Genomic DNA, 69,037 nt, shown 5'->3' with positions numbered 1-69,037 from the left:
CTTATTTCAACCCGGTCTTGCGGCTTGCACCAATTCAGCAGTCACAGCTGTATGTGCCATTTGGTTTCCTGAGATTGGGGCAACTCTCAGGAAAACAGAAAAGGTTAATGTCCTTTCCAGTGATCAGGCCTTCATTCCATGTGGTGCAGGGATATAAGTGATTTTGTATTTACATATGTAATTATGTATTATTTGGAGAACCTAACCTATTTGTTCAGCTGACAGGCGATGTTGCGATAAGGAATTTCAGCAGACAGGATATTTATAGACCCTTTATCTCTACGTACAATCAGAACTAAAATGTCAAACAATACCCCGAATGAAGGGTTGTTTCAGTTCAACTTTTCTCCATTGTTGCTTTTCCTTTTTTTTTTTTTTTTTTCTCCCTCTGTCTGGTTACTGCCTAAAACTTGGCAGTGGGGAAAAAAAGGGAATGTGACTCACACTGACAACTTCATTTGCTGTAAGAGACCTCAGTAATTGCTCTAACCCACTTACAGGAAAGCTACCCCTCCTCTTTCTCTCTTCCTTCTCCCTTAGATAGACAGAGGCCATATTTGTAACAGGAGCAGCCTGGCTGATCTCAGAGGTCATGCCATCACTTATGAAGTAACCAGGCCTCCTCCTTTTCAGTTTTCTTCTTCTGTATTCAGGCTGCAACTTAAAGCAGCTTCAGTTGAAGGGGCAGCTTCCTGCCACGGATTTCTCATGGACTTAATAACCAGGGTTTCCAAAGGACTCACGGCTCAAAGGCAGCAGGGTTGAAGTGGCTGCTCCCAGGACATGCACCAGCTTGGCAGCCAGCGCCAAAGCTCCGGGAAAAAGCTACTGAGGAGTCAAACAATTGTCCCCTTTTTCCTTTTCTTATGGCGGGATGGTAAATGGGAGCAGGAGAAGGATCAGCACAGATGCCTATGCAGCACTCTACCAAAATATATTTTCATTTTTAATTACATAATCAACATAATGAGAGCGGCATTCGTAGTGAGGGGGCGGAACAGATGGCAAAGACTTAGTTTTCAGCAAGACATTAATTAACAACAACTCTGGTTTCTGCTAGAAAAGGGGGCTTGTTCTGCTCTAGGAGGATTAAGATGGGTGCTTACTACATAGGCTAAAACTCAGCTTCCAAACACAGAATTGTGATTATAATTTTTTTTTTTTCCTACATCTCTTGATGAAATTCCCAGGATACTCTCCAAAACACAGCAGCATCCTGCAAGCAAGCAAAGCCCAAGTTTGGCTCCTAGCAGTAACTTGGGATTCTCCTTGCAAATGCTTTTGAATGCTCTGTGGACATAGAAGTACAAAGAGGAAAAAGAATATGAGTTATTATGATTATTATTATTAGAGAGCTTTGTGCAACTTGAACTGCAGGTGAGCCATAATATACAGCAGCTTCACAGAGATGTGGTTACAATTAAAGCTTTCTTACATGCTCTACATTAAGTTTTCTCTCCTCTTTCCTCTGTTCCACAAACTCAGACTTAACATCTTGAGCATGCTGATGCAGCTGAGTTGGAAAGAGCTATCCCGAGGGGGTCTGAAGCAGAAAGTAGCTATGAAAGATATTTATTTAAACCACAGGCAGAGAATACATCACCCAGACACAATGAATAGGGCAACAGCACATGCAGCTGAAAAGTCTAGCCTCTATTTTTTGTCTGATAAGCTGGCTGAACAGTCAGGCACACTGAACAGCTCACAATCCCCCAGCTCTTCCCTCCCTGTGCTGCCAGGTGACATGAGATTGCCTTTTCCTGCTTTGCATTCACCATCAGAGGCTTTCCAGAGTCACACGCCCAAGTCCTGCAGAGGCCTGTGGGCCACATTCCTTCGGGGATTACATCCATCCCCAGCAGGAGAGGGAAGAGATGCAGGCCAAAAGGGATGGGCAAGTAGTGGGGAGGGAGGAGCTGGGAGGAGGGAGAGGAAGGAGCTACATTGCAGAGAAGGAACATCAGGATGAACATAGGCAGGATTTGGAGGACAGAACTGCAGGAAGGGGGAAGCAGCCATGTACTATAACAATATTATATAAAACAGGGCAACAGGGCATCTAGATTCATCCGCTGCGCAGCTTGGAAATGAACCCATTATTCCCACGTCTCAACACTCATCCCTGCGCTGCCAGCAAGTATCTAACAGCTGACAAGAAATGTCTCTGCCCATTCTAGTGACATGCACATCTAGAAAAGATGCTTTTCCATTACTCCCACTTATTCTGTGCAGGCAGTAGATGGCTGTGGGTCTGTGCTGTAAGTGGAAAATCATGCCCCTACTTAGGGGGAGTGAATGATATGACAGCAAAAGATTTTTTACTTTCTTTTCATGTGTGTGTAAAAAACATAGTTGGGATCAGTTAACATTACAATAATATTGCAGTTATAAAGTCCAATGCTGAAAAATTAGTATATGCCTGAATGAAGAATGTCTGTTCCACCTTTCAGCAGCTACTTTAATTAAAAATATCAGGCCAGGCTCCCATGCCATATTGCTCTCAGGATGCTCAGTGCATCCTGACATCATTATACTGAGCATAACTAACCTGCAGAATTGCACAACTTGGGCCTCCATCAGGTCATGTTGAGTTAATCCAGAAATGGGCCACAGAGAGAAACTCAGTAACTTGCACACATCAGATGGCAGAGATTCTTTGCAGGATTATTTTTACAAGAAGTGCCAGGTATCACCAAAACAGTGCTTAGGAGGTGCAAAATAGAGAAAAGGAAAGAACACACAAAAAATATATATTCTGTTTAGCTTGCCCTCCTTTCACAGGGCTTAAGAGGGAGATGTGAGAACCAACAGAATGGCACTTGTACCTGCAGCTACTTTACTGGGAGGAGAGAATGGCAACTAGAAACCCTTTGCAGTTACCACCTTTAAAAAATAAAATCAACACAACAAGAAGTTAACTCTTCGAGCAAAAAGAAAAAGAAAAGCAACCAATAGGTGCACAGAAAAGCACTGACTTCAGTGGAGATGCAAGGCTGAATTTGGCTTGAATTCTGTGAAGTACTTTCAAAGCAGGAGCACACTGCATACAAATGAGCGTTAAATAATTCGCATCATTAAGAGAGCTCTAAGCAGCTCATCTGGGCTTTGAAAAAAGCTAAAGCAAATGTACATTGTTTGAATACCATTAGGGACAGTCATTAACTAGCATTAAGACATCTACGGTATCGGCACTTAGTGCTGTAATAAGAGACCTGTCCTCCTTTCCAGGTTATTTTCCTTATTGATTTGTAGAATTTCTTATACAGAAGCTTTAGAGTGCCACAGAGCTCAGAAATTCATGTAGGGATACCTGTTAAGGAACTTTACAATTACTTCTTTTTTTATACAGCATCTTTTAATTTTGGTTTTTAGAAATGTAGTCCTGTTTGTTCAGTGTAGCTACCATAAACAATTTAAACACTGATGTATATCAAGGAAACAAAGACATAAATAGGTACACGGATTTATCCAGGATGACACAGACGGGACACAGCGTAACAGAAATAGACTAAAGGGTCTGGATGCCCAGTGTCCTGGTTTAACCATTTCATTGGATCAGCTCTAAGCACAGTTGCTGTAGGACTAGGATAAACTGAGGCCTCAAACTGCATCTTAAATGCTTGAAAAAAATGTTTCAGAAGTAGCAGGAACAGTACAGAACAGGTCAGGTGAAGAAAGCAAGTTATGTGAAGAACCAAAGGGAAAATACAGATTAACACAGTTGAAGGTATTAAACTGCCAGAGCTGCAGGAGTTGAGGAATGATGGAATATTGAGAGCTAAATATGTGCAGCAAAGTGCACAGGGGGAGGCAGGGGCAGACAACAGCCTACAGGCAGTTGAAGGGGAGCTGGAAGGAATCTCTAATGAAGGCAGAAATCGTTCTGGGTGACTCAGAATATTGGTATTCACAAAGAGAATTGAGAACAGGCAAAAATAAATAAAGCTGAAAGCAAAACCCAAAGGCCAAATCCCTCTCAATAGCCAGAACACTGATATAATCTGAGCAACCAAACAACAGGTCCTTGTGAAAACCTCTCTCCAGCAACTTCCTGCACACCAGCCTCTCTCCGGGGCAGGCGGTGGCTGCAAGCAGCTCCCACTGCCCCAGCCAGGGAGTTTTGCAGGCTGCTCTTGTACTGACACCATTTTTCTTGCAGAACACAGCCCCGGTGGTCTCCCCTCCACACCCCCAGCCCTTGGCTTCTCTGTGACATCTCAACTAGCGCATTGTGTAACTTCACAAACTTCCCTTGAGCCCCGAGCAGCTCAGCTTGTCTTTCATCAGCTGCCAGCTTTTGTACATGTCACAGACGCACACATCAGTCACTGACAGACTCAGAGTTGCAGTAGTTTTATTTATGAGTGGATTTATGCTAGCCAGCTTCCAGATCCAGCTGCCATCAGCCCAAAATGTATGCAGGCAGCATTTCACTAAAACCCCAAGTTCAACAAGTTTTACAGTGAAGACTGAAAAACAGATCAGTTTCAATTTTTTTATACAAGTGTGATGGCTTTTTGCCTTCCTTTCTAATTTCTCATTAAGGAGTAGTCAAAGAAGTTACAGTTACACATATTGGAACTGAACTCAGTAAGACTGAAGAACAGGAAAGACTTCCTGACAGTGAGATCTATTAGTCAATGGAGTAACCTCCCAAAGGAGGCAATGGGAGTACAAGAAGTGCTTTAGCAGAGCCAGCATTAAGTGCTCCAAGTGATGCAGCCAAATCCTAGAGGACTGCCATGAGACACAGCCCTCAGCTCAGGATGCTGCCATCAGCCTGCTAATGCACGTCCTGGCTTGGCTGATTGCTGTTTGGGAATAGCTCATTGACTTAAAATTTCATTAACAAGAAAATATTAGAAGACAATTCTCTAATGCAGGCCTTTGCAACTTATCCACCCATTATAAAAGATTATTATTAGGAGGGGGAAGAAATGAACAGTTTTCATTACTATTTGTATCAGGATTTATTAAATAATCTTTCCTTAAACTACTTGAAAGTAAAAAATACTAAGTTGCTTGGATCCCCCCTCTGTCTCTTTTATCTTGCAGAAAACAGCCACTTTCCAATCTCTTGCTAGCATTGCCAAATAAACTAAAAATTAAAAGCCACCAGTTACAAAGGGGCTTAAGATTGAGAATACAGATCCATAATTTCTTTACCTTAGAAAGCAGGCAAAACCGACACAAACTGAGATGCTAAAATCAAGGCAAAATCCAGCCTTATAATATCACCAGGAAGAAGAACATAATGTGGGGAAAATAAGTGAGATTAAACTATTTTTCAAAGGTTTTAATGTCAGTCCAAAACAAGCACTTGAAATTATTTCCTCACAACCTTCCTGTTAGTATCCACTGCACTGGGTAGAAGGAACATTGTTTCAATGGTTCAGCCAGAAACTTCCAAACACACTATTTAGACTTTAAATGTAACCTTAACACTGAACGTCTAGGGTTTGAGGTTTACTTTAGTGTCCTCATCAATCACCAGTACCGGCAATCAGCTTTAGATCTGTAGTAAAAGGAAGGTCTGTCCATGTATGATTTGATATTTCTAACATTTTGAAGACATGAAACTCTATTGAAGGGTGGGGCAGAGAGAGGATTATTTTTTGTTCTTAAAAGCAAGACTCACCAATGCAACAACAAAGCCTGCCTACACTGTTGAATTTGATCTTTGCCTCAACTACAATGTTTCATTTCTTCAGAAGATATGAGCCTTCAGGTGGTGGATACAAAAGGAAGGGGGAATTGGCAGAGCATTTCAGCATCTCATTCATTCTCCATCTCGACCCCCTCGATAGCAGGGGGTTCAAGAGGAGCAGCGTGAAAGCAGCTGTGCTCCAGGGAGTCTTTTGAGATCCAACACTAAAGGGCATGGCCAGATGTCATTGGTCTGAAGTATATCAGGTAAAACTCATGCATCCACACTTCACCCCATGATGGGCATTCCAGTTGCTGGAACAGTTGTGTGGAATTAGCTGCATCAACAGAAAGCAATTGGGTGAAATACCCGATGTCAGTGGCCCAACTCGTGTTACCTGTGCCTGTCTGTAACCCAACAATTAGATGCATCGTTAGCAGCTTGGCTTAATTATAACTTAGAACTTCTTCAAGCACAGACTTTGCACAAGATTTTAAATTACTGTAATTAATTATACAGAAAGCCTGAAGTGTCTTCTGGGCCATTGTTTAAATTTTTTTTTCCTGACACCAAAACTTGGTTTCGTAAAAGAGCTGGGCTGTGCGGGAATCTCTTGCAGCCTCATAAACACACAAATACCTTTTGTGCTTACTATCAAGAGAAACAAAGCTTCAGATTTTTTAAAATCTTGAGAAAGAGATGCAAAATGAACTATCCTAAACTATACTGTTTAGTCCTACTCTTTACACTAATGTCTTCTTCCCTGTCTCCCATTTAAAAGGCTTTGATGGCCATTATCAGAGCTCAGGTGTTGTACGGCTGTACCCCAGCCTGAGCCAACTACTTGAATTTTAACCAGTAAAAAGCAAACCCCAGAACTGGTGCTAGAAACTCTGAAACTTCTTAAAAGATACAGGGAAGGAAGGTATTAGCATGCAAAAAACCTCTTCCCAGTCAGCTTTCCAGTGCCCACCTGCAAGATGAAAATACTATGGGAATGATAAATCATGCGGGGGGCTCTTTTGAACAGTTTGTGGCAAAGGGCAACATCTTTTCCGACCGCTTTGCGTTTTTTTTTGGCCAAAGGAAAGAGGGAGCCCTCTAGGGGTAGAAACACAAAGCCCTAAAGACACCTGCAGAACAATTTCTCCTCTCCACACAGACGCTCCTGCCTTACCTTGAGACAGGAGCAGTTTCCTGCCGTGTGCTCAGAAGCCGAAGGTCTACACAGAAAAATCAGGCTGGGTAGAAGGAGGTCACAGGCTCTCTTCTGGAAGTGCATACTCTACAGCCTTCAATATAATGTGGGAAGAAAGCTACTTTTCTACCATTTGTGCAATCTTTTTCAAGGAAAACAGAACATCACCAAACTGCAGACTGAAGTACTACAGCTAGTCTGGCCCACCACAACATAGCTTGAATTTTTTCTTTTAGGCTATTCTGAAGATTTGTTTTTGCCTTACTACATATGCCTCAAGCACACAATGAACTCTTGTATAAAATGAGCAGGTTTATGTTTGTCAAGGCATGTTCAAAGTATTTCTTTCCAAGAGCTACTTCTATTTGAAGGCTACAGAACAGCTGCACCATTTAAACATTTAAATATTTTCTCATTCTAATGAGACCTTAAGGTTCATTCCAAACAGTTCCACATAACAACATGAGAATGTGGCAAACCCAAATTTCAAAACATTTTAACTCCCTTAAGAAAAGCCAAAACAAAAAGGTATAAAAAAAAATCTAACAAAATATTAAGAATTAGCTGTAGTGCAACTGGTAACAGATTTTGTTGGATATCCAAGCCAGGAAAGTCCAAGAACAGCTTAACACTTGGTAAAAATATTTTTTTTTCTTTTTTTCTTCATAAGGGACATTAACTGTAAGACATTTGCACTGTTACATATGCAAAACTGCAGTATTGGTTTGGTGAAACAGATAAATACCTATTACAGTCTCTACACATAATTTACAAGACAACTTTCTGCATGACATATTCAAGGTTATGCTTGATTTCTTAAAAAAAAAAGTATAGACAGTGATATGAAAGCCTGTAATCTACATTAGTGTTACTTCAATAGCAAACTTGATCTAGATGCAGAAAATGTTGTCTGGCCCTTGCCAAAGATCAGAGACATGTGAAGTCTACATTACCAGAGGGCAGCCCGTATTTCTTAAAGTTCTGCCCAGTCTCTAAAATAGCACTTCTACTCATTCCATTTCCCGGGTGCAGAAGACAGGCATTTCCAGACTGATCTGGTAGAGATGAAGAATTAATTTCTATGTAGCAACCCCCAACAAAGTGTCCTAGAGAACCTGAATGACACCAGCAAATACTAGTCAAGGTAAACTGAGCAGCTCTACAAGAATTAAATAGCCCTCATTTCGGTTGTAACAGTCACTAATTCAGGTTGAAACAGAAACATCTGCCTCATCACCACTTATTTCACTACTTTCTACAGTCTAGGAAATTAGTGGTTACAGATTTTACAGCACATGGTCTGCAAGAAACATGTATCAAATGGGTGTGTTTAAAAAGGACATGAAGATTTGTTATTCCTTGCTTAAAAAATTGAGGTAGATAATGCTTCTGTGTCATGAACCCAAACAATGGCATTTAAGTTTAGTGTCCTGTAGCTTTAAATCAAAGTTTTATGTATATTTTTTATTTCCATGGGCTTATTGTTTCTTGTTCAAACCCACCAGCAACAGAGACTGCAGACAACTGGTATCACAGAGCAGAAGGTTGGCTATGAGCCCCATGTTGAACACATGGTCTATTTGAGCTCTCCTAGATGGGAAAGAAAACATTCATGAATAAGATAGTACAGCCAACAACAATCAGCAGTCTGGACTTCACCTCCTACTAATCAAAAGGAGAGAGTAAAGCCAATCTTAGGCACCAGCAAGGAGAAACTATAGTTTCTGCAGCTCAGATCTGCTGCAGCTCAAATCTATAGGAAAACAGCACCCTTTGTTAGGAAATACCAAAGATGCCTACAAGACACTGGAGTGGTTTGGTTCAGCTCTGTGTTGTTACAAGTAAAACGTAGCTGTAGTTGTTTTTGGATTGTGGAATTACCTGGATGATGGATTCCCATAGTTGCTTTACATAATAATGAAAGAACAGCAGCAGTTAGCTGTTGCTTATGCTCCCTGGTGAGCCAAGTGAATCACAGGCTAGAAAACTGGTGCTAAAGCTAGTCAAACAAATCCCCAACCCACACTTTTCTGAGAATTTGCTGCTTTTTTAGAGATGATTACAAGTGAATTTTCATCCCTAGAATTCTTGCTGTTAAAAAAAAAAACCCAAATCAAACAAACCAACAAAACATTTAGAACCATGAAATGGAAGGTATTTTCAAGAGCTGTGCAGTTTGATCTGAAGTAGGCTCAAGCATGCCCACAGTACCTTGAGAACAATGTACCTCATGATTAATTATGGTTATATTTATTTTTGTATTTCAACAAATACCTTATCTGCTTTCTTCTGATGAAGCATCCTGGGCTTTTAGTAGATACTTATTTTTCTTCTTCACCAGGCTAAACAGAATAGTGTTTAGACAAGCTGCTTAAAAGACCACATCTCTTAGATCCCCAAGACTGTTAAAGCTGCTTTTTGTTGAGTCTCTTATTTCTGTCCTGCTCTTCTTACATCTTTCTTTCTTGATGATATGAACACCAGCACTTCTGAAACAATCACACAGATTTATCTTAGCTTCCTAGCTATACTTACATTTTGAAAGTTACCATTCTTCTTAAAGCTTCCTGTGATCTGCAGTAAATGAACCCTAATGTACTGCAGGAATTCACTGTCCATCCTTCCACTTCAGCAGTTTAAGACCACTTCTTTAATGAGTCTGCAAGTAAACAACAAATTGTCACAATCTCTGCTGCAATAAGGTCTTTCAGATCACTATCCCATTACTGTAAGACATTAGGTAGTAGGCCAAACTTAACCTGCATTATTACTGTTATTAGCTCATAAAAATAATGAAAGAAAATTTAGATCAAATCACTGAATTAGAGCCACCTAATGGAATTAGGTCCATTTCTAAGATGGGTTTGGTGACATCATCTTTTCAATTAAGCATGCTCTGTGATCCCAAGGAGTGTTTCCTTCTAGTGCTTCCACTCTTTTCCCAGAAATGCCCCGTGGAAGATCTGGTGACAGGGTGCAGATCCAGCTGCTTGAACTATTAGAATGCAAAATACATTTAAGAAAAGAAACAAACAATGCTTCAAATCACTTTATTTTATTAATACTTCAGAAACATCAGATCCTACAGTGGAGAGTTCTTATCCCCACCTGATTCCAATCACTGCTTTGAAACAACTTCTTGCAATATGCAAATAGATACATGAGGCACTGTGTGAATACAAAAGTGACAATACAAAAACCCCAACAATTAAACCTCATGCAATACATACATATATATATATATAAAATATGGCAATGTAGCATAATACACACAAGCACTATTAGAACAATCCATGTAAATGAATGTACAATATGCATAGCATTTAATGATCAATGACAACAGGTTTTGGACCTGTGCACAAAACCAGTCAGCTTAAATAAGAGTTTTAAGATACTAGATAACTGGTTAAGCCACAGCTTATAAAACCTGCTGTACTGCAGCTTTTCTGCTCAGGGTCACAAGTGCAGATTAGCATATAAAATAAATAAGGACTACGATTCTACAACACTTGGCTAACAGCTCCTATTTCAAATTCACTGGCCCTCTTACTTTCATTCAAGGTTCATTAGCCAACACAGTGGCAAGAAATGTGCCTAAAGCAACAGTTCACTCTTGTACTATTTTAATACTGATAATAACACACATTTTTAAGTCAGCAGGAGTAGTTACAGAGGTCTAACTTACCACTAAATAAGCACAGGATTGAAGTTATCCTACAGAGCAGACACTGAAGAGTTACACTGACTGAGAGGCTGATGAGCCATGTGGTGTGCTCCAGTTACAACCTGTCTGGTCAACTAGGGCTAGAAAGAGCGAGAACTGAAGAGGTGAAGAGAGTTAGAAAGCTTTTTTCCTCCACTCTAAACAGTGCAAATGTCTGAAAACACAAGGAAATACCGAGACAAGAATATTTCTGAAGTCCCGTATTCAGGATGAGAGCTACTGTTACCTGAAATAAGCTTAAGTATTCCTATGGAATAACCTGCAAGTTAACAGGATTTTCTTCTTACACATTCAATACTGGTCAATGCCAAAGTCACAACAGTTGTAGCAGTCTCTTATCTTCCTAGCTGACACAGTACCTTCTACACTCTGGGTGTTGCAGGTCTCCAAAGATTGGACCTCAATCACTATGAACACAGATGAAACCAAAATTATAAAGTGGCAACTAAAATGACTTAGCAGCCAATGGAGTTTACAGTTCAAGAAGTAGCATTTTGGGGTGGGGGGCTGGCAATATAAGAGGACATAAAAGAAGAAAAAGAAAATTGGGAAGAAAATCTGCAGGAGATAGAGCTGGACTCACTTTCAAAAGTAGTTAAGTAAATTAAAAGTACTTAAAGCTTTATAGTGGCCTCTTTTTTTGCCAGTATACATTTTTAACCCCCAACAAAACAAATAGCTTGCCATTATTAAGCACACTGAAAGAAACAAACAAACAAAAGAAAAACCAAAATAAAGCAGCAATATTCATCCAATATTAAGCAGAATGCCTTTTAACAAAATTAGAAAGGGCAACATGAAAGAGAAGTCATAGTATCTAACTGCCCTGAGAAGGTCTCTATGGGATCTCTCTGGTTTCCCAGCTATTACCTCTTTATCCTTAGACATCCAAAAGGAACCTCAGATAAAAGAGTGAATAGTTCGTGCAGGGAGCGATGGTCACACCTTCCAGTTCCATTTGCCTAAGCAACAAACCTTCCATGTGGCTGAAGTTTTGCCACAGAAATTATTATAAACTTTCGGAAGTGATCCATTACATCAGGAAAGACCGATGAAATCCCTTCTTTTTCTTCATGGAAATCCAGAACCATTTAATCACTAATAACATCAGTACTTGCTATATTAACAGCTCCTGGAAATTAGTAATCAGGCTTAACCATTCAGAGACAATTAAATAATCAAAATCTAACTAATCACAGAGCCCAGATACATTCAGCTCCTTAGAAAGTTACATTTCTCTTTTCTCTTCAGACTAAAAAGCACGTATCAACAAGACATGAAACCCTGATTGAGAGGAGTTTGTTAACAAAATAAAGCAGACATTACAAAGCAGCCAAATTAATTTGCTTAAAACAGTGGTATTAAGTTGACAGTGCACTGCCAAGGCTTCTAGGTTGCGTTGTTTTTTTTTTTAATTCCATTGTTTGCATTCCAAGAAGCTTGAAAACATTTCTTTTCCTATTGATTTTGTTCTCTTCTGTTTGACAAAAGCTGCATCTTGCTAAATTTTCTATGCTGCAAACACAGCTGTCTTTTGTTTATTTTTGTGTGCACCAGCAGCAGCACGCACAGCTTGGAAAACACGTTAAACTAGCAGCATTGAACAGCTTGTGGGGAAGACTGGGGAGTGTTCTGGCTCTGATGGGTCACACCAAGATAAAAGGTGTGATACTCTTAAGATTTTGGTTTCTTATTCTGTTCAGAGATAAGGTTATCACAAGAGCCCACAAGATAATTTTAAGGTAATACTTTAAGAACTGTATACGACAGACAGGTGTTCAGGTCCAGTCCCTCCCTCATGTCTCCATTTGATTACTTTTCAGCTGACATGACTGATACAAATAGAAATCATTTTAATCTAAAGTAAAATCCAATAAATATATTAAAATTACCAAAACATGCAGGAAGTGACTGGCTTAGCTCTTAGAGCTGTCAATGCTGCAAAACAAATACTCAACAGGGCTGGCTGTTTTTGTGGCTTGATTTGGGAAATCAGGGAGGACTATCCACTTGGTTTTGGTGCTGTCTATTTTGGCAGAAGCCCTATTGCTTTCCAACACAACTATTAAAATACAAGTGTTTAAAGAGAATACATAACTTAGCCTAGATTGGGATTAGTTCTACACTAATTTGAAAGCTCATTTTTCTTCCTCTCCAACCCTTCCTGAATGACATTTTCTCCATCAAGAATTGTTTGCTCCTCAAAAGGAGGGAATGGACCATTACTTCCTAGTAAGATTTTTTTTCTGACAGCACAAGGCCAGTTCTAAAAGGGACAGTAATAGAGCTAAGCAGGGAAATTTAATTCAGGCTCAACTAGAGCTAAATTATATATGAATCATCTGCAATCTGCTCTGTTGTGGCTAACATCCCCCCACCTTCTCCCTAAAGCATTTGCTTGATACTTCAGTACTGTAAGAACAGAAATAGACCACGTCTGGAGCTGTGCACTAAGCACCTGCACCCACAACAACACAAGGAATTTCACCAACAGTCTCACACAAAGAGTGGAGCTGCAATCTTAATTTCTACTTGAAGAAGCTCAGCTGTCTATGCCCTTTAAAGATTGAGGGGTTTTGCTTACCTTTCAAGCAATGTCATTTAGAAACACATATATTCCTCAGCCACTTCTTTTGGAAGCACCTTTTAGTTTTTAAAGGATTGCCTAGGAGGGAATTTTCAACCCCAAACAGCTGCTTTAAGCCACAAACTGAAAACTGGTTTTCCAGTGCAGCAAGCCAACTCATCTCCAGAATTAAGAATGCAAGAGAAGCACTTTTCCCAGTATCCAACAAAAAAATGGCAATTCTAGTGGCTTTTCATGACAGAAAGCAATGGAAATGCTTTTAAAAAGAGCAATATTTCATCCGACTTTGAATTCAGATAAGTGTCTATTAAATGCTATTAAAGTCATCACAGTGATTAACACTATTCAATTGCCAACTCTGCTGCAACCACTCTATGCCCAATTACTCATCTTAGGAGGGCTCCCCAGCCGCATCGACTCATTAACACACTTCATGGCATTTACTCATGGCAGCAGTTGCACAGTGACCAGTAACTGCATATACTGAATGCTCCCTCTTAGCACCACCTTACACATAAAGGTGTTTAGAAAAATCCATTTACCAGCATTAGCTTCCAATATAGTGTGGAGGGGTCACAGTAAGTCACCTCAGATACTTTTACTGTGATTCCTTCCTTGGCTGTTTGAAGACAGAGTTACCATATATGAGTTTTGCCTTTTTAATGGGTATGTTTCTAATTCTTTCAAGCGTTGGTATTTCATATGAAATAATTGACATTTGTAGCTCTATTTCCTAGCCCACTTCCTTTTTAAAATAGGTATTAATAATACTTAGATGCATTCCTGTCTCTCTCTTTCACTCCTCCATTACTCAGAGGGTGGACTTTATCTCCCTTTGTTCTATACATTTTCCTCTGGATTCCAAAAAAAAAACCCCAAAATCAAACTCACCCTCCAACAAATGTAATTTGTAAAATTGTAATCTTCTCTATGTCAGACCCAGAATACTTCACTCAGGTATGTTTCTTTGTCAGAAAGGGGACGGTAGGAAATTATAAGAAAGGCAAAAGCATGAATTACCCAGAAGCAAAAGAGATGTTGAATACCTACTAAGCAGGATGACTAAAGCTAGTTTTCAATCAAGCACAATACAAGAATTTCAGCATGCTCTGGTTTAAAAATGCAGGCTTCTCTAAGGAGCAATTTTTTCTGATGCTGGGTGCTAAAATGCAGCAACAGACATTCATCTGGAGTCTAGTAAAATATGAAAATACTTTCTTTTTTCACTGAACGTTTATCTGGAATCCTTCAGATAACCTCTACAGCTTCCAAGATTTTGGCTAGACTTGAAAATTGGTTTTGCTGCAGGCCCATCATAATAACAACAAGGAAACAGGCCATTGTTTGTCACAGTCAATGTGACATTGGTGGACAAGTGACAGTGTATGGTAGATGACACTGGGAAGGCCCAGAGATGCAAGTGCATTCTCCCACTGAAATGACATTATTTTTAACTAAAGGAGGGAAGGAAAACAGATCAGCCAACACCAGAAATCAAACAAGTTTTAAAAGGAAAGATAATACAAGCTAATGTAGCAGATTAGTACTGTAAATTAATAACATAGCACCATTCCATATTTTGGACCATTTACTTCAAATTTATACCTTCTCCTAGATCTCCTTCCCCTCTTTCTTCACCACCCAAACAAGTGACACTTCTTGTAACAGTATTATGCAGTATAGCTGATGGCTTCTAAAACTGATACCAAAGTCACAAGTGAAACAAAAATTGGAGATAAGGCTATCCTGATGATGATTTGCAATAGATTTTTAGAACTGCCCTTCCAAAATCCATACTTGCATCCTGTGTTATACTTTCATTACTGATTTAATATCAAACTGAAATGTTGGTTTTCCAGTTTCAAAAGATAAAAAAACTTACTTAATACACTGAGAAGATACAACCTGTCATTTATGACCCTGTTACAACTCTATAGACCTGACCAGAATTATACAGCATCTGAAAATCAGAGAAAGTTCCCAAAGACTATTCCTATCCACTTACATCTCCAAAAAAATGAGGCATTAGGGTCACTCAGAAGGAAAACATCTACATAAGGAAATAGCTTCTCAGAATACACAATGTCTTCCCTAGAGCAGAGCATGAGAATTAAATTTTTTATTACCACAGACAGCTTTCTAAAGGCCCACTTCACTTAGTTCCCATAAAAAAGGATATTTTAATGAATTCTCACTTATCTGTAAGTATCCATTGAAAGACTTCAGTATTTGTTTCCTCTAGAATGCAAATTTGCCCCAAAAAGGCTTAAATAAAAGGATCATTAAAATAATCTTACTTGTTCAGTTCCCTCTATGTTTCAGGAAATTTGGCAACTTTCAGAAACTAAACCATACTTACCAACATTTCACATGTCCCTTCCTTCCCCCTCTCCTGATAAACCTCAGATAGCAGTGAAATAAAACAATTCTGGATGATTCTTATTATACTAATAATGAGAACCATTTCCAAGACATCAAGAGGCACTAGTGGTCATCAGAATTTAGCACTGCACCGAATATCTGGATTAGAAATCAAAGAGAGAGGAGATGGTAAATCCAAACGGATCACTACTCAAGGCTTTCTTCATTGAAACAGGTTTACTACAAAAATTAACACCTACCCTACCAGGCTGCCATCACAGAAAGCCTTCCCCAAATATTTGAGAACAGCAAACTGCAGGGTGAAAAAGCGCTTGCAGCCTTCTCAGAGGAAAAGCTCCTGTTGTTCCATAGCTAAACAAGGAGGTCACTGAGTTGCTGTGTAATAAGATGGCAGCTCACTGAGGAGTTGTCCTATGTTGAACTACACGATTGCCCACAGTAACCCAGCCAAAAACTCAAGCTGCTGGGGTAACTGCATTGCCACACACTAGCTAACCTTCCAGAGACACTGTGGACATGAAGAGTGATGCTCTGTTCTTCATTTTAGCCATCTCAATTCTTTTACTTAAAATTTCCTCCCTAAGTGACAATAATGCTCAACACATTACAATCCACAGACTGACATATTGCAATGCCATGTGCTTCCAAAGTGGGCATACAGTCTTGCTGCCAGATGTAAAGCACTTCTTGTGTAGATACAGAAATTACTAACATATTTACCACTGAGCCTTCAGATCTTGTTGAGTCCTGCTAGCCAGGCTAGCAAGGCAAGACAAAACACAACCAGAGGCTCTAGCATGCAATGGATACAAAAGTCACACAACAATATACACATTCATTAAGATTATTTCATCCTCATCTTAGCTTCATATCTCCTTAGAAAATTATCTAGACCCAAAAAGTTCATGAAGTGTGGCCAAATTAACCATCAATAAATCAAAAACAATTACTAAAATGTTTCTAGTTTGTGTTATTACATTTTCTTGTGAAGGTCAGAATTGTATTTGCTTTTAAATTAATGATGACTCAGATTGTTACTTTATAATTAACTAACTAGAGTTTTTTTGCTTGGGGCAAAGGGTAGGTCACAGTAAGTATTGTGAAGCTTTTAATACAAGCCACAAGATTTGGCAACAATGGAGATGTTTTCTTGAAATGTAGTTCCCACTAAAATAATCCACAAAAATAAAGCATTTAAGTGCATTAAACATGAGTATTAATGAAATAAAAAAAGTGACATTTAAAAAACACCATAATCTGGCTCACCAGAATATGATAGGAAGCCAGCAATCCTTGGGTGAAATATTTAAGGCACTTGAGGGTAGTCAGTTTTTAAAACCAGGTAATAAAGACACAGTCACTTTTAAATTCTAATTTAAATAAAAACCACAACAGAATAAAGTAACACTGCAAATAATACCACCAGCTGTAAAGTTCAGTAAATAAACAAATAAACATTTAGAATAAAAATAAAATTCTCATTTGTTATTGTATACAAAAAAGTGGCAGAAACAAAGCATATTTAACTGCTAGAGCACCCATCCTGGAAAGATCTCTCTCAAATACAACAATAAGGATCCTTTCTTTTCAGGTTGCCAAACAGCTAATAAAGTGTGTTTGTTAGGGAGAAATAACCAAGTGCAGTTAAATATTGTATTCCAGTTTATAAACCAGAACATCCCAGAAAGCAGCTGATATTATATAATAATATCATAATATAATAATATATCATAATATAATAATATATATGCCTGGGATATTTCTAGTTAAGATTTCTTGCTCTTTTTCTGGTGCATTGTTTTATTTTCTCCTCTCCATACACAAAAAATTAAATGCCTCTGTTTGAATCAAGAGGCTGCATCACTCCTGTAATATCATCTTTGGTACAAAACAAAAGCAACTTACACAGCATAATGTTGTCACCCACTCTCTTGCACACCAAGCCTGTTCCTACAGACCACACACAGTAACAAGCTTTTCTGTGATGGTGACAGCTTCTCTCCTCCCAGTCTCCAAAGAAACATCACAATTAAATACAACATAGAGCATTTTAAGCACTAATTTAAATCTTCACTCAGAATTCACAAACGGGTATTCTCACCCATTAGCTTATACATATTATAGTTTCTTACCACTTCCAGGGCAGAGGGACATGACCAGCAGCCCTGGAACACACAAGTCTGCTCCCAGAGACAAAATAGCTGTACAAATCTTCACATCTGCTCAGTATTTTTTTGAAGGGAGAAGGAAGAGACAAATGGGAACTCAGTAAAAGAAGTTTTGCCTTTCTCTTAAAGGCCATTTGTCATTTTTTTCCTGACAGGTTTTGCCTATTGTATTAGAGGCTTCTTCATTGGAAAGCAGTTCCTTATGTGAACTTACTTGAACATTGTGGATTAACCAGATTTTGTCACTGTGTGGCTGCTGCCTCACAGCTGAGGAAATTAAAGGGTGAGCTCCGAGTATCATCACCAGCCCCAAGGCTCTTAGGGTCCCTGAGACAGTCTGCCAAGATGTCCTGAGGATCCCTCAAGAACACCACCAGAACAGTGATGTTATCACTGGATCCATTTTCCTTCGCAGCAGCCACCAGTCTTTCTGCTGCTTTAAGACCCACTCCTCTGGTCTGCATTAAGTGATCTAGGACCAAGTCTACCACCTCATATGGCTTGACAGCATCAAAGAAACCATCACAGGCTAAGAGCAAGTAGTCTTCAGAACCAGTCAGCTCAAATGAATCTCCATCTGCATCTCCAGAGATGTAGGGTTTCTGACACATGTCACCTAAGAGAAACAATCAAAACAAGCCATTTATTACTTCAAATGCAAACAGTTACTTCTTCACCCACTAATTGCTTTTACTGTCCTCAAGGGCAGCCAGATCGTATTCCAGAGGCACCTGCTACAGGACAAGGGCAGTGAAAAGCTATGGAGTAAGCATGGAAGCCTTTTGTTCCTTAAAGAACATTTGGAACCTACCTAAATCCAGTGGGTTTCCAAGGCGTTACTCTAATTCAAGCTTTCCTCATTTTGCAGGGAAACTAAAGAAATTCTATCAAAGTTTTTTCTCTCCGAAATGTATTTGTGCAAGGAAATAGTCAGGCTTTCATTATGCAGATGTGTCTCTTGTACAGCCTTCAGAATGCTATGAAAATAAGACTTCTTAGCTATCCAGATATAAAGGACAATGTCATGAGACTCTGCTCATTGTGTTAAGTTAATCAGTTTCATGTGGAAATACTTACTAAACATTGGTTGCTATTGATCCAAATAACTTCTACTCATACATCACAGTTATCTACTGTACTTGACCAGGGTTTTTTTCTCTTTTTGTCCTAATTGGCAAGTAAGCAAAGTAAGCTCATTTAATAAAATTCTGGAATACTACAATTAAAATGCCAAAAATTGCTGGATATGTATGATTTGAAGGAGGATGCAGTGATCTGACTTAAGAACTGCAGACAGGAGAAAGATATAGTAACATTACAGTGGACAAAAACCCCCACAAAACAAACACAAAGACATAAAGAAGGGTAGATGAACATTTATTACTTCCTCCAGTTTTACAGATTAAATACTCTGTTAAGCTACTGTAGAACACCACAGCAAAGACAATTACAAGAAGCAAGAGACTTAGAAGTATAAAGAATTAGGACTGCCATGGCTAGTCTGTAAAATCAAACAGTATTCTATGCTTATGGTAAACCCAGTAAGATTATATTTACACAGCTGTGAGTTAGCCTTATGGCAGAAAGTGGTTTAATGTTTGGTCAATGCTGAGCAAAACATTGTTTACAATACACATTTACAGTCTCAGGTGCTGTGTTTAAAACAAATTTAATCAGAACTACACTAATTCTGGTGGTTTATCTTACCAATTGCTCTGGAAACAGCCAAGGTACCATTAACCCGCCAGCAGTCCATATAGGTTACACAACCACCCAGAGACTCAATACGTGCTCTCTCATCCTGAAAAACAGTAGGATACAACTGACACTGAAAGCCTGACTTGCTGACCTTGTTGGTATGCAGTTAAAGAGGGAAAAAAAGACAAAACCCAAACCCAAGAGCTGCTTCAGCTTCTGTATTTATACTGTGAATATCGCAAACCCACATATTAGAATCTAGCTTGAAAACATGCGCTTCAGCTTACTGGAAACAACCCACCTATTTCCCAACCATACCATGGCTTCTCCACAAAAACCCAGAATTCTTAACTTTTTGTATCATGTTCTTTCCCATATGGATGAGTACCCTTTCTTGCTACTTCTTCCCATCCCATACAGCAATTGGGTAAATGTATAAAAATTTAGAATGAAATACAAAATAACTAGACTATGTAAAAATAGTATTTGCATTGATGCCCCTTTAACTACTCAGTTATTACAAATATTCATGCAATGCTATCCAAACTTGCAAGATCTACATCCAATTTCATGTAATAAAACACCTGGCTACTTAAAATCTATAGAAAATTAAATACATTTTAAGCCAGTTAGGTTAGTAGATTATAACTAGCTTTTGAATGACAGTACAGCATATTTTGGACTAGATGATCTCTCGAGGTCCCTTCCAATCCCTAGGATTCTGTGATTATGAAAGACTTGCATTATGCTAAACATTTTAAATAGCTATTAATCTTAAACAAATAAGTCAATTTATAACAAGCCATTTTAAATTTACACATACAAAAAATCCTTTGAAAAGTCTTCAATTACTAACAATTTTGAAAAGAGAGTCTGAGAAGCAACTGAAGTCAGGACTACCAGCACCATCAGTACTTTCAAGGGAGCATAGTTGTTGGAATCACCTTCTCAATAAGGAGAATCTCATATCACAGGAGTGGATGAAAAAAAAGAAACTGTCAAATCTCTAAATCCTACCATACAATATATGTAAACAGGTAAAGCACCAAGCTCTGAAGAAGGGTTGATTCCTAAAGGCTTCTAGACAGATTCTGACAATGCACGGGAGAAAAAAAAGACAACAAACAAGTCAGACTTACTTCTCTTTCTGGTTTGTGAGGTTCCATTAATGTCACAGCTTTTCCTTGCTGCACGAGCATTACTTGTGAGTCCCCTAGCCATGCTATGTGCAGCTTGTTCCCTACAATCAATGCAGATACACCTGTTGTTCCACTCCGCAGCTTCTGCAGAAGAAACAGGTATGTTAGGGGAATATGCAACAAGACCTACTGGGTTACACAACAATACTGCAAACCTAGGCTTAATCACACTTTGATGCAGCAGAGCAGACCTGCCAATTGTAATTGAGGTACTTGAAATAAAGGTGCAAGAGATCAGACAGACTTGAAATAAGCTATCTATATATTCTAACATGACACGGCTAATATGCCCTGGTTATGATGTTCTTTCTCTGCTATTAACTTCAAAACTGACCTAGGAGACAAAGATCTTTATTCTTCAAAACACAAAGACACACAGAAAAGAATGCAGATCTGAATTTCAGTAGCACAAACATTTCACAAACAGACACAGGTCTCCCCACTCCCCTTCACATTCTCCACTCCACCACTAGAAACTACAGACATTTTGCTCCACATAAATCACCTTATTCTTTGGTATTTAAATGAGGGTATCAAAGAAGGAAGGAAGGAACTTGACTGTCCTAGATTCTCTGTAGAGGCTAGTGAGACTCAGACCTCATGAAGATGCTGGGTCCTCTTTTGTACCTCATTGACAGAAATTAAGATTTAACAATGAATACTTCCATATTCAGTTACTGTTATAATAAAAGAGTTCTCATTAAACTGTAAATAAAGCATCCTCCCATTTTGTAGATTTGAAAAAAGAATGTTCATCATTCAAAGCTGATCAACAAGTCTGATTTAAATAATGGAATACATTTTTCATCTTGCAACCAGCTGACATTAATGGTGGGACAAGAGAGGGAAAGATAGTGACTGAATTATCAGGAAAAGAAAAACTTCTCAGGTAAAAGGTAGGACAACAGAACATCTGGAGGTTGCCTAATTTAGGCAAGAGGCAGAAGAGTGTTCTCTCAAATAATTGGTATGTCAGGATCATTTAAATCACTTAACACTTCTTTTCAATCACTCATCTTGAACTTGCAAGCACTGTCATTTTGCTTTTCCTCAAAAAAAAAAAAATCTGATCAAAGAAAACCTTTACATGTAGCATAATTTAATGAAGAAGTCAGTGATTCAAAGAAACTGTACTGCCAGAATTTTCTGGATAATACCATGTTATCCAACAGTTCTCAGTTTTACTGAAATACAACTGAATGGCTCTCTACCCACTCACCTCTCTTTTGGCTTTCAAAAGAAACATTTTGTCTGTCTTCTGGAAAGAGCATTTCAAGGCCTCAGCTGGGTTCTTAACAATCTCTTGGTGTAGCCCAACATTTACATGTAAATGGGTTGCTGAATAATTGGCAGCATCCACTCCACCATGGCCATCAAATACCGCAAAGTAAGCACGATCAATGTCATCCTTGTGCAGGGAGGGAGAGACAGGAAGACATACTCGTGTTCAAAAACGAAACAGCTCATAAACCGGTACCAGTAAGCAAAGGCTCTTTATTCTGGGCTTTCTTCCATACAATGTTGCATAAGTAAGGGCAATTTAAGTCAGTGTAGCCATGTGCAAAATGCATAAAATAGGTACTTTGCAGGGGAATTACTTTTCTTTGTTTGCTGTTAGTCATTTAATATCCTTGAAAATACTCTGGAATTGAAAGAGCAGACAGCTGGTTATGTTCTCCCACTGCAGCTTCATTAATCAGCACTCGTACAACTGCTGTGCTTCCCTATTCTCTTAGTATATGAGTTATCTCAGTCACAAGCACGACAGCAATGTAACACTAGGTGAACTCCCCACATCCCTGTATCACTTAGGACATGAAACCCAAGGTCACAAGACCCTTCTTTATCAGTGCAGTAGTTAGCCCCTAGCAAACTGAGTCAGTAAGTCCTGGCTCCAGCACAGACATGATAAATAACTGGTGCCAACAAATTCTTACCGTTTCACAGATCATCCATCACTAGGTCATTGTGCTTGCAGGAATGCTGCAAAGCTAACAAACTGGCCTCCCTGATTTTATCCAGACTTACTGATAAACCAAAGAGCTGATTGAACTCTGGGAGCAGAACGTGGCGATCCTCCATCTTCCGTCGAGTGTTACGGATGGCGTGGATGGAAACGAGCAGGAAACGTTCCAGTGGTCTCAGTGGTGGCAACTGCTTCTGCCACTCAGAGCAAACATCCCGAAGCTTGTTAAAGAAGCAGCGCTGCAAAGACTCTCCATCCAGCACTGGCAGCACAAAAACAAAACAGTAAATTGTGTGCCCCATTTTCCTATGTTACTCTGTCTTTTGGCCTGTCTTGGAGCTACATTCAGCACTCTGCCTTTACAAGCTCTGCAAGAATTAAAACAGGCTCCCGAGAATAACATGGTAAGAAAGTTGCAATGGAAAACAATGTAGTATTAAGGACGAGAGCAGCAGCTTTACTCACTAGCTCTCCTTCAAAACCCAGGCTTATCCAATAGGTGATTACATTACAAAAATCATAACAAAGACCCAAAAATCAGCCTGGCATAAGGCGAAAGTGTTACTATGATGTAAGTAAAATGCACAAGACATAGTGATAGGAGCGCATCCTGAAGAAAAAATAAATAATAAAAAAATCAAGTGAGCAGAAAAGCCTTCAAGATAAGAGATTACTGTTGTCTTAGATACAAGGGTTGAAAAAGCATTAGCCTGGCTTTGAGTGAGGTTATGTCCTACTGAACCACTTCCACTGAAACAACAAGGAAGTCTGAGAATGTTTTGCTGAGGTCAATAGCTCAACTCATAGTTGAGCTGAACAGATTAGAATTTTAAGCTGTTGTCTTTATCTTTCTAAATACACACGGTTGTAGGAGCTAGAGGGACAGAAGAACACTTCCGCCACTTCCCTGCTTTGTCATTACAGAGCAGAACTGTAAACACCCGCTGAGCATAGTGTGAAAAGCTCCAGCCAGACACTCAAATCCTTTTCTGGATAGGTCCCAAAGATCAATTAATCCAAACTTATTGTTCAACAGACTGAATGGTTTGGTATTTGGCATTGTGTCTAGCTTTGTAATGCAGTTTCTCTCAGAATAGGTAATAATTTAAAGTTTTGTTATTTGAGTAATAACCCTGCCTCAATGCTAAACCAACTAACTTTAAAAGCACTGAAAAGATCATCAAGTAGAGCAAAAATAATTTGCTGGTCACTAATGTGTTTCCTAAAGAACTGCAGCACACGAACTATCTTTCCTATTTCTGTTTTATCCTGACTCCTGCCTCACAATTTGTTTTCATAAGTCCTGGTTATCAAGCGTTTCTTTTTCTCAGCAACACTGGATGGCCAGCTCCAGATGCATCTCTGGGCCTGGAGAATCAAAAGCTTGAACTTAACAGATCTTTGATTAGCAGCCACAACACATTAACCAGAACTACTTTTGGTTTCCTCAGTATGCAGGTGTGAATGGGCAAGATATTAAAACCTTTGAATATTAAGTGGTCCCACATAAAAATATAATTAAATAGGACAGCATCTTAGGCAGCCCTGTCTACAGCTGTTAGTTTACATATTTGTGAATGTCTTGACCAATACTGACTTGGACACACACTGCTGTAAAATCTGATATAGAATTTAGTACCTTAATACCAGAAATTCTTCTGCAGGATACCACAGCAAAGAGTGGTGCTCATACAGGCACAAGTACACACCTTCTTTTATATAATCACTTGTTTCGTTCCAAGAATGCTTTTTTGCCAGAGAGTTATTGTTGCAGAGTCTGTATTGTGCTGTGGCACAAGGCACATCTTTCTTCCTAGTTGTACAGTTCAAATGATGTAATAGCAATTACAACATAGAGGGAAAAGGTACAGTCCAAACATGCAGATAAATTAGATATTCCTTGCATGTGGGCAATCTAAGTACCTGAAGAGTAAGCAGATTTCCATAACATTTGATAGGGGAACAGTAAATAGCAATTTGATCTAAATGACAATGGGGACACAAGAACGAACATAAAACAGACAGGAATATATAAGATGGAAATAGAAGAAGGCTTCAACCATCAGAACAGGGAAGGTTCTAGGGCATTTGTCAACAAGGAGTAGTGAGAGAGAACCTGAACTAGTCCAAGATGGAACTCATCCAAAAATTTTCTGACTTTTTCTGCGCTAACTTAAAAGCAGACTCCAATCCTTATCTTTATGACCTTGAGAGTCAAAGAGCCGAATGAATGATTGTACAAGTGCCACCACTATAATGTAAACACACAGGACTCCAGGGGCATTAGATGCTTGTGACCAAGAAAACGTCCCTGTCCTATCAAGTTCTTAATTACTCACTTTTTCTAAACATTATAATGTCTTAGGTGTTCAGGTTCACTAACTAAAGGTGTGTGGGCCCAAGACTTTAATAAGACCCTGAACTAGAAATTATAATCCCAGACTCGCAAGTACATAGCAGTTCACATCTTACATACTGCCACAGTTCACTCCAAAGACAATGCAATTCAATGAAGAGTCCCCAGCAGAGTGACTGCAAGATGCTCTGATGACCAATTTCCAGCTGCTTTGTGAATTACTTGTGCTGAAAACCTACATAATTATCATATGTGGGTTACAATATGTTAATCCTTATTTTCCTATGTAGGTTGAGTGATAGCAAATAAAGATACACCACTGGAGCAAAAAGTCACAACATAGTAAGGTACAATTCTCTCTGATGTAAGGGAGACAATAAGAAAGATGCTTTTATATCACTTTCAACAATGGTATATCTTACCACTCGTCTTGCAGCCACTGCTGCAAACATAAATTAGAGCTTCTGCTTATGGAGATCAGAACCTTGCCCTCCTTCAGCTTCCCCTGCACAAAGCCACGTTCTAGCACTGCTGCCTGTACTTCCTTATTAATTACAACTGCAGAGATCTAGTCCTCCAAAACTCTTATTTGCCAGCTCATCTCAGGCAGAGTTAGCTGCAGATTAGGTTAGCTGCAGGGAAGTCTGCATGGTTGCTCACAGACAAACAGACACAACAGAAGAGGGAGCACAGAAATAGGGCCCTCTGGGGAGACTGAGCTCAAAGAGACTGCAAGAGGCACCCGTGGGAATCCCTGAAGACCTGGGGAATGCACTCACAAACTGGTTGTTTAGACTCCAGCCAAGCTGATACAAAGCCAAGTCCTCCCATGCAAAGTGCTGCAGACTCACTACATCTCTCCAGACATAGGAAGGCTACAAACACTAAGGCAAGGGATGAAATATTCAGGGTGCAGCAAGTCTTAATTGAACATGTTCTCCCTCCTGCCATTTCAGACTTGCAGGTGAATACTGGAATAGTCTTCTGGAAAGCGTTGTAGCCTTGCTATTACCAGAGCTCTGCTTGGAGACACATCCTCTCGGGCACACTGAACCGCCTTTCAAATCATCCCAGGGAAATGGAAGGGCATTTCCCCTTACAGGATAGACTAGTTTGCCTAAGACACCTCTCCTTCATTTTTATCTTTGACTCTGCCTGCATCCTGCTCCATTTAAATTCTTGGCACTAGGATTGAAGGTTTGGTGAAGTCTGATGTTAAACACTGCAGCATGTAAATGCAATAGGACCATCTGTTACATAAGGCTCAGTCACCACGGTCTGTCTCTCCAATTTGCTCAGATAGGAGAAAATGCAGGTACTGGACAAAAGACACATACACTGGGTTCTTCAGCCCTCAGCATCCCATCTTCATAGGGGAGGGTGGGAAGAGAACAAATCATCGATGAAGAGAGAGTACTGAGAAACTTGCCAAGAGAAAGATCTGGAGTTTCAAGATGTTCAGGTTGTGGAAGAGCCACAGGTCCCAAAAGCTGGTTCCCAAGAACAGACAAAAGCAAGATGGATTAGAGGGATGAATTTAAGGTGTCGGTGTGGCTGCACAAGAGCAACTGTGAAGATGCCAATGCCAAGATATAGGAGTAATTAGCTAAGGTCAGTCTACCAAAGAGAAAAGGGCACATAAAAATACAAGAGGTAATCAGCTTAAGATAGAAACTGATCCAGTTCAATTTAAGTGACATTATCTGATGAGGAAAAGTTATCAACCAGTTCAGTTCAGGAAGCACAGTGGACACAGTCTTTAATTCTTTTTGAGAAGGGAGGCTCTTTTCCCTTTCCTGAATGCCAACCTATATGACCAATCCGGAACTCCAGACACCACATTTGCATCTTGTCCACAAAACTAGCATAGCTACTTTTCATCCCACAGATACCCAGCAGGAGCAAATAAAGTCCTGTTCATTGCTGCTTGCCAGACAGCCTCACCAAATGTTCTGGGAAACATTTCAAAACCCTGAAGCTTTCCAACAGACAGCCTCTTGGAAAACCACAGAAGGTAAAAAGTATACTTACAGGTGAAACTTTCCTCATCTCCTTCTCCCACTGTTTCCACATTTTGCTGCTTAAATTCAGTCAGGTCAGTTTGGAGGACTTCATCAACTGCAGCGTGGATCAAGGATGCTGCAAGAAGTGGTGGAACACCTCTGCTGGTAAGAAAAGGAAGGGAAAGCAAAACAGACTGCATTAGTTTCAATTGAGCTACAACCCCACTGATTATGGCTGGTGGCCTCACAATCAGAAAGCATTATACACAATCTGAAATTCCAACTTCATTAGTAAACTAGAAGAAGAAACCATATGTTCAATATTTATTCATACAAATCTTCAGTAAGATCTTCAGTTAGACAACTGCTTTCTCAAGAATGCAAAGAGGAAGAAGCGTATGAATCATGTTTTCAAACTTTTGCCTCACACTCCAGCTGCAGATGGTACCTCCTTCTCTTGAGCTCTTGGATGGAAACTGGTACCTTCAATTGTAACCTCCAAATGCAAACATTTTGTTTCTACTTACTACACAACCCTTCTCACTTGTGTCTCACCACAGACACTTACCAGGATCTCTGCACTGTGGTAAACACAAATCTCCAAAAAGGTTACTTAAGACAGTAGTTCCCTTCCCTCTACAAGAAAAGTGATGCCAAGTACTAACCTACAGCCCCTTTAACACTCAGTTTCTCCTGAAGTTCCCCAAAGAAATCATCCAGGAAGAAGGCACAAAGAGGTGACACTGGAGAACAGGCTAGGAAAAGTCTCCATGACATGTAATTCAGCTGAAGCTTTTAGGTAACCATCTAGAAGACAACAATGCTTCATGATCTAGACACTGTCTCCTTTTTACTCAATGCTTTATGCAAGCTAACTGCTTTACAGGAAGCACACCCTTGCTGTACTGCTTTTGAGTCTGTAAATAAATAAGCCCTATCCAATTTTAAAATGGGGCTACTAGAAAATAACTCTTTTAAATTCACTATACTCCCATGGCAGGCACTAACAATTACAGTACATAACACACATTCCAGACATTTTCTAAGTGCACAAAGAGTAAGCATAGATGTCCATAAAAAGCATTTTATCGGTTGTTCTTGGAGTGTTTGATACCCACAAAGTATCAAGTTATACAACCAAAGCAAATAACAAATCAAGGCACCAGCAGCAAGTCAAGGACAAAGCTTTGTTTTGCCAGGAAACATTTGCATAAAATTGGTTGGCTACAGAGTAAGAAATGGTGGAAGCAACTGGCCTCTGCAGAGGTTCGACAGAGATAACTGGTTTTGTGCCTACAGAAGAGTGGGGAGGGGAAGATCGTGGGGTTGACAAAAAGCTGAAATGCATTTGCCATTGTGTTTCTGAAAGAGAGGCCTTGTCATATCCTCACAGCCATGAACGAGTACCTCCTGTGGCAGCAAACAGAAAGCATTGTGTTAGTCAGCAGGCTGAGAACAGAAGTGTGTTTTATGCTAGGCATTCTGTAGCTGTGATGGCCTACTTTAATGAGTCACTTTGGTACTTCAAATAGATGGCAACATGTTTGCAGCCCTTTCAGTGCTGGCTGCAGCCATATCACATCAAGGGAAGTCAGAAACTGGCTTTTTATTTCTTTTTTAAGGCTAATATGTTTAGAGCAGTCAGTTCCCTTCCTGTTCAAGTTAATAGCAACAATGCTTGCTTATAATCCTTTTAAAGGGTCAGGCAAGAACATATGTAAAACAGATATGGCAAATCCCCATCTATCCCCCCCCAAAAAAATACTGCTTCCTGGTTTTGTGTGTATAGGTGGCAAAGAAAGGAATAAGAAAATACAAGCTACACAAATAATGTCAGATGTGTAGCTGATGCTGCTGAAAGTCAGAAGCTTTAACTAAGGTAGGCTTCGGTTTCAAGAACAGAGACAAAAAATGTTAAGTTAAATAGTTACGCATTTAAACGCACAGTGAAAGCCACACCTTCAGTCATCTTCAGAATTTCTCTGCTATGCTGAAGGAAATATTCAAATCTAGCTTGGGTTTCCAGCTCAGCATCAGAAGAAGGCTTCATGCTTTGATTTTAAACTTCCTAGACCTCTACTTTCCAGAGCCCTGGCTTGCTGAACTGAGTCCACAAAAAGGATTAAAAAAAGCCAATATACTAAGTGCTGTAATTCACAGCTCTTGCATGAACCTCTGTTTACAGGATGCCTGTAACAAAGAAAAGGTTTACAAGTTATTATGTCACATCCTTCAACTTTTTCCAGTTGCCACCCGGTTCCTAAAAAGGAAATTCAGAATTCCTCAGTACTGATAGGCTTCATTGAGCTTTGCTTCCTATGCATTTCCTCCTTCTCCACAGCTTTGCAAAACTATAGAAAAATGGTTTTATGTAGCCAGAAAAAACAACACTGAGTAGTTGATTCTGACACATTAACAAAAGATAAAATAAAAGCCTGTAAATTTAACTTACCTATTTAGTTCAATCTCAGCTCCAAACAGAACATATCTGTTGATTACTTGTACTGCTCTTAATCCTTGTACTACCATATTGGTAAGGTTGCTTTTTATTTGAGCTCACGTAAATGGAGGTCTAAGACAACGACATCATCTATTCAGTGTAGATTTTTACTGGTTCTAATGTCATCTTCTAAATCAGAGACTTCAAGAGTTAACAAAATAGATAATTAAAGAAGAACTGCTTCTTTAGTTGAGAGCTACAAGGTCTCACTTGGCTAGAGTATCTGGAAGCAGGCACAGTACCTATGGCAACCAGTGTAAAAGTAGAAGCCCACTGCAGTTACCATAACAGACTTCAAACCTTTTCTGTAAGCAAAGAAGAATGTCACTTATTGTTAAAATCTTCCTTTCAAAGAAGCCCAAGACACCCGCTGACAGGCTGAACCAAGCATAATTTAATCTTTGTGAATCAGAAGAAATACTGTAGCTGTTTCCTAAGTGGGAAAACAACTGTGTTGGGAAGAAGAGGGAAGCTGGTCGTGTATATTATATGGAAAGAATGTTACCTTCTCTTCAGTCTTAAAAGAAATGTGTCAGCCCCATTTCTATGACACATGCAACAGTAATTACCTAGCCTCAGTTTACACAGGTTAGTAGTAAAAAGAATTTCTTTCCTACAGGCTACTTCTTTGCTAACAAAAAGGGTGTGTTTTGACCACAATAGAAAATATTTTAAAAGAATTAATGCAAGTTGTAACAGTGCAGATGAAGCATTGCAGCTTCACCACCAGCTGAAGCCAGATCAGCCAGTGGCTCCAGCCACTTCATGGTAAATAACAAACCTAATTTAAAAAACTTGAGTATAGATAAGAGTGATAAGTTAAAGAGTAAAGCAACACTTATGCTAATAAAGAACATAGTTAAATTAATATGCCATCCTCCTCCTAGAAAGATTCCTGACTACTGGACACAAAGCATTGTTAACAGGAGCTATGCAAAGCTTCTGTTGATACACATACCTGTGGGCCAAAATAGTGTCACACACGGAAGTAGAAAGCAATTATGATATTTTGCAAACTTTAGATTTGGCATGAGCTACAGAACAGAACTCAGTTCTCTTCTTGTTCACCTTGTCTCTCTTCTGCAATACAATTTAGTTTTCTATTTTGCTTCACTTTAGAAGACCAGCTGTCTTGCCAGCACAGCCCCAGGGCATTGATATATACCAGATCAATCATTGATGTTACTGACTCCTTATATGTTAGCCTTCAGAAAGAAAAGACAATAAGCACAAGCTCCTTCAGAAAGCAGAAACCCTAGTAAGATCCCTTCTTGGTTTATTTGGGTCATTAAATCTGCAGTACACTTGCAGTAAGTGTTGCAAGAAAGTCACCAGTTCAAAGACACCCCCACCTCTTCTTCCCCTCCAGTTTAAAAGGGTATATTCAGAAGTCTCTAGTTAACAGCTTTGTAGGCAAGGGGGAAGCATCCAGAGCATCAAAGGTCAGGCCACCACATCTTGTCCAGAGCCTCAACTGTGATGACACTTTTTTCAAAGGCTTGAAAACAGATGACAGAGTTTCTGTTTTGCTGTGCCCACAGCTTGCAGCAGCTTTGAGAAAGCAGAGCAGAGCAGCAGATGGCAGACTCTGAACAGCTGCTCTTCAGTGCTCTCAGTAGAGAGGAGCAAGCTCTGTGTAACCTGGTGGAGAGCAGTACAAAGCCTTGCTAGGACACACCAAACACCTAGTGTTTACACACAGCCTTCTGAATTTTTATCTACTATTTTTTGAAGGAAAATAATTCACATCTCTCCACCCCAAACACACACATTCTCCCACAGTACTGTGAGGAAATCTTTGTATAAAGAGAAGCACAAGATACTACTGACTGTATAGGCCAAATTGTTGATTACTTGTCACCTTTAAAGAAAAAAAGTTATATAATGTTTTTTCTAAATATTATTACCAAAGTCATGGCAACAAGGAGGCAGTCGTGTTGCAGGTCAGAGCACCACTGTACCATCCTCTTCTCCTCTCAGAGTGCGTGTGTATGTATAAAGGTATATGCCTATTTTGTGAAACAAAGAGATGCTATACCTGCTAGCAAAAGCTTCTAGCCTAAATGAGCTGCAGCTGACCTGCATCAGAGAGGAGATAATATTAGTGCATTTCTTTGCTCCCTGGGCTCTGTAACACAAGGTGACATACAGTTCAGCTTTGCCAGTAAAGCAAAGTTTGTCACTGTGGACTCAGTGTGTGCTTCTAGCATGCTACAGCTGTATCAGCAAAGTGTTAGTGCAGATCTGCAAATGCCAGCAGTTCTCTACTAAGTGAAAGATCCTCTCATACTGCCAAAATCACAGCAGGTCACAAGTTTCCTCATAAACAAAAGCTGCTTGTATTTTCTCCCCAATCTGCTACTTTTATGTCCCACCCCCTTTTTTATGCTTATAATCAACTACAAAATTATTCCACTCAAGTGGCTCTAAGCAGTAGTATTTATTACAGCAGCACACAGAGTTCCCAGGGTGATGGTGACCAGAAAAGTACAAATATATATCCATTGAAGAGAGAATATATGACATCTTACAATGCAGAGGAAGTTGTTGTGTTAATGACATCAGGTCTTTACAAATATACGAGCAAGATAGAATCAAAGCAAATATATAAACAATGCCACACAGAATTTCAATCTTTCATGCTTTCTCCTTTACGTGCAGCAGGTTTTTTTCCAGATTTTCTTTTGAAACTATCAAAAGCAGCAGCCTTAGAATCCAGAATCCACCTGTTGAGGCCCTTCAGACATCATCAAACAGTTTTTACAGAAAATGTGCAACGGAGAGTCATGTGTTACTTCCATTTCATTCTCAGCAGGAAGAAAAACCACACGGCAGAACAGAAGAGGCTTAATTCTACAAAAGCCACTTTTAAGTTAAGCCCTAAACCTGTGGTTTCAAATTGAGTATTTCTTATCTTGACGTCCAACTCAAAAAGCAACAAACAGGGTGTTTCACACAGATTATGAGAGCAAAATATGCACATTCTAGGGAAAGACAATTTCAGTTTTCCAAGTAGAACTAAAGAAACTGATTTTAAAACCAACAATCAAGCCCTAAAAGTTCCCTCCTCATTCTAGATTTGATCTTTTTTCAGCATTTCATCAAGTTTTTTTCTCTCTTGTATTGTAGGTGTACCCACACATTTTAAAAGGTAAAGTGATTTTTTTCCCCAAAACTTCCCTCGTAACTGGGAAAGGGTCCTGGCAGTTTTAGATTAAGAAATGTATTCTGAAAAGCAATTTGCTGATCACAAAAAGAACAGTTTGTGCAGCCTCCAAATACTGTTGGAGGCAGGTGAGAACTGCTAAAAACTTAATTATCCAAACACAGGTACAGCATGAGCTGCACTTCATTTCTCTCCAGCTGTATATTGTCCTGCCATCAGCTTCAGAAGCAGCAGTGGACAAACCACACACAACAAGAAAACAAGCTAGTTTTGACTACCATCCAAAAATTACCAGAGCCAATTCATTAACCATTTGCTAAATTAACCAGTAAACAGTAGAAGCCACATTCCTCTTGAGCATTACCTTTATCAAGGCTTCCAATTCTAACATTATTAATCATAAACCAGTGGGAACACTGGTGTTCCTGAGGGAGTAGGCTATTTCTGCTAACCCTCTGCTTGGTTTCACTACCAAGCACAACTGCTCCCATGAAAACTAGAAAGTTTGCTCACAGGTAACCACAGATGAAATTCACCTTCTTAAGTAATGACACTGTAAACATGTTCCTAGCAATGGGAATTATTAGTGCATTACACTAGCATACACTAAATGGTAGAAATTAAGAATAAGGAACTAAATTGTAGGAGATTTATTAAAAGCTGAGATCATGATAGACAGGGTTATTAATAGTTTTCACAGAGGAAAGGACTATGAGGAGTTTCAAGAAGAGATTGAGTAAACCAGAGGCAAGATACATGTTCCTCATCTTCACGCTTACATTACATTAAAACATCAAAATATCAGAATTGCTGAATTAACTCGCCTAAAAGCAGGGACATGCTGAAAACAGAGAAGCCAGGGGCACATAATGGGTGTAAGCATAACAGTGTAAAGCACAAAGATGCAAAACAGGATGCTGAGGCAACAGAGAGATGACACACGGTGATTCGTTTGGGAGGGGGCAGAACAGGAAGCCCAAGTCTCACAACTGTTACTGAAGTAAATCCCCTCAAACAGGAAGGCTGCTGGAATTTCACATTGTTCTTTGGCAATGTCACAGGATGGTCATACAAATTTCATCCCCTGTCAAGGGAAAGGAGAAATTTCTGTACTTGGGGGTCTGATTTAATCTCACATTCTGCTTCAGCATAAGCTAGTAAAACTTCAGGTTCGTTTCTAAAACTTTGGAAATAACTAAGGGACTCCCCACTCACACTGGCCCGTTTCCACAGATTGTTGGAACACATAGATCGTACTCAAAAGTGTATCTTAACTAAAATTCTGCAAAACAAAATTGCTTAAGCCTGCCCAATTCTTCAGAAGCCTGCAAGGCAGGCAGCTCCATTGATTTAAATTAATTATTCAAACTAGAAACTTCTACAAAGCTTCACTGGATTAGAGATTTAAGTCCTGTCAGGAAGTGAAAGTGGTTGGCAGTCTTAGCTAGTACTTGGCCAGGCTGGCTGCATTTGCAGAAGACTGTTCAAATAATTGATTTTAGATTAGTAAAGGCATTCATGGGGGTTAGCCTGAGAGACCCAACTGCTTCCATGTACAAGATGTGCGCAGCCTTAAAGAAGCAACAGCATTCAGAAACTCTATGTGGGACCTAACAATTGTTATTCCTGATGGGTGGTGGAAAAAGAATATTTCTCCTTGCAAAGACACAAAGGTTTATGCCTCCAACCAACTGGAAGGACAAGCTAAACATCACCATATGTTGTCTCATAAGCCAAGGATATTGCTGGACCTTTATCAGCCTGGGCCCCTCAAGGCATGAACTACACATCTGTGTGGGTGTGAATTAAGTATCTGGCAACACAGAAATAAGAAACAGAACTACAGAACTATGTGCCAAACTCAATTCCCAATAACACTTTGATCTATAGACAAATCCTTCATCATTACTAATCATCATGTAAAATACACTCTGTGATGCTGGAATGTTAAAGAAGTCTCAAACTGAGGAAACACAGAACAATCATCAATGCCAGAAGTCAGCAAGGTATAACTAATAACAACCTCATAATCTTCATTAAACCTGGTTGACACTGTAATATTTGAACATGCAGACCTTCTGCTGAGCTGCCATCTGCCTGGCAGGGATGCTACCGTGATAACCTGCAACAGCAGATCACTGGATCCAAGCTACAGTGACTTCTCGTGAACTCACTTCCTAATCTGGCATCACTTATGCATCTTCAATAACTTTTACACAAACATTTCCATGCCTTCCAAGTGTCATCCCTCCCCTTATTTTTCCTTTTCATAAGACCCTTAGCATTCCTCTTTCTCGTATATCTTTACATTCCTTCATCTATTTTATTGAGGATTTTAGGGGTTCAGATCAATTAAAAAGTTTATTTAACCTTAAAAACTGCATTTTGAGTTGATCTGCACGAGCAGACATAGGAACATGGGAAAGAAAGCATAACATTTGGCTCTTTCTCACATAGCCAGAGACTTTGGATTTGGTCCTTAATTTCATGGATTATGAGAAGAGGGCCTGCATTTTCAAAATACTAGATTCCTGTCTTAACCATGGGCTCTTTCAGTCTTTACCTCCACAAGCAAGACCTTAACCTACCCAATAGGAAACTGGACCCTTTGTACAATTGCAAAATGAGATTTCTCTTCATCATGGGAGTCCAAAACTGAGCTGTAAGTCTGCTGGGAACCATACATCTAACACTTGGGGGATGCTGCACTGCGCCCAAGTACACAGCTTCACACAAGTTTGTTTCACCAATTTGCTTGCAGGCAACCACAAGAATTTTTAAAAACTCTTTCTGTATCTCCATTTTCCAAGTATATTTTGTGAAAAGAAGCATAAATAAGTGGATTGCAGTGCTTCTATTCTGCCTTGCTTTCTTTAGCCATCTTTTCATTCCCTTTTTTTTTTTTTTTTTTGGCCAGCTCAGGACTTAAGAAGCTCCACAGAGAAGGCTTTCTAATCAGAACTGGCTGCAGGGCAGGTATGTGAAAAATGCTGCTTCTGACAGGGCAGGCTCCTTTCTGTGTAAACACCAGAAGTGACAGGTGAGATGAAAGCACTGCAAAACAGCACTCTTTTTCTGCTTGCACTTTTTAATATGCCCATTAGAGAACAAAAGAACATTATCAGATATGTAGTTCAGAAATGCTGTTTTAAAAATCACTACAGTTTGAAGAACCTATCCTGTATCAATACAGCTTCGTACCTTCCTCTCTAAAACAATTTCAGAAAACATCACCCTGGCCCATGTGGCAGATGGGTTGCCATATGCTGAGTATTTCTTCAGGACCAGCATCACTCTGTTCTTTAAAGCACTCATCCAGAACTACTCTTGCTCCAGAGAGTTCAAAGATTCAGTGAACATGATGAATTTGCAATCTCTTTTTGGAATGCAACAGCTGTGTTATGTTCAAGAGCAATTTAGTCAAGCACAGCTAAGTATTGCAATGATCACCTGGGTCTTTTTCACTTATAGCATAAAAACCTAATTTTTTGCATGCATTTCTCATCTTTAGGTTTAGGAACACCATTTAAATGAATGATGATATGTCCAGGAGCACGACATAATATAAAGCACAAAAGTAACTTGATTTTTTAAAGGCAATTAAAGTATGGAAAAATCACTATATGCTATAGTATACATACATACACCCATAAACATACACCCATATTTATGCACTTTTGACAACAACAGCAAAAAAATCTATTCAGTGTTCATAAACTCACCTGGCATAAACCCTGTTTTCTACCTTTTTATTAAATTCCTCTAGTAATTAGGTCATGTTCAGCATATACCTAAACAGAACTAGTCTCCCTTAACTCCTTGTCTTCACTAGTTATCCCTGGTACCACAGCACAAACTCAGCTCTCCACTGAGATATTTTTTTTTTAGACCATCCACAAACCCTGTTCTTGACTCTTACAGTAACAAACACTTTGATGAAGCAGATTGTGGTAGGAACTTGACAGAACCTAGAACAAGCAGGCCCAACTGCTGAAGTGCTTCAGGAAGCAGACATGAAGAAAGAAGAGCATCAGGAGACAAGAGGCTAGAGCAAGACAAATTGTTCTTGGTGAAGCACTAACTTGCCAAAACAAGCAAATCACATCCGAATTCTTAGCAGCACTGAAAAGGAAATCTAAATCGGTAAGAATGAAGGCTGCAAGATGTGTCTCCTGAAATCGGAGGATGACAGAAACATCACTGAAGGAAGGGATGTGCCTTCCAGCGGTGTTACGACTACGCTCTTGAAGTTTTGAGAAAACATTAACTTGAGAAACCCACAAGCAGGTCCTACTCACCAGGTCAACTCAAGAGGGCTGGGAAGCTGAATACTTTTCTAGCTCGCTTGACTCTTACGCCTGACAGCCCTGCAAGGCAGGCTGCAGCTCCCTGCCTCCCTCCCTCCCCGGACTTACAAGTAGATCCACACAGGTGCCCTCAGGGCCCTGAATTCAAACTATTGGCACTTTACCACAAGAATCGCTCTATCGGGCTAATTGCAGGGCTGTAATTTAATCTCTCGTGCACCAAGAGTGGGAGAGAAATGTTTCTGAGCGCGCACAAACATTGCTATAAAAGCACCGAGCTCAGCAGAGGGCCTTGTGACAGCAGCGGGCTAGTAAAAGCCCAGCTTTCGGGAGGACATCCACGAAAACAATTCAGGGGGAGGAAACATTTATTTAAAAAAGAAGCTGAAAGTCCCCGGGAGGCGCCAAGCGGCTGTGCCCCAGCGCGGCCCGCAGCGCAGGGCCGGGCAGGCCCGCGGGCCGCGCCGGGGGCAGCTCCTGAGGAGAGGGAAGGGCCTCCCGCGTCTGCACCTGCTCCCGCGCCGGAGGGGAGGGGAGCGGAGCGGGGGGGGACGCGGCCCGGCCCCCCCAGCCGCCCCTCGCCCGCCCGCCGCCAGCGCGGCGCCGCCCCGAGGGGAGGCCGACCGGAGCCCCTCGCCCGCCCGCCGCGCTCACCTGCCGTCCAGGAGGCTCCTTGCCCGGTCCGCCAGCGCGCCCGGCACCTCGGCCTTGCTGAGGGCGCCGCACCCCGCGGAGCTCCAGGGCAGCGGCTCCCCCGGGCCCAGGGGAGATGGGAAGTCCTTGAGGAAAGAGCTGAGGGGAGCCCCGGACGCCTGCACTCCCAGCGCCATGGCGGCGGCGCCGCGCTGGGGCGCGCTGCCCGCCTGTGCCGCCGCCTCGCCCCGCGGGAGCAGAGGCCCGGGCGGCAGCGGCGCCGGGCGGGGCGGGGCCAAGCCGGGCGGGGCGGGGCCAAGCCGGGCGGGGCGGGGCCAAGCCGGGCGGGGCGGGGCCAAGCCGGGCGGGGCGGGGCCAAGCCGGGCGGGGCGGGGCCAAGCCGGGGGGCGGGGCGGGCGAGCGGAGCCGGGACGGCCCCTTGAAGGGGAGCGCGGGGGCGGGGCCAGGAACAACCCCTGGAATCCGCGGGAGGGGCGGCCACGTGGCCGGATGGGCGGGGAGAGGGAGGGGGGGACGGGGGGGCCCGGGAGGCAGCGGGGAGGGGGGGGACGGGGACAGGCAGGGAGACCCCGAGGGTTCTCCCCACGGAAACTTCTGCCGCCCTCCCTTTCCCCCCACCTCCGCAACCAGACATAGAGAAGGGTTGAAACCGGAGCGTTTACAAAGGGCCGTCTGGTCACTGAGCTCTCCAGGTGCTTTCCCGGCAGAACTGTTCCATCTCCATCACGCTATTAAGTTAGATGCCCTGACAAGCCACGCACAGGTACGCGCACCCGAGAAGGGCACACAGGCTGCCGCGAGTGGAGTTAAAATAATTATTTTACAATTAAAGTGGTTTTTTTTTTCCCGCAAATGGCCAAAATGGCTTGGAGAAAGAAGTGTTCTCACACAGCTCAGAAGCCATGAAAAACAACCAATGCCTGGTTTCCCACACTTCAGGGCCACCATCTCCCAGTATGACAGACATCCCAGCCAACAGCCAGTGTCACACACAGCAGCAGAAGCTCCCTGAGCACACAGACACTCTCAGAGCAGTATCCTAGTGTCCCAGACCAGGCTGCAGGGGGAGGAGAGGACTTAAATACAAACACCCTCAAAGCAATTAGCTTATGCTAAAATCAACATCTCTGAGACACTATAGCAAGATGGCCTTTAAAATGGGAAAAAGAGCTATTCACTCCAGGATAAGGGAGATGCAAAGACTGTCTGTTTTTACCAAAAAGAACATTTAAAATTTAGGCAGGAGGAAAAAAAAAAAAAAAAAAAAGAGAACTACAGAAACTTCTACCTCTCACTGGGTCTTTTAAGCAATACTATTAAAACATAGATCCTGTTTGAGCTGTACCTGTATAAACGTTTGATCAGTAAATGCACACACTGTGCCAATTAAAACAGCAGAGTTGTACATTACCTTTTGTAGGGACTTGTCTTTCTGTTGCCAGTGAATTGTGTCAAGTTGCTCTCTGCATATTCTGTGCTCAAATGCAGCAGCCTGTGCAGCAGGTACAGCTGTGATGGCTCCTCCCATCCAACCACCACTAGTGCTGTAACTGTTTTGGGGGCAGAGATGATACAACTGTACTTGACCAGATGACCAGACATGCTCAGCTATATGTACATGGAAGGAAAGGAGAGAGTATTATATCTTTGTACAATTAGATTTTGTAATCTGGTACCCAGTGTAACAGTGCACACAAAAACATGAGGACACCCTCCTTACATCAGCAAAACTAACCCACATTGAAATGACAGTTTGGGAGTACAGACAATGCAAACTGTATTTCATTAGGAATGGGCAGCTGTGTGAACAACTGAAGAGCCCATTGACCAAAAGATAGTAACTTGGCTGCACAGACCACACTTTAGGAACTGCTGCTCAAGACAGATACTCACCTTCACATTTACAATTTTCATTATGTATGTCTCTGGGCACTATTCTCTTAGGCAGCAGTGAAGATTTGAATTAGAGCTCTTGCTATTGCAGATGCAATTTAAAAATCTGACAGCTACTAATAATTAATTCTTTTTGAAGATTCAAAGTCAGATGAAACAAGTCGCATTCCACACCTAAAGACTACAGCAGCTTAATTCTGATCTTAATCAGCTCTTATATTCCTGGCACTGGTGTTGCTGACAAATGCTGACTTGTATTTGCCCCAGAAAGGGCAGAAGAGGGAAATTTCCTTTCCTATCAGCCCCAGGCAACAGTCTAGATAGACTTCTTCTGTCTCCCTACTGTCTGTGAGCTCTACTTGGATCAATGAATTCCAATTAAAAGCTTAAAGGTTTACTCAGTTACTAACTGATAATCCAGAATAATTTGTCTTGTGATTAAATCGAGGCACACAACAATCTAATGTGTTTAACTTTTCTAAGAATAGGAAAGCAATAAAGACAAAAAATACTTGAAACAAATTTTTGTAAGAAGTTTATTTTTCTGTTGTGTGACCATTATACAAAGTAAGCAGCCAGAGCTGCCATTTTGTCCTTGGGTTTCTTTGGGTTAAGTCTTCCTCCAGGCCTTCGGCCTTTACCCCTTCCCCGACCTTGCCTTTTTCCTTGTCCCCCACGGTGCATGGGGTGCCTCATGGCTGCATGTTTCAGCTCCACCAGATCTTGGAACACAGGATCACAGAATACGCAGCCTGAATGCTGAGTCTCATCACCAGGTAAAGGAGATTTGGCCTTGTTAAAATCTACGTCCACCAGGGCTGCATCGCACAAGTCGCAGGTCTCGGGCGACACTCGGACTTTGTGGGCGTTCTCAAAGAAGTGCACAATCACGTTGCACTTGTTGCACGCCATCTTCCACTTGGGACCCGAGGTGGAGTCCAGGACCAGAACTCCATTCTCACATTCCACACACTGCCCAATTCCAAGCATGCTGAGAGAGTGCTGGCATGTGGGGTGGGTGCACTCGTTACAGCCCATTCCTGATGGAAAAAAGAGTAGAACCATACAAAGAGGAACCCTTTATATCACTCCCCACACTACCCAGTTTGGAGGATGTGACACAGAGAAGTTAGAGACACCTTAGCATACTGCAGGTTTTCTAAAGAATGGGATCACTCCTCAAATGGCAACTTGGCTTTTCACAGATTCAGAATAATCCCTTGCTCAAAAATGTTTCCATGATAGCTTTCAGAATTGCCAGGTGCTGCCACTGCACAGTACAGGCAGTTTGGACACAACAGTGATGAAAACTAATTATGTTTTCAAGTGAACTCATGGCTCCTAGATAACTACTATTTTATACTTAAACTACACACTGTTAGTACAAGATATTTTAAACTGAAAAACGGCAATAACCAGATGCCAAAAAGCTCCTGATACTCAGAGCTTCAAAACACTACTTTAAGTTTTGGTCTCACAGTTATCAAACTGACTGCAACTGTTACCCCTTCTTATATCCTTGAACAGCTTCTGACACCCCATATATCTCAGTATCAAAACAATCTCAAGACCTGGTCTTAATCTTTAGTCCTACCCCCACCAAGAATACACCAATTTGGAAAGTGTCAGCATCTCAGTGTCTTTCTTTGCATGCTGAGCATTAGTTAGGTCACCTCCTGTGCGTGAATGTAAATTAAATTCTTCTTTTATAAAGAAGTATTCAGAAAGTAGTCAAATAATAAATTTTGGTCAGCAAGTTTGACATGAATTTCAGGTATCTAATCTAATTTGCACAGCACTTTATACTAAGGAACACTGATTAAAAACTACTAAAAAGCACACTGTACAGACTACACCTAATTTCTTTCAAGTGAGGCTGATCTCTGCTTGTTTACAGAATTCCTACCTTTTTTCATGTCCCTGAAGGGAGGATGGTTGTAACAGTATGGACAGAGTGGGTAGCTTTTTCCTCTGGATCCAGAAGACCACAGCACTAGCTCAAAGTCATCTAGGGGGCAACGCAACTCTTTGTAGAGTTTAATGGTACCATTCTGTGGGAGACTGTAGGTGTCATCACAGTGAGAGCAGTGCAGACGACTTGGTTTGGCCTGGAAACAGAACACAAACCTCCTGAACAACCTGTAGTGTCAGTAGAGTTCAAAACTTACAAGAAATCCAACTGTAAATGCTTTTGTTTGTTCCCCATGGAAAAAATCCCTCAGGTTTTTTGTTTTAAAAATGTACTCTTGACAACTACATTTGAAACCAAATTCAACAGTGGAGAAGGGGTTTCTACTCAATACCCCCAGCAGGTGAAATTTATATTTCAAACACAAGATGAACTAACCTGAATATACTTCATGAAACGATGACACTTGCCACAGCGGGAAAGAGGTTTACCTGTGGCAGCTAAGGGTGAAAAAGACACTTCCATCAGCTCATCCATACCTGTGAAAGAGAGAATTATGTTAGAATTCTAGTTCTTGAGAGGAAATGTTGTAGAAAGTAATCTACAAGACCTGTGAAGAAGTGGGAATGAGAATCTTTTCTTTACAATACTCTTCCTTGTTTAGGAAAGCTTTTTAAATGCACAGCATTTTGCAGGGAGCATAAACAAACACAAAAGTACTTCAGCTCGCCTGAAGTTTTTGAGAACTCCCCACTACATAGTACCAAAATAAATCTGAAGTAGAGATTTGGAGCCTTGATTCATTCAATTTACTTTTGGAGAGCAACTTAATTTGACTGGAAACCTCCAGTCCTGAAACACAACTTTTCAGTAAGACTAAACTTCTGAAAGGAACCTCATATGTAAGTATTTTCTACTAGCATCTTTTGTAACAATTAAGTAACTATAGGGAACTCCACATATAAAAAGTTTTACCTGCAATAGAATCCACAAAATAGTGAAATTTCCTTTTGAAAATGTCAAGGGTGTGCTCCAGGACCTGATGATAATTTGCTTTGCCCAGAGCTATTAAGTTGAGTTGCTTCTCTACAGCACTGCGGATCGTGGGAAGAACTAATTCTGCATCTAACAGAAAACCACAGAGAGAAGCAAGAGAGAAGCAACAATGAAAGATCAAAACATGAGGGTAGGGAACTGTCCATACATAAACTGACATCAAAATAAACAGATTTTAATTACTATAGTCTTTGGAATTAACAATACTTTCCTAGAGGCATCATTTCAGGCAGAAATGCGACTTACAGTGACAGCAGCCCTTGACATGGCAAAGGGAAAAGAAGGCAAGAGGAGGGAAAGGGAAAAGCATTTAACTGACCTATTTTGTAATAACCATGAACTAGAACAATGCCAAGGTTTGTAGGCTTTAGTCTCCGACCACTCTCCACTGTGACATAGTTTCGCTGGCAAATGTTGTTGATGTGGACTGGAATACTTGCATCCGTTCCTGCCACACAAAGGAAAACAATACATCCATCCTGAACAAAACAAAGTTTTCATCCTATCACTCATTTCTGACTTCTCTGATTCTATGTCAAACTACAGTGCTCCTGAAACTGCTTACAATTCTGATATCTTTTCATTGTTGCCCAAATGTCAGTGGATAATTTCTCTCTCTAGTAACTCTCATGTTCCTTTGCAGTTCTGAGAAGTCTGAAACATATGTTTTACCTTCAATCCTTTCATCTCTTCTAAGGAATTACTATTGGGAAGACACTTATTCTCACAATCATTTATTCTGGAAAAATGCAATGTAATAAGACACTATGTTTTGACTGGACACATTTATGAAAATGAATCAAAGGAAATAAGTCCAATTAAAAAAGAAAAGTAGTATTGTGGTAATTTGTCCAGTAAGATAGATAAAGAGTATTGGAGCCAGCAAAGCTGAAGCAAGTTGTGAAGGAAATAATTCCTAAGAATGGGGAGATGCATCCTTCCACACGTCAGCTCTTTCTGACAGAGAAGTGACACAGAGGTTTCATGTAAGGATACTGCTTTGGCCAGAAACTAGGCGTAAGGATAAGAAATATAATGTAGAGGAAGATACAATCTACCAGCTGCTAAGAGGGGGTACATGCATTGTAGTTCAAAGGGAAGAAGAGATCATTACTGCACCTATTAAAATTAGTATCAAAAGGTCATTAAAAACAAAGATAGTTCAGAGGAGCAATTCAGACTCTACACTTTCGGTGGATGTATTACAGGATAACGTAACTTAAGTAAGTTCCTACCAATGCCATGTTTTTCCATCAGAGTGATAAGTTCTGCTTCTGTCAGGTAATCAGGAGGACTGGTTTGCTTTTCCAGCAATTTTATTTCACTAACTGGAAAAACATCTCCTTTCTCACAATGGGGAAGGCTCTCTTCTAATGGGATGCTGTGCCACGGCATAATTTCTGTGAACCCTAGAAGTAAACAAACAAACAAAACCAATGAGAGCTTATCTTCAGAAGGCCAAGGTGCACGTTTCTAGTTTCAACATGAGCTGCATTATACAGATCAAAGTTAGGAGACTGTCTGTCATACTATGCAGAAAGTAAGGCCAGGAATACTGAGGAAATACAGAATCACAGAATCCTAGGGGGTTGGAAGGGACCTTGAAAGATCACAAGACTGTCTCTCCCACCACACCGTATCAGAGCTATTTTGTGCTTTGAGTCAGGTTGTTGCACAAATAATAAATGCTTTCCTGGAATGAAAGCAGTCTGCCAGAATGGATGGGAAGAGTTTCTTAAAAAGGAAATGCAAACAGTAATTGTGGGGAACGGCCCATCTTCTCTCCCCCCACATAAGACTAAACAAAATGCCTTTCAAGCCAGCAAAGCAAGAGTGGCATCTTTTAGCTGATTTAGCCAAGGATGGACTGGAACAGGCCCCTTGCTCTACCAGATAAGTCCACAGCAAGAAAAGAGCATAAGGGTTATGATAACTGGCAGATTAAGATATTTTTTTTCTATTGTAATTGAAGTATGGAAATGAAGACTAAAGATTTGTTTTTTGGTCTTGGTAACTCAAAAAATTGTACTTCACTGTTTTATCCATTCAATGTATTACTAGGGGGGAAAAAAAAAAGTCTGTAGGTAACTAGCTACTGGCAGGTTAGTCTTACCTGGTGAAGTTACCACTTTTCCAATACAGGTAAAACGTTCAGGACCAATACTGAAAGAAATGGTGGTTTGTAGGTACTTGCAATCAGCACTGACAGTGGCAATGAAATGGCGAGTGATGTACTCGTACAGCCGCCATCCGTCCCCACCTGAGGATAAATATTTACCAAAAGACTCAAGTCCTGCAGCAACACGCAAAATCTGCCCTAAAAGGTACCAGATTTCCAAAGGTATCATGGGAAAAACTGGTACCTAAAGAAAATTACATTCTAAAGTCCTTCCAGTTTCCCCTTTGAAATGTCCTGGCTGCAGAATCATCATGTCATGCAGACATGAGGCAGGTGCAGAGCCTCTTGGAGAAGGACTGCCAGTTAACCAGCCTATCTCCCAGTTCTGCAACGTGTTTTCATGAGAAGATAAAGTAGAAAAGACTTTTTTTCTTAAAAAAAAAACCAAAAAACAAAAACCAACCCCAACCAAAAACCCACAAAACACATACAAAAAACCCACAGGAACAAACTTAAAATTCTCTACTGCTTAGTGCCACTGGAGACCACATCTTATCTAAATCCTGAAACGGGATTCTAGTGGCAACTGCCACTCTGGGCAGCTTCAAGTCCTGCAAGGGAATTCTCTAAAATACTACTTATTAACATGAATACAAGTTGTATTTCAAAGCAAAGTTTCCTTGCCCACAATCTGCAGTTAGGAGATTGCACAGTCACAAAGTTACACTGCTATGAACAGAAACTAAACTTCTAAATCTTAGTCCTGTGCTTTGCATGCTTGATCTTGCTGTGTACGTACACAAACAATTCTTACATAGCCACTCAGTATCCTACACAATTCCTCAAGATTTTAAAGCATTTGGTTTTCTATCAGAGATCATTTCACTGAAAATCAAGTTATGTATTTTCTACAGCAATTTTATCTACTCCAAATAAACAATAAAACACACTCATTACACTTTCTTATTCCCTTTAAAACCCTTTGTGAGGGATCACAGCATAAAGTCAAATCTTACACTTGAATATAAACCCTACAAACCATAGAGACTAAATTAAAATGCAGTTGAAGTTTGACTTTCAAGCGCAAACATACAATAAAATTTCATTACTTGAAAGTTCCTATTCCAGGAACAATTTCTCCCAGAGAAAGAAGGCATTAAAGTTTTTAAGTTGGCTATTGCTTTTTCTTACTTGCTTCTATGGTCCCTAGGATCAATTACTGAATAGCAGACGAGCTCTGAGCTTCACTGTCACCAGAAGTTAGGAGAAACCCTGCTCTCTCTTCACTTCCTGCCATTCAAATAATTACATTTTCTGTTGAAACTTGAAACTCAGGGATTTTTCAAACTGGCTTCTATGCCTCAAGGAATTAATTTCCTCACATAGTGTTCCAACACTACTGAATTTGCCTGTACCTAATTCTGCTTCTGTTGCAGCTCTCATCGGAGTGATGGGAGGATGGTCCCCGGCATCATGGCCTTTCCTTGGACGATTAATGCCTTCTGATAGCAAAGCTTTTACCTGGGGGAAGGACGAGAGAGAAAACAGGCTGGCTGAAGCGGGTAACAGGTCTCTCTTAGCAGGTTAAGAAACTTTTCAGATCAAATCCATAACAATTCAAAATCCATACATAAAAGCAATTACAGATATTTATTGTTTCTAAAAACCTATAAGCTTACCTATACCAAGTATCTAAAACACAGACTAGAGAATGATCCATTAAATAGCATAGGTTTTGCTTCATATACTCACAGTTTCTGCCCAATAAGGATTATTGACTTGTTGTTTCAAACATCCTTTCAAGTCAAAGTTTTCTGGATAATGGGTGGTTTCTGTTCGAGGGTAGCTAATATAACCCTGACTGTAGATACGCTCAGCTATTTGCATGGCATGTTGTGGACCCATTCCTAAGATGGGATAGGAGAAAACAAAAATCATCTCCACATCATTGTGATTATCATTTGTTTGCCACATCAGAAAGTCTATCATATCAAAGCATTTACATAAATCATATTTCGTCCTTCCCAGAAGACTTTTGTCACCTTTATCTTATTCAACATTTCCCTTTTGACCAGCTTTCTAAACTTGATCCTTCTCCAAAATTCTGTATCATAGGGAGAGGAGGCCAAACCATTTTTGATACATCCTTGATTATTTTACCTGAGAAGCAAAAATATTTTGCTTTAAAAACAGTGTGAAAATCTGAACTTTTACACATACCTAAAGCAGCACTGGCCACTCGTAGCATTTCTACCGTGTTCAGAGCCAGTGGTCTCTGCTTCACCTTCTCTTTTTTACTCACAGATTCTACCTAGAAAATAGCATTTTCCCAGTAAAAGTTTTGAAGTTTGGTAACTCATCAATGTATAATTTCCACCACGCCTATCAATGTGTGGCATGCCTAACATTAGCTGTTCTTGTCATACCTGTTTTGTTTTCTTAAAACAGTAACCACCTTAGGAAATCTGACTGGAGATAAATTTACCAAATTCTGAAGTTACAGTTCTAAGGTCCCTTTGTGCTACAGACTAGATCAGGGAAATGCAGCTAAGTAGCTTATTGGTATCTTTACTTCCCAATTACCTCAGCAGCATGTAGTTTTGGTGCTACAAGAATTTCATGCTTATTCCAAGTAATGATCCTAACTATAAGGATCCAGATTTTTAAAAGCTTCATGCAGTCTTTGAACCTTGATGTCTATGAACACTTAAATCCAAAACATACTGTCAAATAACTATTGAACAGAGCAGAATTAGAAGTTAATTGGCTATAAAGATTGTACTATACACATGATTAAAAATTTAACTGCAGGAATATTGCCATATAAGTAATTAAATTCTGATTTATACAGTGTCTCATGGGAAATAAGAGGTCTGCTTGGAAAGATCTGAACAGTATCTCTTAGCAGGTTTAGTAATGAAGATTTCCTATTGTGAGTGATAATTTCCAAAGTCAATATTACAAAGGGGCTTCAGCTGAGATGACCACACTAGAATAATATGAACTATAATAAAAAAAACATCTCTTGCCTTTTATTCTCATTTACACAAAGTTGAATGGAGTGAAAAACAAGATACAGATATCCTATATCCTTCTGTAATAAAAAACAGTATGCAGCAAATTAAATATTAAATGGTATTTCCTTTATATGAAATATGGTTCTACTGCCAGTAAATATTCCTACCTTTGCTTCTCTTGCCGTCTTTGTTATATTCAGGAACATCTGAGCAACCTCACGGTCAAACACCCTCACTCTATCCCAATCCAAAGTGAGAGAACTTTCTTTTTCAGGGTTCACCTAACGGAACAACAAAAAATAAAATGTCCACCAACTCCATTACTAGAATAGTGAAAACACACATTTTCAACAATAATCTAGGAAGCAAATCCTAATAATACCTGGAACAGGACACAAGTGCTTCAAACATGCAGCTGAACTCTTTTTCATAGGGGTTTGAGAAAAAGGGAATACTTTTGAGTTCTGGAGTCAGGGGAATGACTGGAATTATTCTTGCAGTTAACTGAAATATTATTCTTGCTTTCAGTGCTTGGGAACAATAAAGGCTGAAATGGGTAGAAATTAAAAGTTTACCATTTTGATTTAGCAAAATTAATAATCTGTATTAAACTATCTAGGCCATGATTCAAGTACCATGTACAAAAATAAATTATAGAACCATTATGAGCACAAAACTCTGAAAACACACACCAAATATTTCTAGCACAACATGAGACATCAGGAAACAGCTGACAACAGACACGAGCTTTCCTTTTTTTAAAAAAAATGTTAATAAATGGCAACTTTTTACTATCCTCCCCTTATTTGTTTAAAAAATCCTTGTGATCACAAGCAGTAAAACCATGTTGGTTTGCTCTCAGAGCTTAGACAGCAGCAAGGCTATAAAACTACCATAAGCTGCCAAAGTATTCACAGGACTCAACTGCCAATTAACACAATGAGCATTTTATTTGCTTTAAAATTCCAATACACACCAATGCCAATGTTTGTTGGCAGCCTAATTAATTCTTGGATTCAAATTAATAACACAGTCAGTCCAAAGACCCCAGGGAACAAAAGCAAACCATTTCAAGTAGTCTTTTTGGCTGAGTCTAAGCTTAGATGGTTAGCACTGAAGAATTCTTATAAGCAGCAGACAATAACCACTTTAATACAAAACTGACATCCTGGAACATGTTCTCAAGAGTGTGGCGACACACGTGTGGACTGAATGAGAACACATGAGTAAATTGTAAGCATTGTGAATTCTTGTCAGCAGCTACAAATTCATGAATGAACAAATACAAAATCTAAGTGCATTTCTTTGGTAAAAATTGATGTTCCTCATATACAAACAAATACTGTAAAACTTACTTTAGCTTGCAGCACCCAATAAGTCTCAGGCTTAAATGACTGGATTTTGTCATGCCTTTCAACACAGAATCCAAGTGTTGGGGTCTGACATGGCCCAAAGGAGATGAGGGAGCTGTCTAAATTCCCGTATTTCCCCTGAAAATATTTGGTCTGAAATCTAAAAGAAGAATAAAAAAAAAAAAGCAAGGAACAAGTACATTAGTATCCTTATACCCATGAAAAGCAGAAGTACACACAAATATGAATAATCTGTTAAATCATTCAGGCATTAGGAAAAAAGCATTCTGAGAAATCTCTCTTAAATGAATTGTCATAATTACTTTGCCTCACAGAATCCTGTTTATTCCCAAAGAAAAGTGTGAGAACACCATAAAGTAAGAACACACCATAACTGCTGATACTATTTTACCTCGCTGAGTTTAAATCGTAACACAATTTTGTATTTTTTTGCCTGTGCATAGAATAGTTTGGTTTGGTGCCAAACAGAATTAGCCACTGAAGTTCTGACGTGTATTTTGTGGACAGGGCAGTACTCCTGAACCTCCCATAAAACTGTCTGTGATCTGTGCTGTCACCTTGTAAATGCACAGCCAATTCTAAGATCCAGCTCCTGGCGGGCATCCACTGAAAGAGCTTCGTTGCGGTTGGGCTCTCCCAGGTGGTTCATGGCATTGCAGATGTCTGTGTCCGTGATGGAACTGAATTTTGCTCTATAAATCGTCCTCTCGGTGCCACGAGGCTTGTTCATAACAGGAAGAACAGCATCAAGAACCTAAGGAAGATCAGAAGCATATTTTAAGAGCAATTGAAAGCTGAGAGCTTAAGTCAGTTCTCTCTACAGACAAAACAAAGCTCTTTACAAAATATTTGCTGATGTGTAACTACTTCCTTAATTGAGTAAGATGTCATGCCAATACACTAACTGATAAGCAAGAGCAGTGTCTATCTACTCAGAAGTGTATTAAGAACTAGCAAAACTGAAGGATTTCTTTATTAAACAATAACTGCTGGAGGTAAAGCACTGTCCCTAGCTAAGTGCAAAGAAATTCAGAGTGCAGCTCAAGCATCTTTTGGTAAAGATGTCACCAGTTTCTATCTGGGTTTATTCTACATATTGCCAGGACCCAGTTATGATACACTGGTATTTAAAGAACACTGACTTAATAAAATGTGCTTCTTTTAACAAAAATGGAAAAATACTCTTTGTGTAGACTTCCAGGAATAGGATGTTAAAAAATAAACCTTTGCCCTCCAAAGTTTTGGTTCCACAGCTTTCACATGCAGAGTCCACATTCCTGCATAACCCTACACTTAAAAGTCACCTCTGTGCTCAGAAGAGTCTAATTGCTCAATGAACAAAAGATAACATAGAGATCAAATTATAAACAGACAGCAAAATAACTACTTCAGCTGTGAAATACAACCAATTCTCAAAGCACTGAAATGTTAAAACATTTAAGAGACCTTATTGTTCATCTCAGATTAGCAACAGGTATGGAATTGATTTATAATCTTTACTGACAGGTTGACTGTTCAAAAGCACACAAGTTTTACCATTAAAGCCCTCCATGCCTTTAAAACTTCATTCAATTTAGTTTGAATTTTACTGTACATCTATAAAACAACACACTGACAGTGCTGAACATCACAGATAAAAATTATGGTATTATAAGTCTTAAAAATGGAAATCTTACTTCAAAACATATGTTTTCTCCTTCCTTATCACAATCCAACCACAAGACAATGCAATCACAACCTCTTCCCTCCACCTGTGAGAAAAATTAGCACAGTTCTTTAGCAACTCAAAAAAAGACATACCTCCTCACTAACCGTATACCTTTTGCTTCTATTTTAAGAGTAATTTATTTGGTGCACAAACAACTGGAAGAACATAGCAGAAGTGACAAGAACTCTGCAGGTACTTGAACAGTAGTTGATGAGAGAAGCAAGCTGTGCTTCATGGGACCAGAAGTCTGCCTACAAGATGCTTTTCTGCTGGAGGTGGAAAAAATCAGCACAGCTCTGGAGCAGTTAGTCTTCTGAAACTGCTGTCACCCATGTGTGCAACACTGGGAACAGCCCCTTGCCCTTTCTGTGCCTTAATTTCTACATAATTACAAGACAAACAAAGAAACAGCAAAAGAAGAAACACTTTCCTAGTCCATAAAGATAGCACAAAGTCTAATTTTATCTGGCAGAAATCAGTTTTACCCCACATATACTTGCCTTTCAGAAAGTATTGTTTTGTAAAAGCAACCAAACCACTGCTTTCCTCTCAGAGGGGGGCGTGTCAAGAAGGAACAGGAACCAACATCAACTCAGTGCACAGAAGGTGTTTACCAGCTATGCCCTGCATGGCTGTTGGAAGCAAAATGTGCATCCAGTGCCCCAGTTTTGAGAAGCAGGATAGTGACAATCAGATAAACTCACAGGGCAATGGCAAAAGTGAATCCAACAAAGTAAAGATTTCAGACAGTGAAAGGACCAGTAAAATTATTAAAATGGATCCGACCTTGACAAAAAGCTGCTTCCTGCAGGGAAGAAAATCTTATTTAGGAATGTACTAACTTCTCTTCCACCCTAGAACTGTAGCATAGCACATGGCATATTGCCAAATATTGCCCACTTTTGGGAAGCAGGTGAATAGAGCTACAGAATCAAGCATTCCACAACCTGCAGCATGAGGTTGGCACTCAGCTGGCCTGTCTGCCTCAGCTGAGGGAAGATACAGAATCAACATTCTGACAGACATGGAATGCTCTGGCATTAACTTTCTGTGGTGAAGATAAACTCCACTAGAGACAAAAAAACTGGCCCATTCTAAGAGCTGGGAGAGGATTATACCTGTGGTTCTTAAATAAAGCTAACTAAGCTGCAATAACTTTTTCTTGTTTTTAAAGCAAGGCTAATTCATAGCAAAATGCTACTCTGCTCTTTCAAGTGTATTAATATTCTTTATTGCTTTCCAGAACGACAGAATAATGTCACTTATTTCTCTGGACAGGATAAAAATAGGTCTCACTGCTTTATCCAGCAGAGGAAGAATAGCAGTAATGAATCCTTCAAGATGGAATATGCTCCAGATGAAATAAAGAAAAAGAATGCCAAGGAAAAAAAAAAAATCTCAAATCTCATAAAAAACAATACCTGTAAAAACTTCACCATGGTCAGTTTGGGATTAGCTTCTTTTTTTTCTGTGGGAGCTTTGCTAAACAGTTCTGCTGGATCCACTTTGTCCCAGCTGTTATATTTGCCTGAAAAGCAGAAGTATATTAAGTAGAGCTCTAATACACATTAGAAAAAAAATAACCAACCAACAGCAAATATCACTTTGAAAACACCTGGCTTTCAAAATTTGTCTTGGAAACCTTTCTACCCTAACACATTTTGCTTCACTATGTATCAATGGACTCTTCAGCATTATGTGAATTGCAGCTACCATTATGAAAGGTATGAAAGAAGAAAACAAACCACTACATGCTTTTCAGAAATTGTAACATAAGCTGCTAAAACACCTTCTGTTTGTACAATTTATCACTAAGGTGAAGGAGAGAGAGCTGCTCTTCCTTGTCTTCACAGCACACACAAAATGTGCCTGTTTTACTCTTCACTATTTATGGCCAGTTATGCCTCAGCCCTGCTATGCCATGGAGCATTTCTGTTTTCTGAAGTAGCTGTTAACAATATTGCTTAGCAATTACATTAAATTGTAACCCTTCAAAGTACTGTGTAAATAACTCTGAGTTTAGTCCTCAGAAAGCTTGTGAGGTCATTACCACCAGAGGAAATACAGTTGTCACATGGCTAGTCCCACACTTCAAAGAAAGCTAGTGACAGGTTTCCTTGTGTGTGACTGCTTTGCAGTGATGTGTTCCAACGCTTTAGAGTACACCCCTTTGGAGTCTGCATTCCTCAATCATCTTCCATCCAAAGCACCAAAACACTGTCACAGGCTAGGAAATTCAGTCTCCTCTCCCCTCCTTTTCCAAGCACATAATTCAGGAACAGAAAACATAACTGGTATATGCCCAAGGTCATGCCAGAACTCAAGAACTGCTGACCACAAGTGATCTTTTCATACTCTTTTCCTCTCTAGTTCTCATTCTTCCTGAATTATTTCCCCAATATTTTCCTATTAGAAGTCCTTCATGATTGTACAACCCGTTATCAGTTAAAAATATGAAAAAATACCTATGAAATCCAAAGTCATGACGTGACCACACACAGATGTCATCTTGAAATGGGCACTCTGTCCTACAAAGGACCCAGTGTACTCGTGCACAGAGCACGCACCGTTCAGTCCCTTGCGAGAGGACATGTTTCCTGTGAACGTAAGACCACAAATACTAACAGGATAAAAAACCTAAGGAAATTAATTATTTGGTGTGAAATGACACCACCCTTTTATTAGCTCTTATACCTAGGGTCTTCCTGATCCCAAAATTATAGTAACTGATGCAAGCTTTTATTTCAGTTCATTATCACTTTAGACCTTTTTAAAGCACATTTCATTTTGAATTGAAGCTACCCTTTATCTCCACCATCCTTTCCCTCCCACCAGGATATCCTTGTGAAAACACAGTTTTCTAGTCCAGTACAGTTATAACCAAGTCAGTTTTTCCACATGACTGATGGAATATTTACTTTACCTTCAAAAATCTCAGAACAGCAACTTGCTACCTGATTGGCATTTTCTAGAAATGATGTACACTAACTCAGACTCCAGCTACGTAAAACAACAAGAACAGATTTCTTTATGCTTGAATAGAATAGGCAGCAGCACATAAACAGAATGTGAAGAACCACCCAGTTCTTTTATGGACTGCAGCCTGTCCTAAGCCACCATTTCCAGGTGGCAGCTGCCCAGTTGTTTCTCAAATCTCACTTAGCCTGCAGTAAAATCTAGTAACCTCAGCACTGCCCGGTTTGCCTCTGTGCAGGTAACACCCATCTCCTCAGCTGGGTGCAGAGCAACTTCGACTACTGGCAGAACAACAAGCAGAACTGAATCAACGTGCTTTCTTTCCTACCCCTGGAGAGGATCTTGGCGATGGACTGCGCCAGAGAAGGCTTCTCTGCGACCATCAGGACGGTCTTCATTTTCAGGCGAGAGACACAAGGTGCCACAGGACTTGACGGGGTGGTTTGCTCGCAGGAGACCGCGTCAGGCAGCTCAGGAGCAAACGCCGGTCCTCAGCCTGAAGAGAGAGAGAGAGCACAGAGCAGGTTTACCTCAGAACCACGTCCGGTAAAACGTCACGCAATAAAACCAGGCAGACACGGGCAGGCCCCGCAGCTGCCCGAGGCCGGGGGGCCCCAGCCCTTCCCTGAGAAGGCCGGCGGGGCAGGGAGGCGGCCCGCGGCACCGCTTCGGCCTGAAGTTTAAACGGCAGCCGGGAGCTGCGGCAGCGGGAGGAGCAGCCGAGCGGAGCCGCCCCGAGCGCAGCGAGAGCCCCCGGCCCGGCCCGGCCCGGCCCCGCTCGGTACCTCCGCGGGCCGCCATGGCCCCCGTGCGCTGCCGGGTCACGGGGCCGCGCGGGCGCCGCCCCCTCCCCTGGCTCTGCTCCAGCGCCCCCCGGCGGCGCGGGGGAGCGCGGCCCGGCCCCCGCGGTCCCCGGGGATTCGGCAGCGCCGGAGCTCCCGGCGGGAATTGCTGATAGAGACGTAGCCGGGCACAAGGAGCTTCAGAAAAACCTACCGCCACCGCTTGCTTGCGAGTTCTGCCGCTGGAGCCGCCGGGCCCTTCTGGTCCTCACTGCCCCTCCTCAGAGCAGCTGCGCGCCCACCTGCCAGAGGTGCGGGGGCAGCTGATCCCACCGAAGCTCTCTGCGGACGGTCCGTGCACACGAGTTGTGTCTGCTTTATTCGAGCAACTTCAGCTAAGCAGTGCACCTGTGCACTGGCCGTAATTCAGTTCCCAGTTTCTACACTCTTAAAACACTGTAAGTGGTCTGTGCCACCAACAGCATCTCCTTCGATGCAAAGAAACTTGTCCTGGGAGCACCAGGAGCACCTGACTCCGTTGTACACAGAGAAACCAATGGAAATGATACTGACACTTTGAACAACCTTGAATCTGTACCATAAATTATTTATAATTAATTTTTTTTCATTACATTTTAGTTGAATGTTCGTTTCCCACTTGAAAAGAGAAAGAAAGGAGAGTGGGAAGGGAAGGCTCAGCCAGAGGTGCACCTTTCCCTCACCCCACATTTCCCCGGGGAGGAGGCAAGGGCTGTCCCAGCCAGCTCCTGCCTCCCCTCCCTGGTCCTTTCCCTGGGCAGCTGAGGGGCTGCAGGTGCCCCTTGCCCTGGCTGACACTCCCAGGGACACTGCTAAGGAGGTTTTGTCAGCAGATGGGGGCAGTTCCCAGCCTCTCCTGCAGCCTTTCACCCTCCAACACACCCTGAAATGTTTCTGCCGAGGAAAGTGCTGCGGAGGGAAGCCCCAAGTCAATGATTTTTGTAAGCCCTTTGCAGAGGAGCCCAGGTCTCTGTTTTTACCCCTGTGGTGTGCATTCATTATTGCCAATGTTTATAGCTCTTCTTTCCCCAGAGCTGCTTCTGTACCATACAAACCCAAAGAGAAGAGACTGGGAAGCAGCCAGGATCATTGTGTATCAACCTCACGCCGTTTGGAAGTAAAAGAAACAAACTCACCTTCAAGTAGTTTAGTAGACAATTTATAGATATTAGAGCTACCAGTGAAAGGAAAAAAATAAATCAAAACAGACCCAGGGTTTTTAATTCTTTGGCAATACTGAGGTTAGAACTTGTTAAAACAAACGTGTCCTGCTCTTTCAATGCCTGGTTCCCTTTGACATCTGGGAAACATCTGGAACAATCAGGATGCAAGTTAAAACTAAGTCTTCAGATATGTCAGATACATATTTTTCAATTTCCTCAAGTAAATGCCCTCTGCAAAATCCAATCTTTCTTTTCACTTTGACTGCACAACGCAACACGCGCATTCAGACTTGTGCTCACCTGTGAAAGCACAGCCAGGTCTCCAGCGTGGAGCCGAGGGACTCTGGGCACTTGGAGCCCCCACGTACCCCCGCGCCGGTGCAGACGCGGGTGCAGCTGCTCCACTGGGGCACGCAACAATTTTCCCCGCCGGAAGGAACTCTGGTTACGGGACAGTCCACGCACACCAGCCTTCCCTGGCCTAATCCATGGAGCACGTTGGGACACCAGGTCACGACAGCTGCCTTGAAGGGCTGGCGACCAGGAGAGGGCAGTTTTGGAAAGCCCTTTGCAGTCTGTAACACCTTAGCCGGTCTCTAACCCTCCGGCTGCAGCCGCACCAGTCCCACCAGTGCCGAAGGGACCAGATCACGCAGCCAGGCTGGACAGAGGGGCTCCGCAGCCCCGCAAGGCGGGTTTGGGCACAGCTCTTCCGCGGGGATGGGTCCCGCGGCACCGCGGCCGCTGCGGGAGCTGCCGCCGGAGCCGCCCCGGGGGTCGCCAGGGCGAGAACTCACAATTAGCACTTGGCAGGAACACGGATTTTGCCCATCGCTTTCTCTAGTGGGGCACTGGTCTGCGGCTCAGGAGGTTGCAAATTCACTTCGCTCCAAACTGCATCCTCTTTCCCCCGGGAATCAGCTCCTGGCTGGTGTGACAGCCTTGGAGAGCCCCACTCCCACCATGACCTCCTTGCATGGGGATTTTCTCCTCTCTGTGTTACTGCTGTTTCAGGTTTGGTTGCCGTTTCCTTAGAAGCACTTTTAACCACACTGAGAAGGGCTCCAAACCTTGCCTGACCCAGCTGCCCCTGTGGTGAGCACCAGCATCTGAGAGGCTCTTCATTCCCACAAACAGAAACTCCTGGGAAAAGAAGCTATTTGCCAAGACACTAGTTACCCACAGGACTGAGGCAGGCTTCATCCAAGACTACGGACACCCCTGTCCTTACTTTCTTTTTTTTTAGCTCTGGCTGGTGTTTCTTCACTTTTCTTCTGAAGAGCTGAAGGCCATAAACAGGCTTATAGCTGTAAAAGTGGGGCTGAACAACCTAAATACAAAGCAAGCAGCCTCTCCTATGGTTGCCTCAGAGAAAAGCAAATTTTGCTTCTGGGTTGAAATAATTAGCCAGATTTTGTTTTACACTACCCTGGTAAGCCTATCAAATCAAGAGAGCTACAGCTCTGGGTAAGCACTTTGCACATGAGGACACCTTGACCCCACTAGTCCTGCCGCCTTTAGAGCCCAAAGTTTTTCAACACCATTTATCCCCCACGTATTTCAGGGAATGGTTAAGTAGGTAAAGCTCTCACCCCGAGATATCCATGTCTTGCTTCTCCAGCAGAAGTGCTTGTGCAGTGATGAGAGCCTTGGACATCTTCATTCCACCCCTGACTCCCTGAATCACTTTGGTAACCAACAACTTGGTGCATCCTCTTCACCTCCAGGACTGAAGTAGCAACTTCCCTTTTCAGGGATGTTTTACAGATCTGGATGTGTAAAGCTCATTTTAAGAGCAAGACAGAAAAAGCTACAAAAATGTAAAGTATTATAGGGAGCAAGATCATTACTGTTCTGCTTCCCTGGGCTCATTCTTGACCTTAGAGTAACTTTTTCCTGTTTGTTTCCAAACACACTTGAAAAGATTGCCATGAAATTAATAAGTATTGACAGGGGGTCAGGCAGGCAGAAACATCTGGAAGGATGCCACAGACATTAGAAATTATGAAAATGCAGGTAAAATTATTAAAATAGGTTTTCCTTTTTTTTTTTTCTCCCCATTTTTAAAAACTAAATAAGAACTACGAGGCCACAAAAATGTGCCTGAAATCTTGACTACAAGTCTGGGCTCCAGATACTTCAATGCTGAGAAGAAGGAGGCAGAGCCTACCACATACAGTGCAACAACAGCACTTGAAATGTTTTGTGCTGGAGTTCAATTCATAAAGAAATGGAAAAAAAAAATTCAATCATAGAAGGGAGAGAAGAGGGTGAATGCTGATGAAACTGGATATTATTCGTTGCTGGGACACATATACACACATGCCACACCATTGGATCTTTACTCTGTTTACGCCTTAAGTAGCAGATTTTTGTTCAAAGGAAAATGCAAAAGTTGACAGATAACTAAAGCTCTTTGTTAGGCTTCAGTCCTTTACATATCCAATATACATCTGCCAATTCTTACAGTACTGCATAGAAACAAAGGCTCACCTGCTAAAATGAGGCAGGGAAATATCAGAAAAACGACTCAGTGGAGTTAGAGTGCCCACTTATAAGTGTTTCTTCTCACTTTAAGGCCACCTTAAATTGAAGCAGAGATTTGGAAGGGATCTGTGTGAATAGGAGTGGATCCACAGAGATGGAATGAAAGAAACCAAACACGTGTTTTGTTCAGGTTTGGTCTTGCACCAGCCACGGTATAATCCAGCCCAGTTTTGGCATTAACAATAATCCATCACCCAGGTATAACACAGGGCCTCTCCAAATGCAGCCTGCAGTAACAAAAACAAAAGGCAGAAAGAAACCCAAAGGCAACATGATGGCAACCATTTGAAACCTATGCCCTCGTGTATGTAATTGTACTGCAGACCTATGAGCATGGCAGGAGGAGGCACAGATCTCAGCTGCTTTCATGGGGTCACTTGCAAATTAACAGCAGTTTAGCTGTGGCCACACAAGGTCCCAACCTCCAAGCAAGTAGCTGAAACCTGGGCAGTGCAGCCCATGTGGGAGCCTATCTGAGTAGAAAGATCTGCATAAATTGCAATCTCACCACTTTGGTGTAAGCATGTCCTGAGATCATCTGCCATCAGCAAACTTGGCATGCTTCACCATCTCTGGAGAGCTTATCATCCCAGCGCTCCCAGGGGAGTCAATGCTGGCTTCACATCATGCATCAGGGAAGCCTCTGGCCCAGGGATGTTAATGTGCAAGTTTCCCAAGAGCTTAGCCTAAGACAACTCATCACCAGAAACCTCTCAAAACACAGTTCACAATTACTATGTTTTTAAAATTGTACCTACATGAGAGGCTCATACAGCCTCTTCCTTCTCCTGCTGTTTGTCACCTAGCCTAACCACAAAACCTTTGTGAGTGATGGGGCTGGTATTTCACTAGCTGTGGCCCTGGCCTTTGAGCTGTGAGTCAATTTTGTGTTATACATTCTGAGCTAACACCCACGCTTGTGCTGAAGTCCAAATGTGCCTTGCATCCCCACTGTTTGTAAGTTGCTTTGGGTCTGGACCCGTGCCACAGCTCCCGGCACACACAGAGTCCAAGGAAAAGAGAGCCTCTCTTCTCAACTGACTCAATCACTCATTATAAAACCTTCTACCTCTTCCTACAGGAGGCCAGCACTTCACTCACTCTTTACACTTAGAAGTAAAACCAAATTTGGCAGAAATGTGGTAGAGAGGAAGGAGTCTGATGTTTGGTTTTGGCTACTGACCCTCCTGCTTTACAGCCCTGTGCAGCACATTGGTGTCTACATCAGTACAAACTGGCTCCAAAATCCTGGAAGATACAGCCTAGAGAGCTCTACATCCTCTTCCTGATAGATGCCAAGAAAGAGTCCCCAGATTTTTCTTCCTTCTGTAAAGCTCATGTTAGAGCCCATTCAGCCTCCCCACCCGCCCTGGGCTCTCTACACACTTTTGCCTGGTCCCTGGATATCTGCGTGTTTCTTTTCTCTACACTTCACACTTCTGAACAACTGCAGCACAGTAAAGCATCCAAATGGGAAGATCTCTGCAGTGTAAACTGTTAAGGGTTTGAGTAACAGAATTCCTGCCTTGTGGCTCTCAGTTGCAGCCATGTTAGCACCTTTGTGAAATGCATCTTATCAAGACTATTTACTACTACAATGAAAACCTCTTTACTTGGGTTTTCTCCTGCAGCTGTGACTATCTAACTCCACCTGGGTAGTAAAGGCTGTACAACCTCCATTCAGATTACCTTCAATGAGTTTGTTAGCCCAGAAATAACATCAATCAGGAATTGTTTTTGAGGCAGGGAAGTAGCCTGACAGATTCTTTCAAAGGAGAATTAGGTTCCTAATTATCTGTGACCTTGCGTGTTTCAGAACTATTACAGCCATTACAGGACATCACTTGTCTTTACTTCAACTATTCCTGCTTCCTTTACATTCTCCAAAATTTTCCTATTGATTTTCAAAGAAACTGATGGGGTCACACCATGGCACTCAGTGGAGATGAATCCTCAGTACCTCCAGCAGCTCATAATAAGAGTCTGGAATGAAAAGCCACATATTGCAGGTCCAGTTAAACTCCAAGCCCTGTGCTGCTGCCTGGGAGATTGGGGCAGAAGCAATCTCCATACTGCATTGGAGTGGATTTGGCAGTTAGGGAAACTGCCCAGAAAATGGGCTACCACTCTGGGGAGCTGCTGGGATAATTTAGCCTTCTTGGGACTCTCCTGATTCTGCTGCAGTTAAACCAATGCCCTGCAAAAGCAGTGGTCAGGCACACAGGCCATGTTTTCACAGCTCCTGCAGCAAAACCTTAACAAAGTGGAGAGCTCTGCATGGTGACAGGGTGGTGCGACTGGTACTGTCCGAGTATTTTGAAACTGCAGTCATGTTTGCAATTTGATAGCTCTGAAGGTATTTTAATGCACAGCTTGCTGCCATCATTGTGCCATGAAGTTGAGGGGAAAGAGGCAGGATAAGCCAGTGGTAACACAGTGTTTTATACATACATTAGCTATGAGCTCAAGCTGAAATCAAAGAACAACCAGCTGTCAAGAACATTTCCATGGGAGGTGCCTGAGGTGATTTTTCCACAGTTTTCAGAATAACTCAACATCTCTGCAGAATTGCCTGGAAAATACCGAGTCTGAGACACTTACTCTCTTTCAATTTTTGAGCCTCCATAGGTGGAGTGATGGAAGGGGTTAACTGGGCGAGAGGAACATGAATTCTGGAGACATTTTCAGATACCTGGGGTACCTTCGGCTCCACACTGTTGACCTCTGACTCTTGAAGTTTATCAGCACGTTCACTAATCAGGGGTGTTTAATGGAACAGCCACATGGATTCCTGGCATTCTTGTTATGACCCTGTCAGTTGTATGAAGACTAAAAGTCTTTTGCTTTTGAACTCACTAAGGTTTGCACTGTCTTAGAAGCCTTTGATAAATACTTGCTGGATTTCTTACCTAGCTGCTCTAACCTGCCCAAGGTCATAATTTCAGAAAAACTGTTTTATTTTGTGGGCATTCATCAATTAAATGGGTCAAATAGATGTTTTCTCAAAATATAGAGTGGAAAAATACATTATGTGCCATGTTTATGAAAGTGAGCAGATAAAAGATTTATTTTTATGTGACACGTGAGGTTTTTCGTTGGCACTAAAGACCAGGAAAACACAAGCACCAAACATTTTTCCACAAAACCCCCTAACATTAAATACATCTCACACAAGTACCCCAATGTTTTATCAACAGAGTCCACATGGGTATTCTTCCCTCACTGTTGGCACTAGTGAGATGAAGCACAAAGGTCTGGATTCAGTTACAATCAGAGATCCAAGACTATCCAGAGAAATATGCGATTCAAACCTTGTCCAGAATTTAAGTGGACCCAGATTCCAAAGGTTGAATTCCCACAAGTGAGATGCCCAAGTCACTTTTAAAAATTGAATTAGAATTTCCTGGTCCTTTTGAACACTTCTAAAAATTTACTTCAAGTCCAGGATATGAACATAGGGCATCAATGCCCAAGTAAAAATAGCTTGAATTTTCAGCAAGAACTATTTTTGTTGAATTTCTGGCAAATAAAGGCCACACAGAGCCAGCCTTGTGGGCACAGATAAGACTGGATAACACATCAGTGTAAGAAAGCCTTGTAATCAGGGTACTGGCAATAGGCAAAGAAAAGGGGCTGGAAATATCAAGACTTAACAGGTGACTTGATATGAATGGCTGTCTCTGCTACACAGCTTTTAAAAGCAAACAGTTCACATAATTTATGAATGGTTTCATAGGAAGGCTCACATTCATCCCAAGAGGCCATGCCCCAGTAAAGCAGACCTCCCAGGTGACTTTTCAGGTGAGTTTTTCTTTATCAACCTAGTTTTATTACTCTCAGTCCTATTATTTTGCTATTCCTCATTATATGTCTTGATATTTTTAAACCCATCACACACTGGCAGATTGTCATGAGATTACATTGTTCAGCTGGGCTACACACCCTCATTTCGAGATGGACAACAAGAGCCTGACCCATCACAGGGTCAGGGGAAAAGCATATAAAAAGAACTGAGAAGGTCAGATTCTGCACACAGTGGGAGCTGAGCTGCTGCTGCAAACCCAAGATGGAGTAAAAGCAATTCTCTTGCAGGGCTAACATAATGCTCACCCATTGCTCCATGTGCACCACCCTCCACCTCTTGGCTTTTAGTTGGTCTTCTGAGGAGTTGAGGAATGGGGTCACACAGTGAACAAGATTATTTCCCTTGCACTCAGCTTCACACCAGCACCCAAGCAGACACCAGCCCAAAGGTGGTACAGCACAGCTACTTCATGTTTCCTGCTGAGCCTCCTTACGTGGACTCAAAACCTAGGAGGAATTTCATGGCAATCCTTGGGATGTCTTACACTCCTCATTACCTTTCTTGACCTAGCAAACGGAGGGCAGGATAGCAGTGATCTTTATATCTAGATCAGATCTTAATCTTTTCTTCCTTTACTACAGAATCACTCCCTCCTATTTCCAGTCAGCTCTCAGGTTTGCCTTTCAACTGCTGGTTGAGCACTTGTCTGTCATTCTCTCCTTCTGCCCTCTTCCGCCCAGGACAGAATCATTTGTACTGAACAGGATGGCACTTTTCTGCATTTTCTGTCTTGTGCTTTTGTTTTTCACCCCATTTATCACATCCCCACATCTGACTGATATAATACAATTGGATATGTAAAATCACAGAAACTGTGCAAACCAGCTTGGTGGTGTTGTTTTTTTCACCCTAATGGCAGAGCAGAAGCCAGCTGGGGAGCCCCTGATGTAGAACTCACTTTACCAGTAAAACTCACTTCCCTGCCACCAGTCCCACATTCCTCTGGTCAATGAGGCTGTGGGGCAGATGCAACCACTCTATCTGCAGTCCAGCAACTGCTGCACTCAGCATACAAGGCATGGACAGGGCATGTCACCTAGTTGTAACCTGGGCTCAGAGGCCAAAAGACCTGTTGAATATCACTCCACAGATTTCTGATGTTGGGCATATCTCCTACTCTGAACTGCATTACCATGAACAGAACAATCACAGCTGTCCTTTCAAGGCCACTAGGTCCTGTGGTGGCCCACAGGAACTTGCCCTTGCACTGGAACTTGCCCCCTACCCTACATGCAAAGCCCTGTGCAAACCTCCTCCTTCCAGCCCTGATTTTCCCTTGGGTAAGTGGCAGCCCCACACAGAGGCTATTGCTACTAAAACCCTGGCATGCACCACAGAGAGCTTTGAGTAGAACAACGTATAGTCACAGATTTCACTAGTATCAAATTAAGACTAAAAAAAATTACCACAGTACAGGAGACTGCAGAGCAATGGCAACCACAGGGGGAAAGCAGGAGAGAACCACACAGGTCTCGAAAGGTTCCAGCGGCCAGGCAGAGACACAGCTCTTCCTGACCCCTCTCTCCTGGCAGGGGAGGGAAAACTTGCCTCCTCTGCTTAGCCAGAGGCCCAGCCTGCTGTTAGCCACCCATTCTGGATGATAACAAAGACATTCATGTATCCAACCATCGAGAAGTAAAGCTTCTGAAAAAAGTATCAAATAAATCATGGAAGCCCTATGTACAAGAGCAGGCAGCATGATGTGAAACCTCAGCACAGGCCAGCTGTGACCTGCCTTAACCTGCCCACGCTCTGGCACTTGAGAAATGCCAAAGAGAAAAGTTTTAGAGACAGTTGCTAACATGTACAAGAATTGCTGCTATGATCATCCTCTTCTATCTACCCCTCCCAGCGAGGAAGGGGCTGGAAGGGTCATCCCAAGTGCCTTTCTTCTTCCTTTGTGCTTATGGACTCTGACCCCACAGCATGCAGCACAGCCAGGCTGTGGGTACACATCCTCTTCCAGCTGCCAGTGTTACAGCTGAGAGGTAGCTCTCCTGGTTTGTCCTCATTTCTCACCTCCTCAGCTTCCTCCTGCCTTTTAGAGATCACTGCTGTTTGAGAGCTGAGCATCTTGTGTGGCATTCAAGAGGAGATAAGTTAGTTTAAAGCAGCAGGGCTTTGCAGAGCTGACCTGGGTCTTAAAATTCAGACCACACCATGAAGGGAACAATCAGCTCCAGTAAAAGAAAATATGACAAGTAGACCAGAGCTGGGGAAGGCTGCAAGAGGAATCAGAGGAGGGATGAATCTACAGATACAACATCAAACAGAGCCCTGGCTGCCAGTCCCAGCCTCTTCAATCAACAGAAACAAGTAGGTCTTATATTTTGACCACATATTTATTTGCTGTTACAGCTGATTTGGTGTGTGCTTACAGGGATGTGCCAGTGCCAAGCAGCAGGCAAGCTACATGGTCAGCTTGGGCCTCAGGTCCTGGCTGGCATCTACCCCCCTTCTCATCCCTCTCTCTCTTGTCCTCTGACAGTGAGTTCTGCTTGCCTGGTAGAGGCTGTACATTGAATGCTCAGTGATGCTAAGAAAGTACAGAATTTTGTTCCTTCATGTTTATTCTTTCCTCCTCTGTTAGTTTTAGGGAAGGGGCAGGAAAGCAAACTCTAGAAGGTGTTTGAAACCTGCTGGTTCCTTGGAGCCTGAAACATTTTCCACTCACATGAGTGTTACTAGTTTAAGATTATTGGGCAAATTGCTATTTTATGGCAAAGCTAGTGAAACGTTAATGTGTCTGTACCCCTGCTTAGGCTGCAAGATACTTTGGCTACTGGCAAAATTTAATCATCCAAGCTTAAGTGAGCGATTTAGCTAAACTGAAGGGCTGGTTTCATGCCTCACTTACTGAAATGCTCCAAGCTGTGAGGCTCCCCATTTGCTGCAGTTTGCTGTGCTCTGCATAGGGCTTGCCCCCCTTGTGTGCCACTTGTGGCTGCTGCTCTGACTCTCATGTGCACTGTTAAATTGGAACAGTGAGAGAGTCTTTAAGGTACACAAAGTGATAGCTGGGAACTATCAGTCACTGCCCCAAAAGTTAGACTCATGGAATGTGCCAGGATCTATGTGGGTTCCCAGCAGAGAGAAGGCTCATCAGAAGTTGAGTGGTTGGGTCCAATTGCTCACTTGAAGGCAGAGGCTGCTTCCACAGCTCCTCTGCTCCAGCATTTGCAGAGTTCTTCCTCTTTTATTCTTTGGATGAGAAGTTATTTTTGGCTGTGTTTTGCTATATTAAATACTAGCTCTAGGCTTTCCCCTATGTACTGTGTAATCCTGATCTGTGAGGGTTTTATATATTGTTCTTTTGACATTATCACTATTGCATATTAATAAATTAAACTTTCAATTCGTGTTACTCTCTTGGGTCAATGTATATTGCTAGGAGGTGAAAAGAAGGGATTAATCTGGCTTAAGGTGTTCTGCTCTTGTGTCATGTTATAGCAGATGTGTAAGAAGGATCAAGGAGTTTTCTTGGCTCTGAATCATTTTATTAAATAGCAGAATTGTGGGGTTACAATTTTTATTACACTCTTTTAATGAGCTATTGATGAAGACACATTTTACACCAATGAGGAAATATAATTATACTGGAACTGTAACACTGGGTGTTCTTAGAATATCACAAGGTAGTAGGAAGAGAACAGGCCTTCATGTTACACTAATGAAGTTTTAGCAAGTCTAGGGGGAAGCAAAGGTCCAAGATAGAGAAAGAGGAATTACAACAACATGAGTGTCTGTAAGTTTGGGCTTTGAGTTACTAATTAGTATATTTATTGGGTAGCTGGTGGCATAGACTGAGCTCCTCAATAGGAGCATACACAGGTGCGTGATGTGATGCTCTATATAGTCAGCAAGCTCCACTAATAAGAATGCACTGGAGAAAAGCCCCCTGGTAAGGTACAGCTGCTGGGGCAGCAAGATCTATGTCACATCTCTATCTTCTCAAATGCACTGTTGAGTTGTGGCATGATGAGACAGAAAATGAACCAATATCAGATGCCAACAACCCATCAGCCAACTCTAAAACAAGGGAAGACCTAAAGCTGACTGAAAGATTGCCTTTGAGGTGGGGTTTGATGAGGTAGAAGAGATTAGCTACTGTATGAAACCCCTAATAAAAAGCAGAATGTCAGGGTTGCAAGCCACAGCCTAGAAGAGGCAGGGAGCTGGGAGGTGGGCAGCTATGCTGTGTCAGCTCTCATGCAGCAGAGGAGCCAGTGCCCATCCAGCTGCCCTGCACACACAGCCTCTGCCCAGCTACCTCCACTCCAGCACTTCAATTAAAAAAAAAACAACAAACAAAAACAACCACCAAATGGAGCTGAAGCCACACATTTCCCCCAGGAACCCCATCCCCCATTAGGCCACAGCAGAGTGTCTGCTAGAGAAGTTGTCTTGTTTGAACATATTTGATAGCTCTTACAGCCACTCTTACTCCAGTTTGCTTCATGCTCAGGCAACCAACACCAAAACCCTTGCACCTGCACTGTCAGATACATTCTGTCCATGGCTTAAAGACACCAGAAAATCAGATGTTCCCACAGCCTGATGATCATACAGTGTCTAAAATATGTAGAGTGCAATAAGTAGACAAAAATACTTATTTTTTACTATGAATATTGTTATTATTTTATATCCTGTAGCACTACAGATGCAACAGACTCTTTACAAACATTAAAGGAAGTCAGTTCTTTGCTCTGAAAATCTCACCAAGAACAGAAAACTATTGCCTTAACTCTTTCATTTTGGAGTTTAGCACTTTCCATGCCACAGCAGCTGAGACACAGGCTACAGAGAACTTTGCATTTGTGTCCCAAATGCTGACTCCTGGGTTATGACTCCTGCTTGAAGCCCTGTCAAATGTATCTTAATTTGTTAACAGTTTTGCTCCATTAGGCTGATTCTACTAAAAGGCTATAAAAAGTAATAGGCCATTTGTGAGTTTACTGCTATTAGCTGCAAGTGTTAATTCATGCACAAAAAACTATCTAGCTGTATACGTTCAGCTAGGAATGAAGTAGAGGAGATTATTAGTGGGCGAGGAAATAATTTCTGTTGAAGGTTTGGTGCATATTCATCTGTAAATAGTCACCCCTCCTTCCTCAAGAAAAAAGTGATAACTTCTTGGTTTTAATCACACTCTGTCAGTTCTAATTGCTTCACAAACAATGATCACGGGGTGGGTAATTGGGCCCTTCAGCATCTCCATCATAACAGCATGACTACTCAAGAGAGAGGAAAACAAATCCTCACCATTCCAAAACCTAAAATAAAGCAAGTGATGGAAAGAGCCTTCTAATTTCAATAAAAGTCCTGACCTACTTTTGTAAAGTAACACTTACATGTTAGTGCTTAATTAACCAAGTAAGAACAGGGCTTTTCCCAGTGAGCTACTTGCTGAGAGATGCAGAGACAAAACTACTGCATTTGGAAAAGTTCTGACTGAAGCCTGCCACCTGCTTTCACACCCATGCAAAGGAATATGAGCTCATTGCCACCCTTCACTGCCCTGTTTGTCAGTGCTTTTCCTTCCCCAAGACATACAGAGAGGAAAATGAAAGGTGTCAGGGAGTACATTTTTCTGAAGAAATGCCCAGTGCCTCCATAAGCACCACCAAAAACAGCCACCACTCTCCTGGCCCAGCAGAGCCAGACAAGGGCCACCAAAGTGCCTTTGCAGCAGATCTGCAGCAGCATCAGGTCTTGTAGCAATACCCCCAGGCAGGCAGACATCACCAAGCACTACTTCTCTCAAGCAAGCCCCTAACTGAGCCTTAAATACTGGGGATAATATTTTTATCTGCAAGAACAAAATTCTGAAAAATGAAAATCCATCAAGGATACCAATTAAACTCAATGTTCCCCACTCCTATAGAGCAGAACACTGAAGTTTTCTAAGATGGTTTATAATCATATGCCTTTTCAGGAGACCACAGAATGAGGAAAACCTGGCAGCTCAGCATCCCAGTGATGCAGCAAAATAATTGCTCAAACACAGTACAAAACTGCATGACAGAAATAGTCCCAATCCAGCAAAGCACGTGCTGTGTTTGCACACAACTGCACTTGTACAGGTAAGCTGTGCTTCTTGAGAAGCATTTTCTGGCTTTTCTTTTTTCTGCATCAGCCCTGTAACACTAAGAGCATTTCCCCTGGTTTTATATAGGAAAAATAAATGTTGCTGTAAAGATAAGATGAATAGGAAAATGAAAGAACTTATCATAGTTAAAGCAAGACTCAAGTGGGACCACATGGAATGAGACAACAGGGAAGATGAGCAAAGAAAAATATTTTTTAAATGCAGGTCATTTTCTGGAACCAGATCCTGAAAATCTGAGGACGTTTGCAAAGCAGTGCTAGCTCCTATGGGATCCCAGTACTAAAAACCTGTCAGAATTTGTTATCCTGCATTTAAAAAGTAGTAACAATGTTTCTAATGATTTTATTTTTAAGTGGCAGTTCCCCATACATAGGTCTCCAGACACAGAAAAGAACAGGTTGCTACTATGAGTGTCAAAAAACTCCCAAAGTAAAGGAATATGCATGCAAGAATCTCATGCTACATCACATAGAGCAGAGAAAGCCCAAGGGAGCTTAATATTACTTTGTCCAGTATATAGAAGCAGGAGACACTAAATCCCATTTTAGCATATATCTGGAGAAATGTTTATAAGCTCTAAGGAAATCGTTCTCACCACACCCTATGAGAATGGTGAACACAGGACTGGTTTTGTGACACAATGCTCTGCAGGGGCACATGGACACATTTTATGGCCATAAGAACATAAACATGGTACCTTCTCCCATGTCAAATCTGCCATGACTGAAACTGTTCTGGGAACATTCTGCTCAGTGCTTAGTCAAACAACATTTTTGTGGTTCAAAATTCTTGTTAATTCTTATTTGAGTTAATTTTAAGAGGGTAACTTTTAGTGAGGTTTCCATTGAGTTCAACCTTGCTTGCATTATGTCATTTAAAAAAATGCACTGCACAAAGGTTCTTCATAATGCCATTATCCTATTAGT

General features: G+C 41.4%; 2 protein-coding genes across 3 annotated transcripts; both read right to left on the bottom strand.

The window, feature by feature from the left end:
- Positions 1 to 9,884: 9,884 nt before the first annotated feature.
- On the bottom strand, positions 9,885 to 37,811 carry PPM1F (protein phosphatase, Mg2+/Mn2+ dependent 1F). The gene is made up of 7 exons (XM_051634475.1): positions 37,556 to 37,811; positions 26,957 to 27,087; positions 22,632 to 22,831; positions 21,823 to 22,011; positions 20,544 to 20,687; positions 19,414 to 19,507; positions 9,885 to 18,322 (listed from the first exon to the last, which is right to left on the bottom strand). Exons 1-7 carry the CDS (start codon positions 37,729 to 37,731, stop codon positions 17,949 to 17,951), a joined length of 1,308 nt encoding a protein of 435 aa, XP_051490435.1. The 5' UTR covers positions 37,732 to 37,811; the 3' UTR covers positions 9,885 to 17,948.
- Positions 37,812 to 39,970: 2,159 nt separating this feature from the next.
- Positions 39,971 to 54,437, bottom strand: TOP3B (DNA topoisomerase III beta). 2 transcript variants are annotated; one of them, XM_051634470.1, is made up of 18 exons: positions 54,392 to 54,437; positions 53,935 to 54,102; positions 53,096 to 53,227; positions 52,052 to 52,158; positions 50,599 to 50,673; positions 49,480 to 49,676; positions 48,905 to 49,061; positions 47,717 to 47,830; positions 46,753 to 46,843; positions 46,285 to 46,439; positions 45,948 to 46,053; positions 44,527 to 44,673; positions 43,649 to 43,822; positions 42,733 to 42,861; positions 42,333 to 42,482; positions 41,796 to 41,896; positions 41,355 to 41,556; positions 39,971 to 40,488 (listed from the first exon to the last, which is right to left on the bottom strand). In XM_051634470.1, exons 2-18 carry the CDS (start codon positions 54,002 to 54,004, stop codon positions 40,007 to 40,009), a joined length of 2,589 nt encoding a protein of 862 aa, XP_051490430.1. In that variant the 5' UTR covers positions 54,005 to 54,102; positions 54,392 to 54,437; the 3' UTR covers positions 39,971 to 40,006. The 2 variants fall into 2 exon arrangements, with proteins under 2 accessions (XP_051490430.1, XP_051490428.1); XM_051634468.1 differs by lacking the exon at positions 54,392 to 54,437 and having other exon boundaries at positions 53,935 to 54,252.
- Positions 54,438 to 69,037: the final 14,600 nt, after the last annotated feature.

Source organism: Apus apus, chromosome 16 (genome assembly GCF_020740795.1).
Source record: "Apus apus isolate bApuApu2 chromosome 16, bApuApu2.pri.cur, whole genome shotgun sequence".
NCBI lineage: Eukaryota > Metazoa > Chordata > Aves > Apodiformes > Apodidae > Apus > Apus apus.
The sequence above is the reverse complement of the archived record's forward strand: the minus strand, read 5'-3'. Positions and strand labels throughout refer to the sequence as shown.

What these genes read in the sequence shown, in the direction of transcription:
- PPM1F (XM_051634475.1), bottom strand. Translation starts at nt 37,731, where the DNA reads ATGGCGCTGGGAGTGCAGGCGTCCGGGGCTCCCCTCAGCTCTTTCCTC. An exon ending in TTTTGAAAGCCAAAAGAGAG is followed by an intron (nt 20,688 to 21,822) that starts GTGAGTGGGTAG and finishes TTTCTTCTGCAG; the next exon opens with AAGCTGCGGAGTGGAACAAC. An exon ending in GGCTGTTTCCAGAGCAATTG is followed by an intron (nt 18,323 to 19,413) that starts GTAAGATAAACC and finishes TGTTTCTCTTAG; the next exon opens with GTGACATGTGTCAGAAACCC.
- TOP3B (XM_051634470.1), bottom strand. Translation starts at nt 54,004, where the DNA reads ATGAAGACCGTCCTGATGGTCGCAGAGAAGCCTTCTCTGGCGCAGTCC. An exon ending in GAGAAAACATATGTTTTGAA is followed by an intron (nt 49,677 to 50,598) that starts GTAAGATTTCCA and finishes GATCTTCCTTAG; the next exon opens with GTTCTTGATGCTGTTCTTCC. An exon ending in AAAAGTGGTAACTTCACCAG is followed by an intron (nt 43,823 to 44,526) that starts GTAAGACTAACC and finishes GTTTACTTCTAG; the next exon opens with GGTTCACAGAAATTATGCCG.